Source organism: Mus caroli, chromosome 13 (genome assembly GCF_900094665.2).
Source record: "Mus caroli chromosome 13, CAROLI_EIJ_v1.1, whole genome shotgun sequence".
In the NCBI taxonomy this organism is placed as follows: Eukaryota; Metazoa; Chordata; class Mammalia; order Rodentia; family Muridae; genus Mus; species Mus caroli.
In genome coordinates this window covers 52,118,788-52,186,391 of record NC_034582.1, presented here as the reverse complement: position 1 = coordinate 52,186,391, position 67,604 = coordinate 52,118,788, and the positions used below count along the sequence as shown (strand labels likewise).

Sequence of the window (67,604 nt, the reverse complement as noted above, 5' to 3'; positions counted from 1 at the left end):
TCTGCCTCTGCCTCTGCCTCTGCCTCCCAAGTGCTGGGATTAAAGGTGTGCGCCACCACCGCCCAGCTTAGACTCCTGTCTTTATCCTTGGGTCACTGAAGGGATTGTAGGAGTATTTCAGAAAACCTCCAGGGCTGGAGAGATGACTCAGTGGTTAAAAGCACTGGCAACTCTCCCATAGGACCTGCATTCAATTCCAGCACCCACATGGTAGCTCACAACCTTCTATAACTCTAGTCCAAGGGATCCAATGCCCTCTTCTGGCCTCTGTGGGCATTGCATGCACATGGTATATCAACATACATGCAGGCAAAACACCCACATAAAAATAAAGAAAAAGAAAAACCAGGACTGTCAAGTCTACAGGTGCCTTTGAGGCTGTGTGCTGGTCCCTAGAGAGAAGTCCTTCCCCCTTTTCCTGCTGTCCTCCCAGCTCCCAAGCCTGCACAAGATGAATGAATGCGCAGAGCAGGGCTTTCCTGTCTCCAGCTAGGACCCAGCAGTCAGTTCCCTGTTCCAGCCTGGACTCTGAAGACAGGAGTACGTGCTTGGTTGGAAGAGCAAATAATCGGACCAAAGAGGACAAATTACCAATGTTTCCGCAAGATTTCCTCTCAGATCCCCCACTTATCTTCCTCAGACGGCCGATAAACACTTGGGAGACTCAGCATTCTCTTCCCCAACTGCTTCTGCCAGAGGCGCTTGGCAGCCCTGTTTTCAAACTGTGTGACACCCCTTTTCCTAAAAGTCCTAAGCTTCAGATCTGCTCCTCAGAGAGAGAAAGGCAAACAAGCCCTGCTGCATAATTAAAACTGGAATGGAGACTGGCACCATTCATTAGGCCTTCAGAGCCATCCAGGAGTGGATGCCAGATGGGTGAGAGAATGGGGGTGAGAGGAGAGGGAGGAGGCGGGACAGGGGAGGGAGGAAGAGGGGGCAGGGATGGGAGGAGGCAGGGGATTGGGGGTGGGGGTGGTGTATGGTCTCAAGTGGAGAGCCTAGGACTGAAGCCTGGCAGAGTTCACCAGCTCGGAGCTCAGCTGCAAGCTCCTTCATCTGCCCCGGGGCATGACCCTCCATGTCATTACCCTCCCATACCTTGAGTACCTTAATCTTCACAGAATTAGCACGTGTGGACAGGGAAAGCAATTCGTGGAGATAGTAGGCAGGACAGTGAAAAAAGAAATGTGTGTAGCCCAGGTACAGAGGGACAAGAGCCAGTTCCGGAAGCTCGTCCGGTCCAGCAGCTCTGCCCACTTGTCTTCATGCTGTCTCACGGAACTTTAATGTGTGCATCCAGTGTCTGTTGCTACTGCCCAAAAGGAAGGACCCAGGAGGGACCCAGGACTTCATACTGGACCAGGGTCAAAGAGTGGGCAGCCAGTGAAGCCCTCGGAGGCCTGGATTTTGTGGTACCTTCGGGCTTGCAGAAAATGCAAGCTATCCCGGCTGTAGCTGAGCTACGTGGCCCCATTGCCCTGCTGCCTTCTACAGCTCCTGATCAAGCCTCTGTGGTAGGCTGGGATTAAGCATGGAGGTCTTCGGTCATTTGTCACTTTCAGATGGCTTCTAATAGGATTCAACAAGTCCTGCTGACACTTCCCAGACAAAACCCCCCAATTAGCATTTAGGCTGCTGCTGACAGGCGAGCTTGCCTGCCTCTCTCTCTCTCTCTCTCTCTCTCTCTCTCTCACACACACACACACACACACACACACACACACACACACACGCTTGAGAAGGCAGCACTCCTCTGCCTGTGGAAGATTACCTTCTTTCCCAGTGAGGTCTCTATCAGGTCTGACTTCAGGGAAGTTCCTTACACGGAGGTGTCAGGCCTGGGATGACTGTGACACCCTGAAAGCAAATAGCTTCTTGGACTGTCACTCCTTTGAGGGGACATTGATTCTCTGTGGCTTACAGTGAAGTGGGGTTGGCACACAGAGATGTCAAAGGAGTTCTGATCTACCCGTGCTGCTAGGTGCCTTCAGTTCTTGTTTAGCCCCACACTTCACCCACTGTAGGGAGAAAGTACTAGAGAGAAGGAAGCCCCAGAGAGGAGGAGAGGGAGGAGGAAGAGGAGGGAGGGAAGGAGGGAGGGGAAGAGAGGGATGGAGAGGGAAGGGAAGGGGCAGAAAGAAGGGGAGAGAGGGATGAAAGGGGAAGGAGAGAGAAAGGGGGAGGGGAAGAAGAGGAGGGGGCATGGAAGGGGAAGAGGGAGGGGAGGAAGGTGATGGAAGAGGGAAAGAGGGAGGGGAACAGGAGGGAAAGAGGGGGAGAGGAGGAAAAGAAAAGGGGAGGGAGAGGGAGTCCAACTTACTTTGTCCTGGCATTCATTGGAATGGCTTCTAGTTGGCTCCCTGGCTTAGCAAGATCCTGAGGCTACCTCACCCTCGCCAATGGCAGGCAAGAGTCCCAGGGGCTTGTCTACATCATGGAAACATTACCCATCCACCCTCTGACTGTGTCCTCCTCTTCCTCTAGCAAGCACCTAGGAGATCCTCTTCCTGTGCTTCAGAAAAGGGGTGACACAAGAAACAGGGAACTAAAGGTGGGGGCTTCCGAGGGTTTGAGTCTTCAAGAAGAACAAGAGCCCAAGGGAGAAGGCCATGGGCTATCACAGGGCTGAGTGTTGGAGGCCACAGAAGAGCGCAGAGACACCAAGGCTACAGGCAGAGAGGCCCAGCAGGAAGAGGGATGCTCTGCTGCCTTAGAGATCACGGCCTTGGCTGGACCAGCTCTGCCCACTGGAAGCAGCCAGAAACAGCTCAGCCTTGCCTGTGGGCACCTAGCCTTTGCCCTGCACCTGAGAGGAATGGGGAGGAAGAGGAAAGAGGCTCTGTTGGCATATTTATTGAGTGGCTTTACTGGGTTCGTATACCTCTACCTCCCTTCCAACCCTTATTCCTTCCCAATCCTTTCCAATCGCTTAACACAAGGTAGGAGAGAAAGTTTGGGGCAGGGGTGCATAGACTTCTTTAGGCTTCTTCCTGCTGATTGGGGGTGTTGAGTTCCTCAGGGGAAAATCCAATCTTCATAGGATACCTCCAACAACAACAACAACAACTACCACTACTACTACTACTACTACTACTTCTTCTTCTTCTTCCTCTCCTTCTTCTTTTTCTTCTTTCTTCTTCTTCTTCTTCTTCCTCTCCTTCTTCTTCTTCTTCCTTCTTCTTCTTCTTCTTCTTCTTCTTCTTCTTCTTCTTCTTCTTCTTCTTCTTCTTCTCTTCCTCCTCCTCCTCCTCTTCCTCCTCCTCTTCCTCCTCCTCCTCCCCCTTCTCTTCCTCCTCCTTCTCTCTTTGCTCATGAAGACTTGACAAATGGCAACAGCAGCAACCAGGAGCATCAGGGGGAACAGCAGCCTCCTTTCCAGGGCCTCTCAGGGCTCTCCCATTTATACCCTCTCCAAAGTCTCCAGAATTAAACTCTCTGCAGCTGGCAAAGATCACACCCCAGCTAGTGCAGCCGGCAAATCATAATCACCTGCTGTGAAGCAGCCTCATATCCCTCACCTGGGATTAGAACAAAAACATATTCATATAACGTAACTGGTTATTTGCTTTGTTTTGTTTTGCTTTGCTTTGCTTTTTAAAGAAATCAAAATTCTCAGTACAGCCTTCTCCAGCTCTTTAGTGTTCTCTTAAAGTAATTTTAAACGTGTTGATCTCAGGTCCTCCATGTGTCTGAATCAGAAAGAGGTAGAGCAAACACAGCCCACTGGTGTGGTGCGGGCCACATTGGCAGGCCAAAGGTCCATGTGTCATGTGTCGTTTGGGGCCATTGACATACAGAAGCACCTGCTGGGCCACCAGCTTGTGTCATTCAGTGGCTTCCACCTTCTCAAGATTGGCAGGGAATAGGAGAGACAAATGATTTTTGAGCTATGTCATTTCCATGCAAGAATCAGGCAGATATGTGGCAGGTACAGAAATGAAGGCAAAGCAGACCTTGGGGATGGGATATCAACCCTTCCCAGACAGTGAGCTGTTCTCTCCTCAGCCCACAGAAGCCAGTACCTGACCCCAGTGCAGCCAACCAAAGGCACACAGCCCCTCCCACATGACTGACAGCGGATTGAAGCAAGGCAATTCGTAGTTTTGCCTTGGGTTTCACACATCTCAGTGACCACAATAGGAGACCCTGCATCAGGCTCTCTGGGGATGTGGAATGGGACTGTCTGCAAATGAACTAGAGGAAGGAGGGCTGTAGGAGGGAGAAGAGAAGGGGCAGAAGAAGGGAGGTGGGGGAGGCTTCAGTGCAGTGCGTCCCTGGGTGAAGCCCACCTCTGCCACCCTGCCACCTACAGCTCTTCTTTCCTGGTGACCTGTTACACATGACCAAACAAATGCCACTTTTGTTCAGCTTGCAGTGGGCTTCCAGCGTTTACCTCCTCAGAGTCTGGCTTGAACACAGAAGTTAACACCCTAACTCCTTTCCTCCCTTCCCTGGGTTAGGTCTCAAGCTAGAGATGTGTAGGCCAGAAGCTGTTTACATAACTCTTTCTCTTGAGGGCTCACCTATTGTGAGCAGACAAGGAGAATGTATAAGGCAAAGGCTCTGGGCCTGGGAGGGCTGCTCTGTGGGGAAGGGCTGCTCTGTGGCCCAGGTATGTGGCCGCCTCTCAGAATTCAGAGGAGAGTTGTCCTGCCCCGTGCAGGCCTCTGGCTCTGGCCCCTGTGGAGGGAGCTGGAAATGGGGGTGACCAAGCAGGGAGGTCGGAAATGTTCCCTGCACGGTGACCACATTCTCACCCTCATTTGTGGGGTCAGTCCTCAGGTATTCCAGAAATAACCAGGAGACACTCTGTGGGTGATCAATTTCTGGCTGGTGATGCTGTTGCTATAAATAGAACCTGTGTAGCCTCCTCTGTAAGTACAGGCTGGTGGAGTCGATTATTGGAGTTATATAAATACAACTGAATATTGGATTCCAGGGACATCTGTGGCTCTCCACGTGCATAGACCATGGGGAGCAGAATTCCAGCCACAGAACCTCTGACTCACCAATTTCCCCATGCCCAGACCTGAGTGAGCACAAGCTAGTGGCTCCTTGGATCACTTTAATGATCACAGAGAACAGAGCCCGAGGGTTTCAGCTCTGAACCAATCAATCACAGAAAGGCACCAGCAAAGTGGATCCCTTAACGCCTTCCCTATCTACAGAGCTAAATTAGCTGTCCCCAAGCCTGGGAGCCCTCTATCAGAGTGTTACTGGTTTCTCAGGCTCACATGCAGACAACTTGTGTCACCGTCTGTCACCAGCAGTATGAATAGCATGAATATTCTGTGCTTTAGAAAAGGCCATGCATCTCATGGTAGTTCTCCTCCAGGGATGCAGATGAATTTGATGTTCTGGGACGCCTGAGCTGGTCTGTGTCATAGCACAGTGCAGAGCCGCATGATCTAACTTGGACTGAGGCTTCAGGGAGAGGGAGGAAAGGATAGCCCTTCCAGGCACTGAGCACAGGTTCTCAGAGCAGCTCACAGCTGGCATAAATGCCGCGGACCATACACAGTCTGCCTCCTGCCCAAACCAAGGCGACTTGTACTGAGGTTAAACAAAGGCCCACGCAGGGAAGGGAATGCAGGGGGAGGGGCACACTTCCGGGGAAAAAAGGAGGAGAGCACAGACATATGAGAATACGGAGTGAATCAGGTTTTTGTTGCTGTGACAGCATGACCAAAACTACTCAAGGAAGAGTTTGTTTTAGCTTCTGGTTGCAGAGGGCTGGACTCCATGATAGCAGGGAAGGCGTGACCTGACAGCAAGGAGCAGGAAGCCAGCAGGTCTGTCCAACGAATAGGCAGTGGAGCTGGCTAGGAACCTGCAAGGTTGTACCTCCTAAAGTTTCCATTACCTCCCCAAAGCTCCTCCAGGGGATCGAGTGGTATATAAGCCTATCAGAAACATTTCTCATTTCAGCACAACACTAAGTGTCCTAAGTCTGCACCGAGCTATTGTGCCCAGCTATCCACAGGTCAGCTCTACAGAGAGACAGGAAGTATATCTAAGTCCATGGTGTTGTAACCGACACCTCGCTGTTTCACCACAGCAGAGACAAGGACCGGTAATTGAGAGTGAATATGTGACTGCTGAGTCCCAGCAAACACCCAGGAAGGAGAAGAGGAGGAAGGAAGGCAGGCAGGACAGGCCGCAGCACAGGCAGCCTGAGGATGTTCAGAATAGACGCTGAGATTCATCTTTGTGACAGTCATTGGCAGTCACAACGAAAACCATTGAGCAAGAGGAAGCACCACACAGTGTCTGAGCACTCAGACCAGGGGCACAAGGAGCACTGGCACAAAACAGAGGAGCCCGAGTTTATGTGACCTCTGGAAAGTCCTACCCGGGAAGTGAGGAGTGGGCGCCAGTGCGGAGTCCCGGTTAAAAACCGTACACTGTTCTGGGGCAGAAGCTCTACTGTCGTGAACTCTAACGACTCCCGTGGCTGCTGCTCTATCTGTTCTACAAAGTGTGGATGGCTTCTCAAGAAAGAGGAGAGTGGTTGTGCTGGCTGAACTGTTGGATTTATGGCTTCAAAGATACATGTTTTTTTTTTTTTTTTTCATTTCTCAAATCCCACGAATCCCTTTGCGCATGCGTTCCTGGACTAGCCATGTGACCCGCATTAGCCAATAAGACACTAACAAACATAGCCCAATCAATAGTTTGATGATGAGTTCCTGGTCACTGGGGCTTGCCTTCCAGAAGACAAGTGCCATGTTGTAAATAAGTTCCCATGCTTCGTTGAGAAGGAACACATAGCTGGAGAGATGGCTCAGCGGTTAAGCGTACTGACTGTTCTTCTAAAGGTCCTGAGTTCAATTCCCAGCAACCACATGGTGGCTCACAACCATCTGTAATGGAATGTGATGCCCTCTTCTGGTGAGTCTGAAGAGAGCAACTGTACTTACATACATAAAATAAATAAATCTTTTTGAGAGAGAGAGAAAGGAACACAGAGAGAAAATTCAGAGGATCAGTGGCTTCTCACACTTCCCAGGCTAGCTGGTCCCCCCAGCAGAGAGCTGCCCACAAGTGATTCAGAGAATAGAAGAGCCACCCGACTGAGCCTTGCCAACCACAGGATCCTGAAAAATAACATTTGGTTGCCTGGGCCTGGAGAGATGCATCAGTGGTTAACAGTGCATACTGTTCTTGCAGCGAGCCCAGGTTCAGTTTCCAGTACCCCTATCAGAGGGCTTACAACCACTTCATTCCATGCCTAGTTATCAGGTTGTCTGAGGGGAAGGCGGTGAGGAAGGGACTGGACTGGGATCCTGGCCCAGTGCTCTCGGCAGGCCAGAGTAGGGTTGATGTGGTTTCAGAAAGAGGGTTAGAAAGTAAGCATGTAGGAAAGACGAAAGAAGAGCTAGGCGGGATGGCTCAGCCCATCACCCTTCACCCTCACACCCAGGACATCGCTAATGTCATAGGAAAGGGGCCGAGGACATGGACATGTGGCTGGAGTAGCCATATGTGTATTTTCTCTTCCCTTACCAGGAGTGGAAGAAAAGTCATTTATCCCTTAGGACACCGGATGGGTCCATACAACCCTCAAGCCAGGGTATCAGGGCTGCAAAATCAAGACAGACAACCCACCAGGGGAGAAAAACAAACTTCCAAGGTGTCCTGGCACCTCCCCGCTGGGAGAGGTCAGGTCTTCATCACTGCTGCTGAGGTGGCAGGCTGGGTGGGGTGGGGTCTACATCTCTCCCCTCCCCGACACAACTAATAGGGAAGAGAGGTGGGGCGGGGCGAGGGGGGCTCCTCAGACTGGAGATTCACCTGCTCTCTCTCCTCCTCTGTGGGACTGAAGTACAGCCGCTCTACTTCACACAGGAGCTGTGTCGTTAATGAGCATTCATGATTAGGGCAGGTAATTCACTCTTTAATAACCAGCCCGTTTCTCCCTCCAGCCCACTGAGCCCCTCCGTGCCAGGTTCCCACTTCTGTTTCCATCCCCACCCTCCACAGTGGGAATTCCTTAAAGCAACCCTACCGTTTTTTTTTTTTGTTGTTGTTTTTTTTTTTTTTTGTCTCAATCCCCGCCCCCCCACACCCTTTCCAAGCTGGCCTTGGATGGGTGGTGGGCTCTTCTGTTGCCTTCCCCATCTGCAAGGATAGCTCTGAGCAAAGGCTCCAACAGGGACCAGAGAGAGACTATTTGGTAGCGTGGCTAGGTGTGAAAAGCCCCCACCCCCTGGGCCAACCCTCTTAATGGCCAGATGAGAGAGGACTTCTCCCCACCACTAAACAACCAGGTTCCACGGCTCCTGTGCCCTCTCAGTGAGTGCAGAGGATACAGGACTGTTGTTCTTCACGTTCAACTGTCTCTGGCATCATCAGCGAGACTCTTTCCCACAGCCCACAGCCCCTGCCAGCCTTTGCCTTCTGCACATTGGCAAGGGCAGGAGGAAGAGGCACAGATGGGGCAATTAAGGAATGGGGACCCCAGAGGCAGGAGGGAAGTGGCAAAGCAAATCACTTTAGCTGCTCGGGTGTGCACTGTTTCCTTAAAATATGATTTTCATCAAAAAGCAGACCACAGGCACTGATTTCCAAAAATCCCTAGTTCTCAAAGAAAAAAGGAAATCCGAATCCACCCACTCTGAGGTAGCCTGTGGAAGTATCTGCTCACGGTTGTCTTTGCATATTATGTAAATCTTAATCCATGAGACAATTGGCTACGAGATGTAAGGTTCTCTTCTTTCTATTAGCCGATCTCTGTTCTTTTAGCCGATCTCTGGCAGAAGCCCCAATCCCTACTCCATTTCTGAGGAGCAGACATCTCAGCCCAGCTCAGAGTGTCCACCCCTTCCCCCACCTGCGCTACACCAGCCAGGGGTCACTAGGCAGAGGACCTCCCGCTCACAAACCCCTCTTAGTGTACCTCTATGCACATGCTGCCTGGAGGTCACCCCCACAAGTCACTGCTACAGGAGCCCCACAGGGAACATATATCTCAAAGCACCACTGGCCTCTTCCATTCTTCCCCAGGCACTTCGGAGCTAGAAGCTGCAACTAAAGCCTCTGCATACTCAGGTAAATATACAGAATTATCCCAATACCTCACACCTGGAGGGGTGGGGACAGGGCGCCAGCCATATTCTGAGGACTTCTGCACCCTTACAGATCTGTCTAGGAAACATTCTCTCTCACTCTCTCTCTCTCTCTCTCTCTCTCTCTCTCTCTCTCTCTCTCTCTCTCTCTCTCTGTGTGTGTGTGTGTGTGTGTGTATCTAGAATCCTCACACTCTCTCACACTCTCTGGGTTTCTGTTCTCCTTTCTAAGTCAGAGAACTCTCTGCCTCCTCACAGACCAACCCTATCTTCTATGTACAATCCCTGGGACCTGGGGGATAGTTCCTAACTTCAGGGATGGACATTTTTGCTTTCATTCAGTGTGTACAAGATACAAAGTAACATGCAAAAAGGCAGGGTTGAAGCAAGACACCAAAGAGAAGGGCTGCTAGCTAGAACCCTGCCCTTCCTTGCTCTGGGTGCTGTGAACCTCCCCTAGACAGTTGAAACACAAAAGCTAACATTTGATCTTGTCCCTGAGTGTTACAGTGTTGCCCTTTCCCTCTCACAGTTGACTGTCTGACTGCCTTTTGGAAGAATCTTGGGTGTAAGCAAATGCACATGCCCTGTATTCCCATAACACACACACATCACATCACATCACATCACATCACATCACATCACATCACATCACATCACATCACATCACATCACATCACATCACATCACATCACATCTATAGCTCCAAATATTAGGTTTGAATCTTGAGGACTAGGAAATCAGAGTCCCCCTGAAAGAAGGAACCTAATTAAAGAGCTGCCTCCATAAGATTGACCTGTGAGCTTGTCTTTGGGGTATTTTCTTGATTAATGATTGATGTGGGCAGGCTCAGCCCACTCTGGGTGGTGTCACACCTTGGCAGGTTGGCCTGAGCTGTTTAATAAAGCAGGCTGAGTAAGCCATGGGGAGCCAGCCAGTAAGCAGGACCCCTCCACAGTCCCTGCTTCAGTCCCTGTTTTAGTTTCCCTCAATGAATCATAATCCACAAGCCAAATAAACCCTTTCCTGTTTGGGGTCAGTGTTAATCACAGCCACAGAAAGCAAACTAAGACAGAGACCATTAGCTTTTAAAAGCACAAGTGATTGTGATGTGAATCAGAAGAGGTCCCAGGAGGAGACACTGAGACCAAGCTGATGAATACTGCCCCACCCCTTTGGGTTGCTCGGAAGATCTGCAGAACACAGCTATTCTTGCCAGAGTGGGTGATCAGGAACAAGAGACTCAGACTGGATGATGGCTTGGCATGTCTTGAATGCCCTTCACTTGCTCGAGTATCTTCTTGGATGCCACAGCTTCCCACTGAAACTCGGCACCATCTACAAGGACTGTGATCTGAAAGGCTTTTCCCAAGAAGCAGCCCCCTCTCTAACTGGGTGACGCCACCCACATCTTCCATGCCCCAGACAAGGCTACCTACCCATCCTTCTCTGGACAGGAGTGGGAGAAGTTCTTTCCCCAGCAGAGCAGGGATACAGGGAATCAAAACTGACTCCCAGGGAAGAGCCCCCAGGATGGAGATGCCTGAATGTCCTCGATGGAAGCTGAGAGGACAAGATGCCCTCATCACAAAATGGCACTGCTGATGGAGCTTCAGATTTAGATTTGAAATGCCACTTAAAGGACAGCTTCTCACTCAAACGTCTCCACACTCTGTCACGAGTCAGGCCATGGGCCTGCGTGTCCCTCTCTCCCTCCCTGCCAAGGCTAACAGGAAAAGCACTCTTCAGGTCTCCTGCATGGATGCCTGGTCAGGGGACCTTCTTCTGCCCCTACCCATAGCTACAGTCCCCAGAGCAGCTCATTATGACCTGCAACTTTCCTTGGGAAAGGACAGTACTGTCCCCATTGCAGAGGGAAAATTAAAAAGGGGGGGGGGGTGAGTAAGAGCTGGCCTTCTCAGACTAAGGTTCCAGGAAAAGGTTGGCTGGAGCAGAGGGTCACTGGCCACTTATGAAACAAGAGAATAAATCCTCATCCAGTCACCCTCGCCATCCCAGGGGGGACAAGCTCCAAGACGTCTCAGATGCCCACATTCTTGAATACCCAAGTCCTTGTATAAGATGGAACATTATTTGCATGTGATTTGCAGCACACTATCCTGTAGTTTATTTATAATCCTAATTCAATGTCAATGCTTCCTAACTAGCTATTATCCTGCATTGTTCACAAAGCAACAACAGACAAAAAAAAAAAAGGCAAACTGGTTAACACATTCTGTTTTCCTGAATATTTTCTCCCCCAGCCAGTTGAACCTGCCCATGCAGACAGGGAGGGCTGACTGTAGTTTTATGGGGAGACAAACCAAGTTGCTGGGAACGTCATAGTTTCCCATCTGAAATGAATACCCTCCTGCAAATGGGCTCTCTCCCTCTTTTTGCCAACTCTGTGTTGGATGGATGGGGAGGGGCTGGTGTCAAAAGTGGACACTCTCAGAGGCTGACCAAGTAATTCCAGACCGGTGTCCATGGACTCAGGCTCTGTGTGGGCCAGGCCAGCTACCAGGGGCTCCTACTGAAGAGCCTCCTCAAAAAGCCTGGGCTCGGAGGTTTGGCCTTGTCTTCTGGGAGTGGTATGAGGCAAAGGGGCCCCTGTCTCTGCCTCACCAGGACTGATCCCTGAGAAGAGCTGGTAGCCCAAAGCTCCAGCCTATTCTCCCATAGCCTGGAGCAACACCAATCCCCACAGGTGGCTCAACTGTGGTATGGACCAATAGTGAGTTTCTCAGCCTCCTGATGAATGCTGCCCCAGCCACACAGCTGACTATAGGTCACAGGGGCCATCCCAGTACCTCTTCATCAGGCTGCCTATGCAGACTAAAACTGTTCCTGCAGGTCTTTCCTCTTAGAGTTCCTATTGATGTGAAGAGACACTATGACCAAAGCAATTCTTATAAAGGAAAAATATTTAATTGGGGACTGCTTTACAGTCCAGAGGTTTAGTCTGTTACCATCACGTCTAGAAACATGGGAGCACACAGACAGACATGGTGCTGGAGAGGTTACTGAGAGTTCTACAACTATATCATCAGGGAACAGGCACTTCCCAGGGACACACTGGCCTGGTTTGAGTGTTTAAAACCTCAAAACTTGCCCCCAAGGGACATACTTCTTCCAACAAGGCCATACCTACTCCAAGAAGAACACACCTCCTAGTAGTGCCTATATGAGCCTATGGGGGACGATTCTCATCCAAACTACCGCGGGCCTGAAAGCTACGTTGTCAAGTTAAGTTTGGTCTTCTTTCCACACTCGGAGCCTTTGTCAGATTTTTTTAAACATTGACTTTGATTCTGTTTTCTGTACTAAGTCAATGCTCACTTAAAAACCAAATCCTGAGTCTTATTCTCAGAGAGGGCCCCCAAAAGTGTACAAACTCCAGGCTTCATTCTAGACCTGAGAATGGACCTCGGAAGAGCACAGGCAGGAAGCTGCTGAGATCTCTGCTCCCAGCAACAGAGGCTAGGCCTGGGCGGAAGCAACCCCAGCAGAAATGTAAACCAGAGGAAGAGGTAATCTGCCCAACAATGTCCTGAAGTCTGGAATTCCAGTGGGCCTGATACTACTGACCACAGACATGACACACTGAGCCAGCGTGGCCTCACTCTGTAACTTCCCCAGCACTTGGGAGGCTGAGGCAAGAGGACTGTTGTCACAGGTTCAATGACAGCTTGGCTACAGTGAAAACATAGCTTGAAAAACAAAAACAGAAGAGACACTGACCACAAGGGGGCGCTCACCCCAGCCCAGACACAGGCAAGAGCTATGGTTTGCTCCAAGGCTGGGAAGATTCAGAAGGGAGGAACTGCCTGCTGGGGCCTGAGCCAAGAGAGAAGGCTTCTGGGGAAGGGTGAACCCCTGCCACCTATTTCTTCTCCCAGAATTCAACACACTACAAAGGGTCTCCGGCCCTGGCCCTGGCCCCAGCCCCAGCAAAAGGATAGCTTTCTGCTGAATCAGCACACTCAGAACTACCACTTAGTCCTACATCATCCCTCACAAGAGACTCCAGTGGGGTGACATTTGCTTGGGAACCTCTCACAGGCCTGGCTGATAGAGTTCTTCCCCCATCCCTTTTCCAGAATCACCCCAGTACTGTGACTGCTGGGTGGCTTCTTGCACCTACACATCCTATTCATCGTAGGTGTTCCCATGTGCGTCTCAGAGGTCCCCCTCCAACAGGGCAACATTAGTTTTTCCTCAGCACAACCCAAAGAAACCAAGAGATGGAAAAAACAATGTTACTATGCAGTTAGCTTGACATGGAAGCTGCCCTGAGAAGAACAAAGCCACCACCCTTCACAAGAGTTAGTAGGCCTTTTACAGATAACCTCGGCAACTGTAGCCAGTGATGACCCAGTTGTGGTCATTTTAAGAAATAAACAACAAATAGCCCCAAGATTAGACTCCAAAATGAACCGATTTTCCAAATGAGAACAGGCAATAGACTGGGAGAATGGACAGGTTAGTGTCCACGGAAGGAGGAGTCTCGGAGAAGGTGGGGTTTACTATACCAGGAACGGGCACCTCCTCTTTGTCCTCGGTCCTGGCCAATCCATGCACCTCTGGTTGAATCAGAAGCTGGGGCAGGAACAGTTTAAACATAAGAATAGAAACCTACTCCCAAACCAAAACCTGTTCTGCAGGAAGGGTATCTCCAGAGTTCGCTGAGAGGAGGTCTGAGTCTACCCACGCTCCCTTACAGCAAAGTCTCTTCATCTTTGACCGTCACCCCCAACCTGTCTGGCACTAAGTGGTTACACAATGGTTCCCCAAGCATTTAGAAGAAACAGAAATGGCTTCACCAAGCACTGCACCGTTTCAGCAAGTTTACAAAATCCTGGGGCTCAGTGCTCCCCATCTCTCAAGTGGCTGACATAGCAGGAGGGCGTCCTTACCCCCCTCCCCTCAGGTCTCTGCAGGCAGGCACCAGGAAAGGCGCACATGCCACTTAACAACTGCATAATGGGAGAGAGGTCTTTGTGAGTTCACAGTTCTGTGGCCCCTGCCTGTCAACGGTGGCCTCAGAGCCCCCTTTTATAATCTTTCTCAAGACTTAAATGTGTGAGTACACAAAGCGCCCTTAATGGAAGGTCGCTCTGGCTTGTATAAAAAGCTGTGCAAACTTCATCTCTGCATTTACTCAGCACCAGCCTTGTTTAATTTCCTGCCCGGGGATGTTCAGGGAACGTGATCAACCCTCTCAGGGCTCTGAATATCTTTCAGATTATCAACTGTGGCTTCCCCATCGATACCAGAGGGCTCTCCCAGAAGGGTGATGTAGATGAACCCCCTCCAACTCTGTCAAGGAAAGACAGCTTCACAACGTGCTCCTGTATAGACTGCGTGGACACCCCCAGACGGTGGAATTGGAGGCTCCCTTATAGTACAAACACATCAGGGTGACCTTGACAAGTGACCCCCCCTTCCTGGGTTTTATCTCTTGCCTGGGGTACACACAAGAATGGCAGTGTCATCATCGGCTGCAGTGTGGGAGATGAACCCTAAAGCTCAAACCTGCTCCATTTGGGATAGGGCCATGAACAGAAACAGTCTGCCATGAGGGAAAACTCAGATGAAGTCAGCATCATGGCCTCGGGAGCCCAGCTCCTTCAGTGCCAGGTGGGAGGAGTGAGTAGCATCAGGGACCTCAGGATCAGAGATGACCTTTGTCCCCACCATGAGCCTGTGGTGCTGCAGGGACCCTCCCTTTGCACCAAGCCCTCTTCACCGACCCATGTTCCACTGCCTTGTCCTAGAAACACAACCTGTTTCCTGAGTAAGGAAGTCGATCTGCTATCAAGCCTCCCTATAAACCCAAAATCATTGTCCATCCCAGGATGCCCCTTCCCACCTGAGCTGCCCACACAGCTGCAGGGAACCCACTACCTGGGCTCTCATCTAGCCAGGCTGGTGCCCAGCTCAAGCGTGCAAAGTGCCTCACCACTTCCCATCCAGAGCTCAGGAGAGAATTCCAGGCCAGGTCCCAAACCGAGCCAGCCAAGCCTTTCAATCAAGCCGCACAAAGACCCAGAATTACTCCTCCATCCCGGCTCTACCCTACGAGGACCACTGTGTGGCTATGGTGCCAGTGAGGCCTGTTCTGGTTTGGCATGTCTGTAAAATCCCACCTCTGTTCACATGCTGTAAAAAATAGGTCAGGCCTACAGAGAAAGTGACTCCTGCCCCTGCAACTGTGGCCCTGCGTTGGTTATGTGACGGTGTCCTGTGCCAACAGGGATAAAATTTGGCACCTCTCCAAGCCAGCTTTCCCATCAGATAAGGGAGTTGTTGGTCTAAACGGGAGCCAAATGTGGAGGTCCAGAGACCTGTGTTCTTTAAGCACAAGGATTGATTGCCAGAACCAAGGCTGTCAAGGTTGGCAACTGAGCGGGTGTGGGCAGCGCTGAGTTTGCTTGTGCCCTAACTTCAACAGCGTCCCCTCCTAGCCCAGGGAGGTTCTGCAGAGTCCCCCACAGGGAAGTGCAAAAGCCCTTGGAGCTCTTCAGTGAATGGTAGTTCATCACTGTGCTTGGGACCACAGTTTCAAGTCCTACTGGGAGTGCCCAGGGTGCGTCTTCAGCACCAAGAAGGGGTTTGTGAGGATGGCCTCTGGCCAGGCACACCTTGGCCACTATTGTAATACTGTCTGTGCAAGTCCAGTGTTCAGTGGGGAGAAAGGACTGGCTAACTTCTCCTTCCATTGGCACGTTCAGCAGACATCCTAGGTTTTCCTGGGGTACTCACTACATATGGGGGGGGGCAGGGGAGGCATAGACATGCACTTGAATGGTTGTGTCAAGCTCTCCCACAATCAGTGAGGTAACAAAGTTGACACTAGAGGGAGGAGTGAGAGAGAGACACCTAGAATATGAGACTGGATGGAGCACCTGCCCTTGGGCATCCAGAGAGCCACTGTCTCCTTTGTCCCTGTGCCTTGATTTTCTTACCTGCAGCTCCCTGGGTCTGCCCTGGCTGAGTGATGCCTTCAAAGGCAGTCCACACCTGCTGAGGAGTGTGGCAGCTGCTGTTTGTCTCGTGCATGAGACAAGGACTTGCTACTCCCCCACCCCCGACACCCCACACACGCATCATCCCCAGTCCCTCGGACTGCCCACTAGAAGGTTCTAGTTACCAAGCTTTTTCCCAGGCCTCTCCATCTGAATAGCCCATGACCAGCTCACATTCTCTTCTTGACTCTTTAAGGGAGAGTGGTGCAGGCAAGGGTTGCTGAGCAAGTGACCAACTCCTGTGGAAGCCTGAGTCCCCACAGTATGAGCAACTCATCTTCAGGCCATTTTGCCCAGGTGAATTCAGTCCGAGCAACGGGCAGCCAGTCACTGGGGTTCTATGCAAACTGGCAACACCTGGGGGCAGGGCAAAGGGGGGGAAATGGGGATGCAGCAGGTGTGAGGGTCTGACCAAGAGCAGCTTAGAGAAGGAATGGGCTTACTTCAGCTTCCTTCCTGGTCGAAGTTCTTCACTGAGGGAAGTCAGGGCAGGAGCTCAGCCTGGAGGCAAGAAGGGGAGGAAGAGCCACCGAGGAACTCTTCTCACTGGCTTGCCTCCCATGGCCTGCGTTCTCATGCCATGCCACCCTGGATCACCTCCTCATGGATGGCACAGACACCTCCCACAAAACCATTGCTCAAGAAAATACCCTACAGACGTTCCCATGGTAAATTTTTCTCAGTTTGAGATTCCCAGATGACTCTTGCATATGTCAAATTGACCATAAATAAATAAATAAATAAATAAATAAATAAACAAACAAACAAACCGGCTCACCCCCTTAATTAAATGTTCTACCTGATGGCCTATGGCTGCTCATAAATCAGCCTCCCCACTCCCCCCCCCCCAAAAAAAAAAGGTAGACTAGTACTGAGCCCAGCCTGTGGACTTTGAGACTCCTTTGCAGTTGTGCAGCCTTGGTAGGTGAGATCCCGTGCCGTGCCCTATATTCAACCAACGTGTGGTTAGAGGCATGAATAGCAGCTACCAAAACCCCTCTGCCATGAGAGGGGACTCACTGTAGAGGCCAAGCTATGGACTCCCGGCCAGGTAGGCTAGGTTCAAATCCTAGCTCCTTCAGTCCCAGGCTTTACAGATGGGAGGAAGAATGAGAACCCCACTGTCCTAGAGTCTTTCTCCATTTCTTTTCCTCTTTCTCCAGCTCCTCTCCTCAGTTTCCTCTTTGGTGAGTGATGGAAGGCAGGCGGTCACAGAGCTGTCCTTTCTGATCCTCAGTCATTGGTTCGCAGCCTCTCTCAGGGCAGTGCTGCAAACCCTGCCACCTCCCCGCCTCCCTCCCGCCCAGGACAGAAGCTGCTCCGAGCTCTGTCTCCAGCTCAGGCAGGAGCGCAGCGGTGAGAGCGCGTGAGGACAGGTTCGCTATACACCAGGCGTCTGGGAGGCTGCAGGACCGCTCCAAAAGGCCACCGCACCCGGGGGAGCAGAGGATCCGCGAGCACCGGCGCCCAAAGCAGAGCCCCACACGCTGCTGCTGCATTCACCTGCACCCTTCTCAACGGCTGCAGCCCAGGGGTGCTCCGGAGCTCACCCGAGCTGAAGAGCGGCTGGAAAGCTGTGAAACGGGCCCGGGGCTCAGAACTCTCCAGGTAGCAAGAGACAGAAGCGGGAACTCCCGAGGTGCAGGGGTCTGCCGCGGCTGAGCATCTTGAGCGGCGGACGACACCCTACCCCCCCCCCGCGCGCGCCGGGGGTCCCAGTGACCTGGCCGCCTGGGGGGCGCCGATTCCCCGCCAGGTGAGCGCGGCCGGGCGGGAGGGGAACGTCATGGAGGCTCTTAGCAGCGCCGGTCTACCGCATCAGAAGTGAGGTGGCCCTGCCCGAGTCGGCGGGTCCCCGCGGATCATGTACGGCGACGTGTTCAACGCCACTAGCGGGCCGGAGGCGGCGGGAAGTGCCGCGCTGGCCCCCGGAGCCACGGTCAAGGCAGAGGGCGCTTTGCCGCTGGAGCTGGCCACCGCGCGTGGAGTTCGGGACGGCTCGGCCACCAAGCCAGACCTGCCCACCTACCTGCTGCTCTTCTTCCTCCTGCTGCTGTCCGTGGCGCTCGTCGTCCTCTTTATCGGCTGCCAGCTGCGCCACTCGGCCTTTGCTGCGCTGCCCCACGATCGCTCGCTCCGCGACGCCCGTGCGCCCTGGAAGACGCGACCGGTATAGGGCAGAAAGAGTCAAGGCCGCGGGGAGCTTGGGTTTTGGCCTTGCAGAAAGCATCCAGCAGGAGCAGAGTAGGGTGGGCTCCGGAGTCTCCCAAAAACCATTTTGGACCTGGAGAATAAGGGGTATTAGGAGGTTGCCTGGGGTCCTGGTCCCAGTGCCTAAAAGTACTCCCTAGGCGAGTACCCCCTTCCACCACCTACAACAGGTCCTGTCAGGAAACCACCCAGAAAGACCCACCCGGGCACAGGAGCCTTGCCTGCCTGGTGAGTTCCTGACTTTGCTCGCAGACAGGCAGCAGGCACCGCGAGCCGAGCGCAGGACTAATCAGGAGCTGACTGTGCGGACTGGACTCCCGGCCCTATGGGCTGTCTGCAGCTGCTCCCGCCTTTCTTGCTCCTTAACACTGGGGATCCGATAAAGAAATGACACAAGGTTTCAGTGTGTCCTGCTTGGGTTCGAGTACCCAGTTTCCTCAGAGAGCAGGACTGAGGGACCGGTGGAGGGACAAGTGATTACATTCACCGCTGCGGGGGTGCTGCAACTGAAAGTCTGCATCTCGTGTCTCCACCCAAGACATTTCTACAATAAAAGCTCACCGAATTAGATCCAGCACCGAAAACGCTGATCATTGTTTGCACCGTTTGGGAAAGGGATTATGAAGGGCCCATCCCCAGGAGGAATGGACCCAAGGCTGACCCACCTCCTCTGCGAGGGCCAGGTCAGTCTGAGCATACCTGCTGCCTGGGTTTCCCTAGCTTTTTGCTTGCTCTGGAAAGCGTTTGTTTTCTTTGGGGTTCTGTTTTCTGGCAGACTCCAGGGATAACCTGATCTGCTGAATGGTCCTGTTAACTGGACCCCGTAGAGACCCTGAGAGGCAGAGCTTTCTCTCATGTCCGTGCCCCCACAGCCTGAAGCTTTCAGAGCCCTGGGGCAGAGACAGGGCTTGGTGAAGGGAGGTCCTGAAAGGAGAGGGAGTTGGGTAGCATTTCCTCCCAAGCAGACAAAAGCCAGCCCCCCCCCCCCCCCCCGAGATCCCCACGGGAACAAATGGTGACAAAGAACTAGGGGGTGAGGAGGCAGATTGTGACAACTTTGACTATTTTCTAAGTTAGCCTAGTTCCCGGAGGTCGGTTTGGTTTTGACACTGGGTCTCACAGGCCTGGCTGGTCAGGAACTCACAGAGGGTCTGCCTGCCTCTGCCTCTTGAATGCTGGGATCACGGGCATGGACTACCATGTGCCCATACCCCGCCCCACGCCCCCAGGGAGTTATTTTAGTGGGTGTGTAAAACACTTCCAGGAGCCACTTGGCTTAAAGAAGTTCACTTCACTTGAGCTTAAGAGACATTTTTACTGAAGAGGAATTTGACATATTAATCCAGATAATTCTTAAACCATGCTGGAGTCAGGAGAGCTTTGTGGATCTGAAGCAGGAAAAGCACCCTCACCCCCACCCAAGTGCACAGACACAGGATTCTGCCACATTGACATGGGGCGTTGGAAATGTTCAGATGGCCAAGCAGGAGGCTCAGCGAGACTGAGCAGCCCCCACCCCCACCCCCCTTGTCCCCTCCTTCTGCTCCTACCCTCACCCTAGAGGAGGTGGCAGGAGGAACTAGGAAGCTTGAAGACCTGGTCACACAGCCAGGCTCTAGAGCTCTGAATCCCCACAGCCTTGGGTCCCTGTTGGGATGCCTCCTCTGTCCTATCTCCTCATAGAATCTTAGGTTATTATATGGAAAAGGAACCAAACATCTTCATGGCCTCTACAAGGATAGTCCGGCTAATGCACAGGTACCCTGATTGCAGAGAAAACTCTGGGCATAGATAGGTAAACCATGAGCCCCGTGCTAGCACACACATGCTCAGGGCTGGGGACTGGGAGAGGTAGAGATGGTATTTAGGGGTGGGACATTTCTCTACTACATCCTGGTGGTCAGCTTTGAAAGTGTTGCGCCGAGGAGTCCAAATTCTAGCTCTGCTCTAACCCTCTGGCTTAAATTCCCTATGGCCATATCTGAAGTCCTTAACCTATGTCCTGTGTCCTCTTCCATGAAATGGCTATGGTATCAGATCTGATGTGCCAGGCAGCATACTAAGCCAGTGTCATGGCCTGAACAAGGCAGGCATAGAATGAGTTCTCCAATGTCTGCTGAGGAACAGATTTGAGGCTGAGGGAAGAAGCTGATTCCCAGAGAGGACGTGCTCCTTTACAGCTCAGTCTTCGGTGGCCACAAGAAAAGCAAAACAAAACAAAACAAAAAACCAAGGGTCAGTCACCTCAGGGAAGAACATGACCAAGCAACTGGCTTCGAAGTCCCCTGTGGTTCCTAAGGCACTATCTGCTATAGCCACAGGGATCCGGTACCATTGAGATCCCTTCATAAAATATGGAGCAAGGTGACAAGAGGTGCTTGCTTCTGGGATAAACTCTCAGATAACTGGGCCTACAAAGGGCTAGAATCTAAAGCCGGGTCAGTAAGAGCACCGTGTGCCAGCGCTGCTATTCTGAATAACCCCATTCCGTTTTCTAGGGTAGCATAGGGCTGTTTCTTCATGATATTGGACCTGGATTCCCCCGGAACAGCAGCAGGTGACCTCTCTGTCCTCTCTAATATGTAAGCGAGTGGATTACAGTGTGACGATTACAATTTAGATAGTGTTGTGGACCGAATGTGGATGTTTACCTTAAATTTGTACACGGAGGTCCTGATTCCCAGAGTGGCTGCACTAACACTATGGGATTGGAGCTTCATGGGGGCAGGGGTGAGGCTTCGAATCTGCTCCTTGTTGCCTGTGGCTGAGAAGGCTATGTGAACACATACAGAGATGCTGGCCATCTATAAACCCTCATCGGAAACTAAATTAACCAGAACCTTGAGACTGGACTTCCAGCTTCCAGAACTATGGGAAAATAAATTTTTGCTGTCGAATCTATCAAGTGTATGGTATTTTGTTTCAGCAGCCTAAGTTTAAGTCAGATGGCTCTTCAGAGGTTAGAAACAATCACACATCCTTTTCTGCCTTTGCGATCTATCCTGAGCCCAAGCTGTAATGGAAAAATCTTAGGAGTGTTGGGTGTAGTGGGCTAAATAGAGAAAGAGACCATGTCAAGGCATTTGTGCTTCCTCTCTAAAGCACCCACTGGAAGCAAAGAGAGTGTTAACAAGAAGACATCCCAACAGCATGCGAAGGGATGGGAGTGTGGGAACAGTAGAAGGGAACTAGGGAGAGACAGCAATGAGGACCAGGAGTCTGAGTTCCAGAGTCAGCTGACCTGAGTTTGATCCTACACTGTACACCTGGGTCATACCTAAGCCTCTGTGACACCTGTTTCCTCAGCTATAAAAGGGAAATAACAGCACCTACCTTGTGGGACTTTCAACACAGACATTTCAGGTCAAGGGCTCAGCTCCTGTCGAGTATGTCAGACGTGCTTGAATGTGAGCTGTGTGTTTAGTCAGGATGCTGGCCCCAGAAGTGCTTACAGTAAGACAGAGGCTGCTTTCTACGAGAGACTTGCAGTCTTCTCTCTCCTGTGGGACAAGATGGTAGAGGTCTTCACTCTCCAGCATGACCGCCTATGTCAGGGGCAGCTCATCCGAGGGCTCTCTCCACCAGACCCAGGTAGGAGAACTCAAGACGTCTCAATCTAAGGTTTCTTCAGGCTCTTCAATATTAACTGCATCAGCATATGACTGCCCAAGGAAATAAAAAAGCATGGTGGCCATTTCCTTTGCTTATACGCAGAGGTCATCTGCTAAATGCCTGTCCACTCCATCAAATCCCCCCATCCCCACTGCCCTACAGCCTATCATTCACCTCCAATAGGAACTGCAATACTTACCCGATTGTAGCGTCTGTCTTCAGTCCCAGCTTACTTACACTAACAGCTTCTCCTCTCTCACCTGATTAAAAGCAAAAATCCCAACTCTGCCTACAAGGTCTAGAACCTTCTGGCCCACAACCAGCTTCATGTCCTCATATTCTTCTTGAACTTGAAACCACCATTTAATCCCTAAGAACCTTCCGCATTAAGCTGCTTCCTCTTCCCTCTGGCTAATGCCTTCCCATACTTCTGATTTCTAATCTTTGTCAGAACTTGCTTGAGCTCCCCAGACTGATAAGTTATATTCTTGGCTAGCCCAGCCATTGGGGAGATGAACTCGGCTGAACAGGGTGAACTGCAGAAAGCACAGGCTGCCCATTTCCCCATGAATGCTTCCGGCTTCTCACCTCACTGTACATTCCGAAAGGGTGGTCATTTCAAACTCAGTGTCTTTGACCTCACCTCCAGTTTCCACCTTTCTTACGTCCCTAGTGAGAGCGACGTCATGACTGTAATTAGCCTGTCTCTTCCCCCACAAGTGCATGCAGTCATATGAGAGGAAGACATCTGCCCCGCTCACCACTTCCTCTACGATGCCTAGCATTTCTTTTAAAGACACCAAACAAGCACCCAGTGGGCATTTGTTAATTATACTGGGGAAACAGCTAGGGTTTAAGGTGAGGTTGGCCTGTGCATATTCATTGACTTTGCACCTTAAACCTGTATCTTAGAAAATACCGGGTTGAAACTCTTCCTTACAGACTGGTTCTCCAAGCAGCCTGTTCCCCAAAGGTGGTAATCCAGTGTTAACAACTAGCATTTCTCGTCTCTGTGGATGTAACACTTGAGTTATTATTATTTTCTCCCTCGGAGACGGAGCACAGTTTTATATTAGTACACAGTCCTAATTTTGCTTCCAACACTCCACTTCCTGGAGGAAAGAAGGGATCTTGGCACTGTCGCTCCCATGCCTTCTCAACAGCCTGGCATGGGAACATTCAACCAACTTCCTCACCTCTTTCTGGACTTGAACCCAAACTTAGCTTTCCACTGAGATCTTCCCTGGCTGTGACATCTACGGCTGTGACTCCTTCCTCCCCCTCCCCCCTCCGCCCCCACTCACTTCCCATTTCCTCCTCAGAACTTACCAGTGAATGGACATTTTATTTCCTTTGTCTGCCGCTTCCATTGAGAATGAAAATGAACAGGAAAATAATTTCTTTTATCTGTATATCCACAGTATGACACGTAACCGTTCTCAAATATTAGCTGAATTACGTTGCTCAAGGTCAGAAGAGACAGGCTGGGGAAAGGAACCAAGGTGTGCAGCGCTGGGCAGAGGTAAGGTCCTGCCTGTCCTAAGCAGATGATGCAGGGTAATTTCACCGAAGCATTCTCTCTGGCATCCAGTTCATGTTGTCTGTGTTTGCATTTCTCTCCACCTTTGTTGGCAACACTCAGGTGGCCTAACCAGTTCTAAGTTAATGAAAAACTTCACAAACGTGTGAGGAGATTAAGTGGGGGATGTTTGCTGTTAATTACCCTTCTGAACTAATGTTGACACAACTGTGAGCTGCACAAACACTATCCAGGTCCTCTCGCTCTTTATCGTCCACAGAAGGATCACTTTAACCTTCTAGGTTCTAGAGGTGTCCTCTGTGGCAGCCCACCTGAGCGCCAGCCATGAAAGGCCTTCCCCACACGCAACAGTTGGGGAAGGACCCTCATGGTGGAAAGCAGATTACACAGATTGGAGCACATTCAACCCTGGGCTCTAAAATAGTTCATGTCTCTTCTGATTTTCTGTCTTCAAACACATGAAGGAAACTGCACCTCTTTCTGAGAGAACACCAACTGTCAACAGGCGGAAGCAGCTGCACTGTTGACTTTATAGGTCAGCCGAGCAACAGTCGGGTCTGCCGAGGCAGCAGCTGCAGGTACCTGTCATATCTGGGTTCCAAGGGTTCCATGAGAAAGAAGAGATCTACCCGCTCTAATTTCTTAACTGAATTTCCTTTGGGATACGGTGATGAGATCTGATGATGTTGAACTCGAATCAATTTAACTAAAAATTGTCCCCATTACATAACTTACAAGGTGAACCCTAGTATTATAATCACACCAGACTTCAGTGTTCTGTCAACATGTCAGACTGCAGACTTCAACGTTTTTGGGAACTGCTCCAGCAGGGATGCAGGTCTGTCATCACAGAAATCCCAAGTGCTGACACAGCAATAGCCTGGAATGTTCTAGAAGTCTCGTGGACAACCCTGAACAGCTCTCCTGCATGGTGCTGCTCTCAGATGGCCTTTTGCTCTTGGAAAGAGCACTAGCATCCCAGATGAGAAAATTGTATTTAAACTATGTAGTTATACCCAGACTTACATGCCATACGTTTCTAAGGTAGTTAATAGTATGGTCTTTACTATTATTTTAGTCTCCTCTCTCCTTCTGTATTTAATCTCCCTTCTTCCTCCCCACTCAGAGCACTGCCTTCACAATCATATCACTTGCACCTATTTCTCTCCCTATTGCTCCCCCAACAATGTCAATGCCCCCCCTTACTTTCCTGATTTCTACAGTTACTCCAGTATATGCTCCACCTGAAGATCTGGAGCCAGGAGCCTCAAATAAGAGTGAAATGTGACATTTCTGCTTCTGGGTCTAGATTTCTCTATTCAGTATGACTGTTTCTAGCTCCACCCATTTCCTTGGGAAGCTCCTCGTTTCCTTCAGAGTGGAATGCCTTCCATAGTGTCTATGTACCACATTTTCTTCATCCAGTCATCAGCTGAAGGTCATTTAGGTCATTTCTATTTCCTAGCTATTGCAAAGAGAGTACCAGTAAACGTGCTGAGCATGTATCTGCTGAGTCTTTGGGGCACACATGGGGGAGTGGTCTAGCTGGGTCATATGGTAGACTTTTGGTGTGAGAATTCTCCTCACTCATTTTCTTAGTTATTGCACCAACTGCTACACTCATAAAGTTTCACCAGAATGACTACCTAAACAGGAACTGAACAATGACAACAACATGTCAAAGAGAACAGGTGAAAGACCCAGAGGCCCTAGCCCCCCACACAGAACTACAGGAAACCGGGCAATACTGAAGGCACAAGAGGATCTTACTGGAGAGGAGCACACAGATGGGTCATCTAGGGCCAAGCTGCCAGCCCTGAAGGCAGGCATGTAGGTGGCATTGTACAGGCTGAGTGAGCAGGTTGTTTGGGAGTATACATGCATGTGCATATACATATGAGCATATAGGAACAATTACTGAGGCCATGCTTGGAAGAAGAGCAGAGTGGTGTTGGAGGACTTGGAGGGAAGGAGGGGAAGTAGGGAGAAGCAGGTAGAGAGCACCACTCATAATCTGGGGCTGGGAAGATGATGGCACAGTGAGGGAAGTACTAGGCAAATATGAGGGATAAGGTCAGATCTTTAGAACCCACACAAAGCCGTGTGTGTGTGTGTGTGTGTGTGTTTAAGAGATACCCAGGGCTGGTGGACAGAGACAGATGGATCCCATGGTGTGTGTGTGTGTGTGTGTGTGTGTGTGTGATACCCAGGGCTGGTGGGCAGAGACAGATGGATCCCATGGCTTGTAGTCCTGCCAGTTTAGCCAACTGGTGAGCTCCAGGTTCAGGAATTGATTATGTCTCAAAAAGGTCAAAAGTGACAGAGGACGACCGCAAAGACCAACCTGCAGCCTGCGAGGGTGAGTGCACATCTGCACATACATGAACACACGCTGTCACACACACAGTGCCACCCCTCCCTTAGCTACAAACTTGTCAGAGAAAGCAGAGGACCAGCAGTGAGTGAGCACCTGAGCAGATTAGATGAGCACACGGCTACTGGGAGCTTTAGCATACGCTTTTCTGTGCTGTTAGTTCTCGGAATTTACCTCGTGCAAATCAATCCTTAAAAAGAGATGTGTAAAGTTTCTTGAATGAAGAAGGGGTAGAGATTAAGACTGCTCCTCTGGGGGCAGCGCCTGTCTAACATGCACAAGGCCTGGGTTTTGATGGGTGGGCGGGCGCAGCCTGGTAGGCAGTTCCTGTGATCCAGCACTCAGAAGCCTGGAAGGCCATTCCTGAGATCCCAGCACTAAGAAGCCAGGGGCAGGAGGTGCAGAACTCAGGGTCACTCTTGGCTATATTACTGCATGAGACTCTGGCTCAAATAAGAGAGACTGCCACAGAACAACTCACCAAATGCCTTCCAAAACACTAAGGTCTGGTTTGCAGAAATTCCTCTAAAGAATACTGTGTTTTTAAAAATTCCTTCTCCAGGTACAAGGAATTTACTCTGAAATTTTCTCCTTCTGGCCACGGTGCCTGTCTATACACCTTAGCAAGACAGACCTGCACCGGTTCAGTGTGGAGTATGTCAGCCAGGGGAGGTGCGCACTGGAGGGAGATCACAGAAGCTAGCCTGGCTTCAGTTACCAGGAAAAAAAAAAGTGGAGAAAAGGAGAAAGAACAGCTTAGCTGGGCCAGAGGGAGACCTGAGCCGGATCCCTGGCATCCCTATGGTAAAAAGAACCTCGAGGCCTTATCTGACCTAGACAGGCACAACATGACATGACAGCCAATACACACGGATACTCAAAATAAAGAACTTAAAAAAAGAGTTGACCATCTACCAACAGTGTACCAACCTCAGTCAAGGTCAGATAGTATTAGAAATAATGGCCTTACATCAAAGTTAAAAAAATTTAATAGATAATTTTAACCAGTTATTTTGTGCCAAACAATAATCTGGATACTTTCTTTGTAATGTTTCATTTTGTTTTCCTATGAAGGAGATCTTTATTTTATAAATGCAAAAACTGAGGCTCAGAGTGGTTAAGCACCCCTCCTAAGAGAACAGAGCCATGAGGCCCAGAATTTAAGTATTGTCTGGCACACTCTACACTACAGGGTGTAGCCAGCTTGCTAAGCAAGCCCCCTCTCTTACAAGTGAGGTCCAGAAAAGAGCTAGTGATTAAACTAAAACTCCCCAGAATGGGCCTCAGTCTTTTGTCAACACAAAACACACAAAAGGGCTAGCAAGCACCATAGAAATGGAACCGGGTCTTTCCGAGCAGAGCTCCCATGCACTGGGAGGCGTGCATGCATGGTCCACACACCTCCTGCCAACAGCACTGACAGCTCTGGCTCAGTCTCGCCTCCTCAGATCACCACTATGTGAACCACGGGGGCAGGCAAAGTACAAGAAAATAAACAAAGACACTGTAAGCAGATTTTGAGGTTTATTAAAACAAAGTATTAGCAAACAATATGCAAAAAAAACAAATTTCTTAAGAGTTATGGCTTTGAGAGCACAATACAGTAAAACCTAATACATTTTTATAAGTATCAAAAGATGGCAGAATTGAAGCACGCTGCTAGTGTAGTTTCCTATGCCGTAAGCAGCAGCAGAACCCATACGCAGAAGGAGGCAGACCTACAGTGCAGCCATCCGTCTGCTCTGCATCATCCTCGAATGAAGCATCTTCCTCGGAGAAGGCAGGCCGGGGAACACAAGCACTCGCTCTGTAATCACATTCTTACCTGATTTAGGTAAGGACAGTCAAGCTGCAGCCTTAGCCAGCCGTGGTAAAGAGTGCATTGCCTGACCGTCCTAAGGCTCCCCATGCTTCAGCTCCTCTCTGAGAATGGTGCTCAAGAGACCTTCTCTCAAAAGAGCTCGGACCTAGCTGGAGTGTTGTAGCTGACACAGGTTCACAGCAAGAGGCAGGACTATGGCGGGTGGGGGAAGGGCAAGCATGTGCCCAACTGCACACACACAAAATTCTCAACTTTTTACAAAGAGCAACTTCAAACAAATCCTTAAAGGATAGCTACTTATTGACTTATACACTAAGTTACCTGCACAAGGAGCACACCAGTCCTTTCCCTCTTCTGAGGACAGCCTGCTCCAGGACTCTGTGCTGAGGAAGAGGTCATTACTACACAGCAACCATCACCAGCCCAATGCTTTAAACACATCACTGTGAATCTCCTTTCTGTGGTTCTGGCATACGACCCGGCTGTAGGTGGTCACTTCAGTTTCAGTACAGGTATATCCTGAGTTCTGTGCAGTGCTAGGCACTGAACACTAGACTCGATGCCTGCTAAGTGCTCGAGCACTGACCTACAGCCCTAGACAGGGAGATGAGCAAGGCCGGATGACAGATACTAATAAATACTGTTATCCTTTTTAGCATACTAGAACCCACCCAAGTCCACAGAACTGTTCAAGTTGTCCATCAAATAGAATTTTGTTAGTGTAGAAACAACGCCTTAATCTTCACTCCCCATAAATACATTATTTTCACAAGAAAGATGAAGAACTGGTATTTCCTAAAGGGAAAATCCTACTGCTGTGAGAGAAATACCCACCTAGCTGGAGATTACTTTCAAAAAAGATGCTCTACCAAATATCTGAGGCCACCTATAAACAACCAATGTTTAGCCGTATGTATACTGAGAACACATTTCTACCGAGACCCCAGATAGCAGAGGATTTACTCGGCCGGACAAAGACGGGTTCAGACAAAGCTAATGGATCTAAAACCAAACCCTCAAAGGGGCTGAATTTTAAAAGCCATCAGAGCTCACTGTACTCCGTAGTGCATGCCTGTAATCCCAGAACTCCAGAGGGAGTTGGAGGGAATTACTTCAAGTTTGAGGCTGGCCTACATAGTAATTTCCAGGCCAGCCAGGACTGTACAAAGAGACTGTATCCCAAAACAAAATAACAAAGACTTTTAAAAAAGAAATAAAAAATAGTAATTTTTTGGAGAATCTTCAGGAAGCAAAGAGACAGGACTTTTAAGAGACCAGTGAGTGACAGGGACCCAAGTGCTGCCAGGGAAGTGACCAGACAAGGTTTGAGGATACTGAGCCAAGCCTCTTGGTGCTCTGTGGCAGAAGTACAAATGACATGGCTGACAGGAGTGCCCTGGACCAGTAAGACTTCACTTCTTCATCTACTCTGTCCTCCCAATGACAATACTGGCAGGGGATGGAAATGTTTCCCACAGTCCTCTCAGGCATAGGGAGACTGTGAGGTAACCCCAAGTGTTACTTGCACAGTTCATTTCATATTGCAATGTTACTGTCATTCACACCCCCACAGGGTGTCTAACTTGCAGATGGTATTAAAGTGGCCCATTTCCTCTCTGCATTATTAGTGTAGCCTGCTGAAGTGTCATATTTAGCAATCTTACTACTGGTTTCATCTTAGAAACTTAGCCACATCTATGACTACTTTTCTTACACATGCAACCATGAAACATAGAAAAAAGGGGACATGGATTCCTACTCTGTTCTATTTGTTTGCTCTTTCACTTTTCTCTTTTTTTTCTTCCTCCAAGACAGTTTCTCTGTGTAGAAGTTGCTCTGTAGACTAGGCTAGCCCCTGCCTCCCGAGTGCTAGAATCAAAGGCATGTGCCACCATTACCCAGCTTTTGCTACTTTAGAACTGACTTCCTCCTCCAATTTTCTCTAGTTCTGGAAGGCCCACAGCATGCCTACTTACAGCCCTTAAGTTCAGTTGAGTGACATCAGCAAGGTCATCACGCGATGCTGAAGGTTTACTAGTCAAATGTACCTCTTGGTCCTGCTTTTCCTAGGCAGCATCTTGTTGCTGTAATCCATGGCTGAGATTTTGATTCTTCCATTTACAACATTTATCAAACTGATGGCAATCTCTATTATTTGCAATTCTTTCTTCCCTGGCAGATACTAATGTATTTTGTATACTAAATACTTGGCAGAGTACTTGCCTAACACGCCTGAAGTCTGAGGCTGATCCTTAGCATCACAGAAGCTGGGTATGATGGCGGATGTCTGTCATCCTAGCACTTCAGAGGGTAGAGAACTGAAGACCACCCTCAGCAACTCAGCATGCTCAGGGCCAGTCTGGGCCCCATCAGAGCCATCTCAGACAGAGACTGACACTGGACTGGTCTGGTGGCTTCTTCGGAGGCCCTACTCCTTGCCCTCTGTGGTTCAGTGCACACTTGCTGTCTTCATCTCACTGAGTACTGCCTACCCACAGACGTATGTATACCCTTAGACAGTACAGGAGCAGGTAGACTACACAGTCTCCATTTACTGACCACAGAGCAGGCTGGGATTTCTCCATGAACCTCGGAACAGCTCAGAGCTTCAGTCCTGCCACTGTACAGATGGCAGGCCACACAGGACTCTGCAAGCCCGAGGCCTGTGACATGAAGACTGTGGAGAGACAACACTGCTGGAAAAAGGAGCAGGCAAGGCCCTTGTTTCCAGACTTCAGCAGAGCTCACAGACATACACTCACTCAACTCAAGACACGTTCTTACAAACCTGTTCTTAAAGGCTGCCAAGTAAAGGAACAGTGAACGGTTTCTGCACTCGGCTATAAAGCGGACATCTCTCTCATGGAGCTGACACACTCTTGCTATGGAATACTTATGTCTACAGCTCAGTCTACTGAAGGCCATCAAGGAACCCTCTCTGAAGGAGCAAAGCCACCCAATGGTTGTACTCTGAAAGGCAATAAATAACGACACAGAAAACAAAAGGAATCCCCCCCCCCCCCAAAAAAAAGCTGTTTTCCTCATAAAGGCAGGAAGGGCACTCTAAAAAGTCAAACCAAAATAACATTTTCAGCAGAAGAACTAAGTGGCTCTGTATATTTTCAAAAGGCACCAGAAAATAAACTTTCTCACTCTGATAGGCAAATGAGGCTTTTTTCTTTATCGAAGTAGTGTCTTCATTCTCAGGCCATGACTGTCCATCTCAGGCCATAACTGCTCCCTAGAAAGTGGTTAAGAGTCCTAAGGACAAGGCACAGTGAACTAGATGGGTGTCTTAAGAGTGTTCACATCCAACAGTGTTGTGGAGATTAGTGTCCATGTAGGTTCTAAAAGGATAAAAAGAAAAAGGCAGAGCGTTGATGCAGAGAGACAAGCCTACACTCTACACTGTCTTGCTATATGACATATGACGTGAACTATCCCAATCCCTATTGTGATTCATTTACACCAACAGCCTCACTCTTGAGCCAGCCAAAGAGCCTCTGCTGGCTACGCTGCACGAGGCCTTGTATGACAAGTCTGGTAAGGAGCAAAGGTATTCACGCATACATAACCTTTCAGTGTCACTACGCTCAGAACACTGTAGGGGACTAACAGGCGCCTCAGCTGGAGCTATAGAAGAACAACATTATAAACTAAATTGGAAACTAAAGGCTAGAAAAAGCAGCACAGCTCATAGCTGTCATCTCTAAGTGGTCGTGTTGCACAAAGGAGTGCCAAGGCAGCAAGGAGGAGCTCTAAGACCAGGTCACCCGACAGTATTTTACCAGAGGCTACACTAAGACAGTCACCCAAAAAAGTGCAAAATGAAAAGATTAATGCACAGGAAAATTAGAGTTCTTGAATCATTGGCCCAAAGCAGCAAACAATGCTGAACAAGGCCACAGAGCACACAGTAACTAGCTGTTAAGTAGGACTTATGACAAATTTGAGTAAATGACAAATACTTGAAATTTTTTAAAAGGAATTGTTTTACAAAAGATATATGGCATGAAGTCACATTACACTGATGAATATTACCTATATTAAATGTAAATATATGACGTCCAGAAATCTACCACCTTGCTTTCACTGAACACGTTAGGACTGCAGTGTCCTTCAAATAAGATTCAACAGTTTCCTTTAAGCAAGCCCTACTTTGAGGTTTTGCAAACAATGTATGCTTTTTCAAAGGTGGTAGGCAAAGAAATTCCCAGAGGAATATCGTCTACTGCTTTCCACAATATATGTTCTCTTACAGGATAAAATTTCATTATGTGATGAACTACTTTGTAAAAAAAAAATTAACAAATTAAAAAACTGTTGGGACAATAAGCAAAAGTACGTTCCAGTTTAAGATCAATACTAAACATTTCAACAGGGGCAAAATACTCTACATCGTTTACAATACTTTTGAAAGTTAATCACAATGAACACGAATACAAACAAATGTAATATCATCATAAAATACAAATGTGTTGGTCACAATTACGTAGAAAAAATAATATCTGTTTTCCATGTCAGCTCACAGCATCTGTACTGGAAATTCCTCTAAAATTAAAACAAGTCCACTAAAAATATAGTTGAAAAGAATACTTCTGCACTATGAAACAGAAGAAATGGGGTTCAGCGGAGAGCCCATCTGAGTAAGGACTTTATCCAGCCACTGCAGAGGCCCGTGGAGGTGAATCTCAATCCAGCACGGAGTACTGGTGACATCCTGTCGGTGGTACTCCGCTCCCCAACCCTGGAAATGAACAGACAGCAAAGCAAATCCCTCTTGAACAGTCAACAGTCGACACTAACTTTAGCAATAAAAAGCTTAACTGTAGAAACACATAAGACTTACTTAAACTAAACAACTACAGAAAACCAGTAAGCACTCACATGGTATTAAAAGACACATCTGCAGTATTCAACACTTCAACAAATAACAGAATTTCTCAGACACAGACCCATAGGACTAAGAACATGTTTAACTGTTACAAAAACTCCAGCCTATGACCCTTCACAGCTAAATCATGCCGTGCTGTGATACATATTCTCACTGAGTAAATAAAGCCCACGCCCTCATGGGGCAGACTTGGGGAGCTCCTGTCCCTGAGTGTTTGTATCTGATGAGAGAGTATGGACACTGACCAACCCATATCATGTAGTTCACTGTATGCCAGAATCACATCAAGCCCTTATCCCTAAAGGTGAGAAATTAACCAGATAAAGTAAGCTTTGGATAAAAAACTGAAAAATGTGGGGGTTTTTTGGTTCTTTTGGTTTCACTTTCATTTTCTTGATTTATCAAGTTTTCTGTCTTGCTGATTATAGTAGCTCTGCTCCAGGGAAACTAGGGGGATGGAGGAAAGAGAAATGGGGCAGCAGGGGAACTGGACAATAAAAAAACAAAACACACACACACTTCAAAAGGGAGAGAGAAAGTAAATTCAGGCCTCTGATAAACAGCAAGGAAAGTGTGGACTGGGCTTCCATGCCAAAATAAAAAAACAAAACAAAACACAAGCCTACTTCTGCTCTTCCTGACCCAGGAGGGAGCACTTCCAACTGCTGAAACTCACCACGCTGAGTCTCTCAGCATTTTGTTAATGAGGCACAATCTTTATACCGATTGTGAGATCAGGCCATGAGAGTGACAGGCCTTATAAATCCTTTGCCACAGGCCTGAGACACAAGTAAAGTGATAAAGTGCTATAAATGTCCCCCATCACTGCAGGGGAATCTGAGCCAGCCAAAATGCAATGTTAATATGAAATACTTTCTAATCATTTAGTCTATTAGATGAAATACGTTATAAATCAAACCTCTACCCATTATTAAAATTAATCTTTGATCTTATGTGTAGATTACAAAATGAATCATATGGTTAAAGGGATAAATTCAAAAATTTCACTCACATGTATGAAACTGAGTCAAAAACACTGCTTAACTTCATTTAATAATTCCTTATAATGCATACACACTTACAATGACTGAAGTCACATTCTACACCGTAGCTACTCACCTTGACAAAGCTCATTCTAATGGTACACATCTTGGTGAGCTCATACACAGCCTCGAATCCGTGGTTGACTGACTGAGCCAGAAGCTGAGCAAACTCCTGATTGTTAAAAATCTTGAGGCTGCAGCTGCTGGGGATCTTACAGACGGTGGTGGGATGGAAGCCATGGTGAAAGTTGCAGTTCCTACTCTGAACAAAGATGCTGCTGTCACTAAGACACTCGGCGTACACCTCCCCACCAACGTAGTATAGATGAACACCTTAAAGAGACAGGCAACAAGAGAGATGGCTTAGCAAACCGCTGTGAGACACCACCAAAGCACCCAGGATGCACAGCAAACTCCAGCAATGCTCAGATAACAACCACCACTAGATGGCCTTCAGCAGCCAGAGATTACCCCCACAACTCTAGAGGCCTCAAGAGGCCAAGCCTCCAGCTGGAGTTGGCAGGTTTGTAACCTGCCTGACCCCAGGGTTTGTGTTCCCTTTTCTCACCACCGTTTGTTTCTCAAGAAAGGAAAAGATGCTCTTTAACATTTCTTTTTATGAATACTTTCAAAAAAGTCATCATAAATGTTATTTAGTGATGTTTTCCACCCTTTTTGCTAACGAAGAAGACCACAGCATTTTAATCATTACCCACAGAAACCCAGACGCACACATATGTAATGCCAGATTACAGAAAGTTTTAAGATAGCAGGCTCATCTTCCTTTGCTTTTAAAAGCCTTCTCTCTTTCCTTCTGGTTTTGTTTGTTTGTTTGTAAATGAAAGTTGAACAATGGCTCAAAAGTTAAGAGCACTGGCTGTTCTTGAAGAGGACCCATATTGGATTGCCAGCACCCACATGGAGGCTCACAACCATCTCACTCCAGTCCCAGGAGATGCCCCTCTTTTGGCCTCTAAAGGCACTGTATGCATGCAACACTCAGACATACCTGTAGGGAAAATACCTATACACACAAAATAATATAACTTTTTAAAGTTTTCTAGAAATATACTTACGAGAAACCAGTTCTAATAGTAAAATTTAAGCTTTATTACTAAAAAGCTGACTCAGAAAATACTTTTCCAATATATCTAAGAATTACCGCAAAATTTTCTTCCCCACAGGTAGACAGTGCTACAAATTTGGTGTCTATCCTTTAAATGCAGCACATATTGAGTTACTGTGGTGGTTTGAATATGCTTGGCTCAGGGAGTGGCACTATTAGGAGATGTGGCCTTGTTGGAGGGAATGTGTCATTGTGGGAGTGGCTTTGAGACCCACTGCCTGAGGACTGGCTTCCTTTGGATGAAGATAAAGAACTCTCAGCTCCTCCAGCCCCATGTCTGCTTGGACTCTACCATGCTCCCGCTTTGATGATAATGGACTGAACCTCTGAACCTGTAAGCCAGTCCCAATAAAATGATGTCCTTGTAAGAGCTGCCTTGGTCATGGCGTCTGTTGACAGAAATAGAACCGTAACTAAGATAGTTACATATACACTTCTGTAGAATATATTTGTGTGCTTCTGGGGATAGGAGGATTTGCTGTTTTTGTGTTTGCTTGCTTGTTTTTTATAAAGGAAACGGGTGTCACAGTCTATTGCTCAGAAGCATACAGTCTTGCTTCACTCACAGTCAGCATGCTGCCAACCGCCATATTCTAGACAAGAAAGAACACTGACTGCCCTCAATGGACACGTTTCCATTATTGTCTGTGTTCACACAAAATGCCTACTTTAGCAGGATCTCCATAAATGTAAATCTCTGTTCAAACAGAAGTCACAGAATTGTGTCAGCATATGGTATTTAAAAAATGTGGCTTGCTTCTGAGTAAACAGAAATGGACTCTGGAGTGGGAACACTGGTAAGTAATTGAAAACTGATCCAAAGAGATGTCCCTTAAATGATCTCACTGTAGAGGAACTGACAGAGAAACATATACAGGAGACACAGTTCACAAAAAAGGTTAGGACAAGTTGACAACAAAATCAATAAAAACTGTTCACATTGTTTTGTTGTTTGTTTGGGGTGTTTTTGTTTGTTTGAATTACGAATGTCTTGCTATGTAGCCCAGGCTGGCCTTGAACTTGGGACCTACTTGCCTTAGTCTCCCTAGTGCTGGGATTACATGTGTAAGCCACTGCACCTGGCTTCAGATTATTTTTCTGACTCTCATCTATAAGAAAACCTACCACAATTATTGTTATCTGCCATTGCTACTATTTCCGACTAAGATGTAAATCAAAGGAGCACAGAACAGCAGGCTACACAAGCCAAGCCGCTCCTGCTCCTGGGACATGCAGCGGACCCTACAGAGGCGGACCCTCTGAGGTGTAACACTGCATCCCATGAAGTATGCAGAGTGCAACCAACCAAGATCCATGTTGGTTTATAAGGAAACTCTGACGCATGAGGTCTCTGGATATCCATACTCTACTTTCCACCCCAAACTCCACTGTCTCCATACTGTGCTAATCTTACAGGAGCAAACACTCCAAGTGCAATAATTTTACATTTCTAATCCCTCATTAACATGCACATATTTTCCCCAAGATTTTATATACATATATATACACATATATGTACACATATATACATACATATGTATACATTCAGAGAGTAAAAGAAAGAAAGAAAGAGAGACAGACAGACAGAGAACAAGGCATGCAATGTACTAGTTACTGCGGATACTGCTGTGAACAAGGTAAATTTCTATCCCTTATATTCCAATTAGGCCCTAACTTAATTTGTCCTAATTGTTAGGGTAAATACTCAAGAAGAAATGAACAATAGGATTTCAGATCTTTAGTACTAGAAACAAAACTTAAGCAGGATAAAAAAGAGAAGACTAGTTGTATCTTTATTTAATCACATTCTTTAATATTTGCAACTTGAGGTAAATGCCATGCCTTAAGACTTTTTGGATGGGTCAATGAATTGTACCCAGCCGGTACAAAAACATGATTTAATTCAACCAAATGAAAAGAAACGACAAGATTACCTTTTCCAATATGCCGCCTAGTGTTTTCAATAGTTGAATTACGATTAACATTTGACAATAATCCCAGGCAGAATCTACTTTTGTTATTTGAAGGATCTGTAAATCCATCTACTAACACACTAGTAGAAGATGCATGAAAAGCTTCCCCAACACGATTGTTTAATTCATAGTAGACAATCGAACACCAGTGTTTGGGCTCCTCATAGGCGACAGGCTGAACATCTGAAAACAGAAGAGAGGTTTAATAACTCATTATCCCAAACACCAACTTCTGTGTAAATTTACCGTTCATCCTAACCATCTAATGTCCTAACCATTATGTGACAAAGAAAATAGATACTTCATTTAAATTTTACTGACATCCTGGCTTAGAGTCCAAGGCAACTTACGTTGGCCTACTCTACACAGCTATAATAAAATATCAGACTGAGAGGCTTAAATTCAAGACAAAACAACAATAGCAAAACCACAATTGTTTTTCACAGTTTGCTCTAGAGGCTCTGATATCAAGGTATCAGCAGATGTGCTGTCTAGTAGAGTGTGCATGCGTGTATGCACGTGTGTGTGTGTGTGTGTGTGTGTGTGTGCATGTGAATGCAAGTGTGCAGGTGTGTGCATGTAGATGTAGCGATCAGAGGACAACCTTTAGAAGTTGGTTCTTGCCTTCTACTTTCTTTCAAGTCAGGGTCTCTCTTGTTTCTGCTTTGCCACATTACTCTAGGTTAGCTGACCTTTGACATTTAGGAAATTCTCCTGCATCCACTTCCATCTTACTGTAAAAGTGCTTCGAACACAGAGATAGGCAGCGGTTCTTTGTATAGTGGTTCCAGGGATCTGAAATGAGGTCGTCAGGCTTGTCGAAGCAAGTTCTTTTTATACACGGAGCCAGCTTCCTGGCCTCTGTATCTAATCATGTAAAGACAATTGTATCTCAAAGACCCTAATCTCAGGAATTTATTAAGCCTAGTAGCCTCTTAAATGGCCTTATCTCTAGGTAGCATTATACCAAGGGCTAGGTTTCAACATAAGCAGAGAGACTAACAATAGGTCCATTACTATTCCACCCCGTCTCACGTAAATCCCATCTCCCAAGTCCCCAGAGTCTTAGTCCACACCAGCAAAACTCTTAAGGTCCATAGGTAAGGCAGAGTAAAGATCTCAAGGAAAGTGCCTCTTCCACTATAACGCAGCTGAAGTGCAGTAAGTAGTGTCCTGTAGCGGTGTGCTCTAAGCATCATCAACCCATGCACGAGGGCTCAGCCCCTGATGAAACAATCACCCTCAGGGACAGCTCTTCTGAGCTTACAGCCAACAGCTTAAAATGTCCTGCCTTATAAAAGTCTAACAGTCTCCCTTACGCTGATCCACCTGTGTGCCCTCAAGTCAAACGCACTGCTCCTGACGGAGGGAACTAATCAGGTCCTACTCCACACCCACACTAATCACTCCCAACCGTAAATCTCAGAGTGTCTCTCCAAACACACATTAGTATTTGCAATGCGTAGAAAATGAAAAATCTCTTAAATCTTAAGTTCCTTTAAAAGTAACAGTTCACCCCCCCCTTTAATCTTTCTTTTTATATATTATTAGTAGCAATCAGGAGAAACCAGCCAATCTCTTGCATAAAAATCTCTCCTGCTAAAGAACAGATTGTATATCTCTAAAGTGCTACAGCGGCACCCATTCTAGGTACCGACTTCTCTCAGGTGGCTTAGGATGATCTAGTAAGAAGCACTGATGGAGTGATGCAAGCAACAGAGCTCTGCTCACAGTCCTTTGTCAGGGACGGAGTCTGGGATCAAGGTGGCAGTAGCTTCAGTGTTTAATGAAGGGCCACTTCCTGGCTGCAGACAACTCTTCGCTAGCACAGCCTTTGCTTGGTTTGAGCTCAAGGACAGAGAAAGAATAAGGGACCTCCCTTATAAGGATACCCACAACACCAGGAGGACCTATACCCCTGTGTCACTTAGACCCAATTATGTCCTAAAAGCTCACATGTCCAAATACAGCCACGGGACTTAGGGGGTCCATAACACTTTGGGAAGGACACAATTCCCAATACAGTAACAACAGCACACCCTGTAGAAACAGGTCTACAATACACTATTAGTCAGCCTTAGTCAAGTAAAATTCTTTTCCGGAAACTAAAAATATTTTCATCAGTACCTGTAAGATTGTTTTAGACAAAAAGATGAACTAAAAAAAACTAAGTAAAGTTCTGAGCAAACCACAACTGCAGAAAACCTAGTTCCTCACCATTAGGTATGAGTTAGCACACACTCATACACACTCATCTTTAGAATGTGTAAATAGCAGTATCTTTTTACTTTGTCTGTGGTGTGCTGTGGTGAATGCCAGGGACAGCTCAAGTGCTGATCTTGCTTTACAGGAATAAGTGCTGACCCTGCCTTACAGGAATAAGTGCAGTTTCAGGCAGGGCTCTTAGGCTGTTTGCTACTTGGTTTGGAAGACTGACTGGCTGGCTCTCAAACTTGCTGGGATTCTTCTGTCTCCATTTGCGTTCCCCTGGAAGAGTGTGGGGATTAAAGGTGTGCTGTGTGCCTGGCTTCTATGTGAATGCTGCCAATCTGAACTCGGGCCCCCATCCCCCATATGTGCACAGCAAGACTTTACTCAGACTTTATCTCCCTAGCACCTAAAGTGTTAGTATCTGATCTTGTAAAAAAAGCTTGTACCAATGTAGATGGTAATGTACCAATGTACAATGGTAAGTAGCATTATGGGGAAAAACACCACCACCCTTTCTTACTTGTCAACTAAAACCTCCTATGTAATACACTCTGACTTCTCAGGCATAACTAAGAGCAAGAAGAGCATGGACAATGACAAACAGCAGAGAGCAAGCTGGCGAGGATGTAAGGATGGAGGGGACTTAGAATGCTTATGTAGTGCACTGGGAACACAGTGCTGCTGCTGCTGCTCTGCTGCTGTACGGAGTCTGGTGGTTTCAAAGGTTGAACATGATTAGCATGGAATAGCAATTCTACTCCCAAATACACGTAGCACTCAGGGAGATGGAACTGTACAAAGAGATTCAAATAACAGCCTGCCATGCAACAGTCAAAAAGCAGAATGAAGGCAAGAATTAAATAGATAAGTGGACACACAAAACATAGGTGCCATGCCATAGACTAGAATGTAGTCAGCCCTAATGAGAAGTGCTATTTGAACATATTCTGTGACATATATTTACCCTTGGCAAGGTCAAGCTAACAAAAAGAAGTCAAATGCAGAAGGACAGATAGGTACTGGATAAGCCACCTAGATCAGATGCCCAGACAGAAAAGTGCAGTCAGGACATGGGTAACTACTGATGAGGACTGGGGGAAGGAAAATTGGGAACTTCATAATGGGCACAGAGTCTACATAGGAGGATGACAAGTTCTGGAAGCAGAGAGCGCCAATGGCTGCACAACGCTGAATGTATCCCTATTACTGAACTCAACATTTTGACAACAGCCCTCAAATAAATGAAGCAAACATCAAAAGAACTGAAAGTAGAAACAGATATAATTCTATCCTAATTGTTAGAGACTCCAATCTTTCACTCTCAATTTGGACAGAACAGTTAAAAAGAGAATAAGCAAGGATACAGAAAAATTGAGCACTGTAATCCATCTGACAGCCTAATATAACCGAAGAGCCACAATCTCCACTCCACTACAGCCGCAGACCTGGGGCAGCCTCTGAGCAGGTTGTGTTGTGTGTGTTTTTACACACGCACAGCAGCTCCTCAGTGGAGAGCGGGCAGACAAAGGTGGTACACACAAGGGGACACTGCTCACCTGAGTAACTGAACCTGACAAATACAATATACACTCGTCTCAAGGCTGTCGGGCTCCGAGAAAGAAGCCTCGCACCACATGGAAGAGTCATCAGAAGTCAAGAAGTGTGGACAAAGGGTACACTGGGGGACACACTACAGATTCCAGGGTGAGATGATTTTCTCTGTTGTGGGGGATGTTGAAGGGTGGGAGGGCAGGTATAGGAGGGGAGGACGAGTGGGACCGGGATGCATGATGTAAATCTCACAAAGAACAAATAACCAAAAAGAACAAATAGGTTAAAAAACCAAACCAAACAAACAAAACACCTCTACATTTTGATCCCAAACTTCATATAGTTGCCAAATCCACTAACCTAACTCACATCAACTTTATAGTCAAGGTTCTTTCACAAGTGAGCAAGAGTTGGAAAAACCCAGTGGGAGATTATTTACCTAGACTATGGGGCCCTGGGTTGAATTCCTAGCACAGCAAAAAAGTAAAGAAAAGTGGCCAAGATGTTAAAAGAAGAAAACATAATCCCAACAAGAGACAACAGAGCGCTGCTCTCACCTCTGCTGGATATGCTGGGCATGGTCTGAGGAATCATGTTACTGCTTGTATCCATAGGCTGGGAATTATCTGGAGCCATCTGATCATCAGGTGGCATATAGGCAGGGGGAGGGGTGTCAGCTGAGAGAAAGAGAATGAGACACATTAATTCCTCGAAGACTGAGGTCTTCATTCTTTTTAAGTTACAAGGTTATCAGCAGGATTCATTACTGAGCACATGCAGATGTACGACACACACTGTTCAAGAGCAGACAGGAGCACACATAGCCTCTCCTGCAGACCAATTACAAGCGTGGATTAACACAGACCCTTGGTAATCCAGGATACCAGGATTAACAATAAAGTGGAACCCAAGGTCAAGTTTTTTTTCCTTTAATCTATGTTCAAAGACACTGCAGCTACTGCACAGCAATCTGAGGCTACAAATCACCCAGTGCACACAGCACAGGTGATTTTACAGGACCATCAGCATCACATACTGCTGTGTCACTCCAAGTTTGCTTTAACAGTAGCAACAGCTATTTCATTCTGTTGCAATGCCCCAGGAACCATCATGCCCTAGTAAATGGGCATTAAAATCTATTAATTTTATTTATTAAATTAATAAAAATCTTTGGGCTTCTAACACTCAGAGTTGTGAATTTTTGCAAATGTTACAGGTAGACTTACTTTTCTCAACAAGTATAAAACTGAAGAGAAGTTCTCTTTTGCCCCAAGGTTTATATGAGGTATCTTGAGACAGAGTTATATATGGCACTGAAATCTAAGATGACACATTCACATTTGTTTTTGAGATAACTCTTAACAGCAAATTAAGAACTTAGACTTAATTCCCCAATTTCCAGATTTTTAAACATAAAGGAACTTGAAAAATAAATTCCTCAAGAATATATCATCAACAGCAAGATCTTGCATAATCGTTCACTCAGAAGACCGGCACTTAAAACTAGTGCCTAGTTTTGGAGATCATTTTTTCTATCAGTAAAGTCTTACCTGGGAGTTGAAATGGACTTCCAGGTCCAGAGCTTGCTGGGGAGTTGGGATATGTGCTGCTAGCAGGGGAAGGAGGATAGGGGCTGTTAGGAGATAAGGGGAAAGGAGCGTTGTTGGGCTGGTGGAAAGAATCGGGAAACGTGGCGTTTTGTGGCATGTGCGGTTCATTGTGGCTCAGGTTCCTGAACTGAACCAGAAGGCTGTGTTGTGGATTGAATTCATTGTGACGAGGCACTAACACTGGAGGTAAGACTGAAAGAAAAACAAAAATCAATCAGAAAACCAAGTCACAGCCAGTCAGGAACCTTTAAGGGGTGGTGATTAAAGTTTACTATTGGGAAGGGCAGACTCTGGATTTGTATTTATGTCATAACCAAACCCTAACACCTTTAGCATTCAGCCCATGTGAAGGACTCTGGAAGCAGGAAGTTCATAAAGGACGGCACTCTCCATCTGTAGCACACAAGGCATTGAAAAACAGTCATAATAAGCACTTAATGCAACTAACAAGAATTCAACAACTGTGCATGTCCAGCCGGCAGAGTACCAAATACTGAAAATAACAACACCTGACAGGCCCAAGAGGACGTCACCTGAGGATGCCAGGAGTGAAGAGAGGCAGAGAGGAGGGGAAGAGACAGTCACTGATCTACACTGATGTAAGATTACAGAGGGAGTTGAGGTCAGTATGTGGAACCCTGAGAAATCTCCATTCCCACCCAATGCTGACCGCTTTCAGAGTTGGTAAGAGGGCCCATGTTTAGCACTTAGAGAACTGAACTGGTAACATCTCCTCAGTGAAGCAGCAAGGCCTTTCCTTCACAATCAGCCCTGGAAGTATAACTTCATCTGTGGTTCTTTCCACTGTTTATTTGAATGCCTCTCGCAGTTTTCAGTTCTAAGTAGCTGTGTGTGTGAACACTTCCTCTCTGCCCACTCCCCATATGCTCTCCCTCATTGGATCTCTGTGGAGAATAATGATCCTTCATTTCAAACTAGCTTGGGGAACATGTTTAAGCACTAACAGACACTGACTAACCGAATCTCCCTGACAACTCTGTAAGGTCATTAATAGCCGAACTATCCAGCTGAAGAGGACATTAAATCACAGAAAGATTCTCTAACTTGCCTGAGGTTACAGGTAATAAACATATAGTAAAATCATAACTCCAGGACTCATAACCTCAGCCAACAGATAATTCTTTCTAGTCAGACAGATACTGGCTCACCTCGCTGGCCTTACTTTCATGCTCATCATACCTTTTATTACCTTTTTCTCTCTGTGACACTTCCTCATGCCACTCTGTGCACTCTTGTATAAGTTAAGGCTTAGCTACTTTGTCTACAACATTAAACATAGACTTTATTGCTGTGGGATGTTGGTGCTTTCTCCATCTCTAACTCTACACGAGAGAATACCAGAGTTAGGAAAGCACACGTGTCCACCAGTGCTCAGTGCTCACTGCAGCCAGAGTCACAAACGACCTCCTTTATTAGCACAGGACCAGGAGAGGCACCGACTGTCCCTAGCTGGTCAAGGAGGAGCCCTAACTAGGCTAGCCCTCCCAAGTGAAGCTACCCCGTCCCCAGGAGAGGTGTAGACTTGCAGCCAAGCATGAAGGTTGTATTTATCCATCAGCTCAACTAGCAAGGCATTTCCAAAGTTAATGTATCATAACCACTGCTGTGCTTCATATGGAATGATAAGGTGGACTAAAAGAAAGACCATTCAACTGCCCACTGTCATCATACACTGACAGTGAGAAGGAACAGATACAATTCTTAGATGGACTGCTAGCAAATGCTTAGCTTGAGAATTTTTCAGAAAATATTCCTCCATTAAATCTGCCTTGTTCTTCCTCAATTCCCTCATATTATAGCTCTCCTTGGGCTTCATAAGAAACTGAGATCCACCTCACATATAGAGCAGCAGCTCTGAAGTTCATGGTTAATGTTAACCAATAACTCAGGTCACTGCTAGTCTTTTAGCCTCCACATTCAACTACACAAGGCTTACAATTCCTCCAGTGTGGAAGACAGAGTCTGGGTAGTCATGTAATTGGATAAACATCCCCCTTCAGCATATGGCCTATGACATGCTCCTAACCAACAGAATTATGGGCAAAGTAATGGGGAAGTGTTTAAGAATTCAATGCCCTCCTGTAGGAAAACTCTCTTGTTACCATCATCACAAGCATGCATGCTATCAGAGATAGTCTGGTAGAAGGAAAATCTACTACTGTGAGAGAGAATGGCAGTATAAGAACAAACATACAGGTGACCTACTGAGGAAGAAGGCCGTGTAGTAAAGCAAATGAAGGCGGTCTTCAGCCAATCACCAGCAAGCATCCAATGCCCTGTATAGGAACTAAATCTTGTCACATCTAGACTCCCCAGATAAACCCAGCCCTGACCAACACCTTGACTAGAAAGATGCTGCTAAGGTGACTAATGCCTGAATATAAGGTAAAACATGTGTGTTGGGTGTAAACTACCACATGTGTGGCTATTTATTATGAAGCAACTAAAGTAACTAAGAACGCAACTTGCTGCTGTCAGCTGCTATGGTGAATCTACCTTGCAAAGTTCACAAGCTGGACATGTAATTCCCAACATGGCAATGCTGAGAGGTGGGGTCTCACCAGAAGTATGAGATGATGTCACTGTGGAGGCGGACTCTGTTACATGAACAGGTTGCTTGGGCTAGGGTATAGCTCCACAGTTGAGTACTTGCTTAAAATGCACAAGACTGGATTTGATGCTGGCACCAAAGGAAAACTAAAAGTAGGTTTCTCTGTACATCTCGTTCCCCTCCCTCCTCTCTGGCTCACTCACACCCATGCCACTCTTCTGTTCTACAGGAGAGTTCATTACAAGACCCTCACCTTCTGGTCTCTTAATCCTGGACTTTCTGCCCTCCACAATTTCTACTGTTAATCTTTAACAAAGGCTAAAGTAACCTTTTAGTTAGTAAACCTAATTATATGCAAATTGGGGAGGTACACGTTGGTTTTGCTTTTAATTCTTTTCCTTTGAGTGAATTTATCCAGTCTGTGTGGTAGTCTGCCAAGAAGCAATAAAAGGACTAAGATATCAGCTTATGTAATTAATTCACTGTAAAACAAAACAAAACAAAAAACAAACAAACAAACAAACTGACCACTGTACCTAGAAAAGAGTATTATTCTAAGCACTGAAGAATGAGAAATGAGTAAGGAAAGGCCTCCCTCTCAACTCCTAAGAGCTGTTCTCTGATCTCTACATATCCCACGACAGAAGCGCGAGTGCGCACACACACATACACACACACACAGGCGCAGAAAGTAAAAATAATTTCGTGAAAAAGACATGTAAGAGAAGAAAATTGTAAAGCCAGAAAAATTGACAGTGTGTGACAACAAAGTTCCCAAACAAACAGGAAAGAAGGAGAGAAGGACTTAATGTGACTATGGAACATGTGTTTAGCATGACAGAAACATGTAGGCCACAGAAAGGAAATGGGTGTTACTAGAGAAAGTGAGTATCAATAGCAGGCAAGGGGTGTTCACAAAAACTAAATTGAAAAGTTAGAATTCCTTCTAAAATGGAATCTTTAAAAAGGTTGATACAGCCTTTTAGCTAATAAGCCTAGTTGTATGCAAATTGGTAAGAGACAAGTTGATGTCTTTAATTCTTAGTACAGTGAAACTTACCTGGACTCTCCACTCTCTTATAGTGGTACGGATTGATACAAACTTCCTTTTGCTTAGATCCAAAAGGAAATTCACAAATATCCAATGGTTTTAGCTCGTGATGGCTCTGCAAATCTGGCCAGCGCCAAACACGGCAATATATAACATGGGGCAAGCCTTTCCTGTGAGAAACTTGCAGGCGTCCATCCAAGGACCTGGGGATCGTGACACACTTGCTTGGCTGTCCTGGGCTGCTCAAGGCTTTCTCCAGCTCCTCCATAGCACCCTTCTTCTTCTTCAGCTTTTTCACTAAAGCATCCACTGCCTTTTCTGCCCATTTCTCTTCCTCGTCACCTTGTTTCCAGCCCAACAATCGCTTCACGGCTGGACTAGTGAAAGAAAACAAGCTGGCCATTGACGTCATTTGATACAAATCTTCAGACACCTTCCTGTAATCAAAGTCACTAGATACCAAAAGCGTGGATCGCAGGTGAAAAGTCACATGCAGGTCTTAAGCAGAAAGTCCAAGTGGAGGTGGGGACTGACATTTAACTTGACAGGTGCCATACGCTTCTTCTTAGTACAAGTCCTGAAAGAGGGCAAAGGGAGCCTGACTCAGTCTAAGAAGACTAGTTAGCACAAGTGAAAACATTTTATCAGAATAAAAGTAGAGAAGCATTCAAAGGAAAACAAAAACCATAAAACCAAATGTCTCTAAAATGCCTGTAGCTACACACTCCCTTCTTCGGAACCAAATAGTTCACTGGCAAAGCAGAGGTTCAAAGAGTCATCTAAGATGAGTCGACTCAGAATAAGACTTGTCATACATACCAAACGTCAAACACAGCCTAACACATATCACTACCAGGAAGGGTCAACTATCTATTTTTAAAAGTAAAAATACTGAGGAGATCTAGAACATCAATGTTATTCAATTCCTCAAAATGTCAGTTTGTACTTTCAATGTCTATCTTTAAGCACTTTAGCTAAGGAAGACGCTCCAGCAAGAGGAAGCTATGTGCCCTGGCACTCCAGTGTTATGTGTGGGCAAAAAGATCACTGTGGCACCAACTGCAATTAAAAAGGCTGCAAAATACCTGGTCAATGTTTAGAAAACAAAAGCCAAATAAAAAAATGACTAATCAAGAAAGGGAAGGAACACCAGCAGACTCGTTCTTTGAAGCATCACCTAATACTCAAGCCAGGTGAGAGCGAACACAAGAAGCAAGAAAGCTACAAAGACCAACTTCCCTGACATCAGACAAAAATCCTCAATGAAATCCTTACAAACCTAATTCCAGAATACAATGCCATAACATTTTGGTATCATTCCATGAATGCATGAATCAGCAACACACACATATCATTAAGTTCAGATGTAACACAACATATAAACATACTTAAAGACAAAAATCACACTATCATCTCAAGAGATAAACAAAAAACCTCTGACAGTACACAACATCTTTGCAGATGCAAAGCCTGAACATAGTTCACCATAATGAAGACCCTAGGTAGCAAGCCTATAGCCATCAATCTATAAATCTGGGAGCATCCTCTGAAGCTGAGGGCAAGATAAGAGGGTGTGCTTTGCACACTCCTATTAAATACAATGTTCAGGGGCTGGAGAGGTGGCTCAGAGGTTAAGAGTACTGACTGTTCTTCCAGAGGTCCTGAGTTCAATTCCCAGCAACCACATGGTGGCTCACAACCATCTGCAATGTGATCCAATCCCCTCTTCTGGTCTGTCTGTAAACATCCACAGTGCACTCACATATATAAAATAAATAAATCTTTTTTTTTAAATACAATGTTCAATGTTTTAGCTAGAACAAAAAGACAAGAGAAAGAAATGAAAAGGACACAAATAAAAAGGCATCAAATTGTCCCAACTTCCAGATAACACAGTCCTATAATTATAAAATGCTGAGTGTTCTACCAGAAATATCCTTAAATCTGCTAAACAATCAGTAAAGTAGAAGGATCCAGAGTCAACACACAAAACAACATTAGTTTTCCTTCGTATCAATACCAAACTAGTCAAGAAAGAAACCATTCATAATAGCTTTAAAAAATGAGGACTCAACCTACTAAGGCAGTGACAAATGTCTAAAGCACAACTATAAAGACACTGAGTACATGGCCATAGTCTCAGGATTAATACTGCAAAAGTGGCTCTTAAATTATTGCCCTTAGAGATCTACAGATGCAGCATAATTCCATAAAAATTCTAATCACATTCTTCACAGAAACAGAAAAACTAATCCTGAGATGCCAAAGACTCCAAATAACCAAAGCGACCCTAAGGAGCAAGGAACGCTGCGAGCCCCACAACACTCAATCTTAGTTCATCCCACAGAGCCAGCGGAGCTCCATCTCTAGGCTACTATCAGGGAAACAGACACGTGGACCCATGGAGTGGAATATAGGACCCAGAAAGAAGCCCACACTGCAACAGCCAAAAATATGCTAGAAAAAAAGAAATGTTCTCCATCAAATGGAACATGAAATTTACACATGCAGAAGAATCAGTTCCAAATGGATCAAAGATCTGAATTGTAAGACCCGGAACTCTTCAGACTGTGAGAGGAAACCACAGATAAAACTCATTAAGATAGATACACACGAGGACTATCTTAAAATGACTCCAACAACACAGGAACTATTCGCAAGGATGGACAAATGGGATGATAGGAAACTAAAAGGCTCTGAACAGAAAAGGTAACAATTAGCACAGTGAGGAGACAGATGACAGAACTGCGGGGAAACTCTTCACCAAGTACACAGCAGACGGATTGACTCCTAGGATAATGAGCCATAAACATTAACACCAAAAAGATCACCCAATCAACAAGCAGGCTAGTGAAATGACAGTTTTCAAAAGAAGAAATACAAATGGCCAATAAATGTTTTTAAGTGTTACATCTTTAGCCACCAGGGAAATACAAACTAAAATCACTTAGAGATTCTATCTTACTCAGACAGAATGGCTGTCATCAAGAAAACGGCAACCCTGGGGAAGAAAGAACTCTTGCTCCCTGCAGACTGGCACAGCTACATGGGAATCACTGCAATGGTTCCTAAAGAACTAACACTAGCCTACCACTTGATGCAGCCATACCACTACAGGCTCTGTGTCCAGAGGGCTCTTAATATCCAAAGAGGTGGGAGGGAGCAATTAAATATTCATGATAACACAGACCAAACAGAACTCTCATGTACTGCAGCTCAGCCACTTTAGAAAATGTTTGACAGCATCCACTAATACTGAATAATGATCCCTGTGGCCCACCAATTCTATTTCCAGGTATATGTCTGGCATAAATGAATGCTGTGAACCCAAGAGACAAGTACATGTCCAGAGTATGTAAAAGTCTCAGATCATGGAGATGGAATTCATACAATAGAATATATCACCCCAGACACTAAATATGACTGGACTTGATATAAAATGAAAAAATTACATATCACATCATTCTATCTTATGACATTAAAAAATGGACAAAACTGATGCAGTGCTGTAGAGACTTCAACTGGTCCTAAGAGGGGGATCCAAAAGCCTTCTGTGGAGCTTGAGATTGTATCTTAATCTGGTGAAGACATGAGATTACAGGCAAATACCTGTAAGATCGGTATGCTTCATCACATGACACACTCAATATCCTACTGTCAATTAAGTCACTTCAAGTTCACCCTCTGCAAGCCAACAAGGGACCTAAGTGTCTCCCAGATCAGAAATAAAAGACATGATCGTTCACAGCATAGCAAGCAGTATAAACACCAACATGACTCGAGATCTCCTTTGCCTCCAAGATGCACATGAGCAATGCAACAGAGCCCAGTGGATTTGCTCCTGGGGTCTGGCTAGGAATATTGAAGTTTGTGAATCTACTACTTTTATGGTCATATGTAAAAAAAACAAATTATTTCCAAGAAACTCATGAGTAATTTGACTATGAAAAGATTAACAGAAACCTTTAGGAGAAATATATACACACATACTCACAGGCAGGTGCTCTCTCTCTCTCTCTCTCTCACACACACACACACACAAATTCACATTCAAGTGCACACACAAATATTACATGCACACACACAAAGATGACAGAAAGATGTAAAATATAGACATTTAGGATATTTTTGGTTTAAGGTCTCACTTTGTAGCCCAGACCAACCCTGAAGTCTCGATTCTCTTGCCCCTGTCCTGAGTTCTGAGATAACAAGCATGAGCCAGCACATCTTATACATATTTTACACATATTTTTAAAAAATAAAAACTTAATGTTAATGTTGTTAACGCCATGTTAAAGGATGTTGTTATCTATTCTCTGAGGAAAATTAAATGTAATCATTTGCATTGATTCATTCACTGTTTATCTTAACAATTCATGCCTGTTCATAATTTAAAATTGAACATTTTCTTTTCACAAAAAAATTTAAGAACTAGGGGGAGGGAAAGATGGCTCAATGGTAAAGAATACTGGCTGCTCTTCCAGAGGACCTGGATTTAATTCCCAGCACCCATATGGCAGTTCACAACTGTCTATAAATAACTCTAGTTCCAGGAGACCTGACATCCTCACACATTCAAAATACCAATGCACATAAGATACAAATATGTACATTTAAAAAGATGAAACATTGAAGGTATATACTCTAATTCTTAAAAACAAATATACAAACGAACAAACAAAACTCCAAGAAGTGCTTTTACGTTAAGTGAGCACTTTCCTGACCAGTTATCACTGTCACAGAGTGATCAAACTTCTGTCCCGGCTGTCACTGCTGCAGTCTATTAGAAGGCCTGGGGTTAGAATGGCACTATTGGCAACCACAGGGGTATTGGTTATTCACAAAGGTTAAGTTTTTAAGCTTTTTGAAAAGAACACAGCTCTATCAGGAATCTCAGTAACTTCTTCTCTAAGAATGTAACTGCTCGGACTGGAAAGGCGGCTCAGTTAAAAGCAGTTGCTGCTCTTGCACCCAGTTCTGTCCCCAGCACATCTAGAGACTCACACTGCTCGGAACTTGCTGGGCACAATGAATTGGTCTTTGCCACCAGCAAGCCTGACCACAACACTCACTTGCCATTGTGGAAGGAACAAAGCTGATATAACAGCCACCACTGCAGAGGAACTCTGAGCTGCTGCTTTTGGGTGAAAACTTCTGTAGTAGCCAACTACATGAAGCAGAGTTTTTACCTAACAGCATCAACACAATGCACAGCGCACCTAGCACATAGTCATTTCCCTATGTTTTCCATGAGTCAGGGCTGGGCAAGAGAAAGCTTGCTTTAGCCACATACCAGCAGCATGCTAATGAGATACACTGTTGATTTCATTCATACTTAGTTATGTATATCAGTCTAAGAGGATGGGCTTCTTGATTTATCTTCTTGAGTACATATATGAGTATATAAGTATGATGAAAGTTAAATGAATCATTAAAAAAAATCTATGCCAGGAATAAACCCTGATCATAATGCTAAATGAAAAGCTAGTCATATAAGGCTACTTCTTGAAACAAACGGCTAAATCCAGAGACACGACATAGATCAGAGGTCACCAGGTTCTGAAGAAAGGAGAAGCTGGAAATGACTACTAATGTTGTTTCTGTGAGAGACTAAAATATTCTAAAATTATTACCGGATATTCTAAAATTCCTTTAAAATTCCTTGCAGTAATTACTAAACAATGCAAGACGTTTTGTTAATATAAATAGGTGAAATGCACAACATAAATATAGTGGTGAGTCTGGGCTACTCCACTATATGCTCCTGGTAGGTTGCACTTCCAGCCACCCATCCCATAGCAATTTGGATCTGCAAATGAAACCCTTACACAGACAAGACAGACAGACAGACAGACACACACACACACACACACAAGCACACATGCGCGCACCAGTTTATTTTAAAATGCCTAGGCTATTCAAAGGCTGGGTAGTTCTCATCCTCCCATGGCTAACACACTTTTCCGTCTGGTACTCCTGGCTCAACACCTTCTAAATCTAACTTTAACTCTGCGGCCCTGTTACCTTCTATGAGGCCCAATGGTCTATGCACGCAGATCTTCCCTCTTTAGCTCAAAATTCTATCCGCTACCCCACCCCACCCCACCCCCCACCTCAGTCCCAAACCAAAGTCATGGCAATTCTCCTCTCTCCTCCCCTGAACAAATCTAAGGGTCCTGGTCCCACCCCATCTCCTTTTGGCAAGCCACGGGCTGCTGGCATCTTTACTGCTCGATCAAAAACCAAGTGAGGGCAAGGTCCTTTGGCATCTGGACACACAGAGTCCTGATTAAATCAGAGCGTTAGAACCAATCCCCAACACATATAAATGATATCTCAGTAGTTATTTAAACCTTTAAAGTTGTTCATGGCGCAGCACAACTCAAATGCCAGATTCTTCTTCTCCAGTGAATTTCCTTTAAATAATGTTTTATATTAAAAAAATAGATCTCTATTATATTTATATTCCTTTGAGTTCTCCAAAAAAGTTTATTACCTTAAAATAAGATTATTATCATTTGAGACCAAGAATTACAGTTTCATATGCTTACTTTCAAACTAGTTTTTACAACATTTAATACAATCTCATTATCTTATCAGCTTTAACCCAGTCTTCCCTTACTGAGCTCAGTCAGCAGGAAGGGCAAGCTGCCTGGGAATGAAGTGAACAAGAGAGGCGTCAAGGACTGGGATTGGAGAAGGAAGAGAAGCAGAGCAGCCCGCCCTGGGAGGGAGCAGTGAGAGACACTGCAGGTCAGAGGTGGACTGCAGAGATACTACAGGTCAGAGGTGGACTGCAGAGACACTGCAAGCCAGAGGGGGACTGCCCCAGAGAGCTAAGGAGGCATCGCAAAAACATGACAAAACACAAAGATGCACTCTGGCCAGTGTGCTCAGTGCTGCTGTGGTGAGAAGCAGACAAAGGGACAGCAGGACTCCTGATGGAGAGGAGATATGGGCTGTGAGAACAGCGGTCAAGAATGACTCCAGGTGACACCCTGAGCAACTGGAAGACTGGAATTTGTCACCAGCTCATTTAGGGAGGCTGATAAGGAGTCTAAACAACGATGAGGACTTTAATGGTATATATTAGATGTATAAAGAATATTCACAAGACTTCAATATCCTAACATAGTAACTCAAGAGTTAAGCTCTTCCCTACCTTGACCAACACAGAACCCACTCTCCAACACACTTCCCCATGGTTCAAGCTCTGACTTTTAAATTCCTAGAAATAGCATCTCCCCCACTCTCTGCTCAAATTTCTCTTACTGCTTCAACCCAAAGTAAAAGGCAAGCAAGAAAATTCTTCAAATTTCCCCCAAAGCTTTCAGTCAAAGCAAATTCTCTTGACAATATTACCTCATGCAACTCAATGCTACACAATGACCTGCAACTCACCAGCACCTAAGCCAAACCTTTGAAGAAAAAGTATAGTTTTTAAGGAATAAATCTCTCAGAACTAAGCATGAAAAATCAGATAAGCTAGAGTCAGAGGTAGAGCCCTACCTCCTACAATTTTAAGGGTATTCTAAGTTTGCTTTGGTTTTCCACAACCAAGTCTATTTACAAACAAGTGATGCAGGAACATAAACATGCTATGATAAAGACAGCGTCGAAGTGTTAAACGTACACACAAGACAAGCCTCACAAGCACTCAGCCCAGGAGCCACAGCCTGAGACCAAGTCCTTTACCAACTGGGTTCTCAGGCCCTTAAGTGACTCCATGCCTGCACTGAGGGAGAGAGGGGGGCACCTCCTCCTGAGCCCCTGTACTGAGGGGACTTCTTGACTCACTGTTGACAGAACACCAGCATATCCCCTCAGTACTCTCCTGCTTGATCATCTCTCTCGGGTTTCTGATGACATTTGAATTTCAAGTTCAGCTTCACATAGACTTGAGCTCAGGTGTTACATACATCACACGTCACACAGTTGAACTGCGCTGGGTTTTCTTGACAGGTTACTGTGCTGTCAGGCTGGCCTCCAACCCCTATCTACAAGAACGTGTATCATCAGGGCACACATGGGCTCAGAATGAAAGCACACGTTACTGTACCTGGCTAACTTTCCCTACGCACGATGTCCCTGTATATAGTCTATGTTCCCAATGCAGAGGGAGGCCTGACTTCTATTTCAAGGGTTTCTGTGCACTTCCCTTCCTACATCCCTTCAAGAGAATGAGTTTACAACTGTGAAGTGATGGCTCACTGTGGAACACAGCTTTTCTGGATTCTTCACATTCAGGGTTACTCACCAGCATGTACATCCAGATGTCAAAGGAAGTTTAACAAAGCTTTTCTATAATCCTAAAACACAGAGACATTTTGCACATGTATGAATTCTCTTATGAGAGGCAACATTACAATACCATTTTCCCAAAATTTCTTCATAGGCATCTTGGAGTGGGAGAGACGGCTCAGGGTAAAGAAGATGGCTCAAAGTTGCTCTTGCTAAGGATTCCAACCCCCGAATCAGGCAGGTCACAGACACCTATAACTACTCCAGCTCTAGGAGGTATGAGAGCCTCCTTTGTCCTCCTCCACAGGCACCTATAAACATGTGGCCACACACACACACACATGCACATGTACACAGGCAGAGAGAGAGAGAGAGAGAAAGAGAGAGAGAGAGAGAATATTAAAAATAAAATTTAAAAGACAATAGCCAAGTGTAGTGGTACACGCCTTTAATCCTAGCACCCATAAGGCAGAGGCAGGGTGATCTCTGTGAGCTTGAGGTCAACATGGTCTACACAGTGAGTTCCAAAGCCAGGGACACCAATCTCAACAATAAAACAAAACCTTCTCAATTTTAATCAGGAATCCCAGGTTAGGCTGCAAATCTGGGAATCAAGAAGTTCAGAATCAAGTTACTGGAAGCAAGCTACCTGCAAATGCACAACCGAGTTAACTTTCTAGGCTAGTCAAGAGGAAGCTTTAAGCCGGGCGTGGTGGCGCACGCCTTTAATCCCAGCACTCGGGAGGCAGAGGCAGGCGGATTTCTGAGTTCGAGGCCAGCCTGGTCTACAAAGTGAGTTCCAGGACAGCCAGGGCTACACAGAGAAACCCTGTCTCGAAAAACCAAAAAAAAAAAAAAAAAAAAAGAGGAAGCTTTAAAAAGCTCTTACCCTTCTGGTTCTAAAAGCACAGTAGCTAGCTACCAACAATCTCAAGGTATAGATACCCATCACCTCTAAATCCGGGTATACAATTATTTTAGAACTTATAAGTTTAATCTATGATTACTGGCAGAAAAGTCCAAACAGAAAGCAAGTACCCACAGCTCCTCTAGATTCATAAATCCAGTTCTTTACAGAAACATCTGTAAAGGAAGAAAGGTCATAATCACATGAGAGAAAGGATATATAGATATAGATATTTTTTTAAATCACCATTTTCCTCAATTCAGACTCCCAATTTAAAAAACATCAAGATGAGCTGGAGAGATGCTCAGTGGCTGCTGCTCTTGCAGAGGACCCAGGTTCAATTCCCAGTACTAACAGTCTCTTCTGAACAACATGGACACCAGGCATGCACATGCAGGTAAAATACTCAAGCACATAAACATGACATTTAAGAAAAGACACCCAACACTCTGCAAAGCTCTCAAGGCCTCTGCATGATGAACACGGGGCCCTGACTCTTCCCAAAGCATAGCATGGTCATTCTCTGTGCCCAGCTGTCTCTACCTTTTATCTCCCACGTCCAGATTTCTGTTTCCCAGTTTTTAACCACTCTTTAAGCTCCAGCTGCTTCTTTAAGTCCTCTAATTAAGCAGAGCCTGATCTAGATGTATTACTCACCCCCACAGAGCCTACAAGATTCCCTGCCTTGCCACCAGAAGTAGGCTGTGCTTGTATGGGCTTGCAGGCACAAGGCCAGACACAGAGCTCTCCTTTCAATCACAACACAATCTCTGGAGCGCAGACAGCTAGCTGGTGTCTACAGCATCCATTCCAATGTCCTGCAATGGCATTCTCCAGCACCTTGTGTGCACTGGAGAGTACAAGTGCCCCCCATTTAGAAGGAAAGAACAAACAAACAAACAAACTAGCCTGACTAGCTTTCTGCTCTGGCCATCCTTTAATTTGCATTCAACTCTCAAGACTGGGAAGAGTGACCGAGTTAACTGGACTCTCACCTAAGAGAATAGGAAGATGCAGGTAAGGGGAGTTAACAGACTTAAGTATTTCTGCTACGTTCCTTCTTCCCAGGAATACATGCCAGGATAACTAGACCTCAAGTTATGAGCCTGTCATCTAGGAAAAAAGGCAGACTCCAGGACTTTGGAAAGAACAAAGTCCTCTGTGGAAGCACTTATGTTCTGAGAACAAAGTTACACTTGCCAAGTGTGAGCGTCCCCTGAGCGCCCATTCTGAGAAGGCCTTGGTGTTGTGGCTGCTACTGCTTTCCTTACTTTCAGTGTAACACAACAGCATAAGGCAATCAGAAGGTAACGTTCCAGTTAAAATTCTCACAAAAGATCTATATACTTCCAAATGTCCATGGAATACCAAACTAGAAATTACAGTTACAATTCAGTCAAAGACGGTGGCCACAAAGGATTCAAGAACAAAATTTATTTACAAAAATGCACATTAATATTAATAAATAGTGAAATAAAATTATAGGATCACATCAGAGAACTGTCCTAATAAGGAATTCGCCTGCCCCCCCCCAAATTAATCTCAACAAAATTAAGACATGGTACATAAAGGCGGAGAAAGTAACTACTGGAAATAACTCTGCTAGCATTGAACCAAAACCTCCAACCTGGCTAGAAAAAAAGGTGTTTGTGTACATGTGTGGGCACATCCACACATCTATCATAGCTACACACAGAACCCAGAACTAGCTGATTAATTTTGGAAGCCCTTAATGGTCTGTAATTACATCATCCAATAAAGACTTAAAATATGTTACCTATGAGATTTGGAAATTAGACAGTGGCACACGCTGTTAGTCCCAGCACTATGGAGGCAGAGGCAGAGGCAGAGGCAGAGGCAGAGGCAGGTGGACCTCTGTTGAGTTTGAAGCTAGCCTGGTCTACATAGTGAGTTCCTGGACATCCAGAGCTATATAGCAAGACCCTGTCTAAAAAAAAAAGGGGGGGTGGGATTAGAGAGTCCTAACAATATAGTTGTTAACAATTTTTCTTCTAACTGTTCCACTCAGTACATACACATCACATTCAGGTTTTGGCTGGAGGTAAAAGATGTATGAGAGTGGCAATAAGTGGATGACCCCTGCCCTGAAACTTCCAGTTGCTAATGCTCTACACCAAGCTCAGAAGTGGAAAAACACGCTGTAAAAAGGCACAGGTCAACTTCCAGGGCCTTGAAGATCAAACCCTTCACCATCTTTTCCGTGAGAGAAACTCTGGAATCTGTGCACTGCAGCTTCCTTAAAGCCAAGTTTCCCAAGCTTTTCTCCAGAAAGTCAGTCACCTACTGAAGATGAGAATCATTCCTCAGGCTATGACTGTCCATCACAGAAGGGAAAACATATCCAGTACCGGACGTCTTGGAAGCATGCTGGGAAACCATGGGATCTACAGTGCCTTCAACACCTGAAGAAAGCCATGCAGAACAGTAATAAATGTACTGCAGAGACAGATCAGCAGAGGAGCGAAGGCTGGAGGTCAGTGCTGTTGTGACTCTCACTGCCCAGCCAACATGCACACTGGGTAATAACAAACACTGGAGAGTTATAAAGAGCTGTTGTGATCCATCCACACCGCACTGGTAAACTAAAGCCTACCATGGAAGAGTATGCATGTGGAAAAGAAGTTTACATTAAATTTCAATACATGTTACTAAGAAGTAAAGCACTGTCATTTTACTGCCTAATCTTCAAAACATTGAAAAGAAATTTGTTCAACTGAGCTACAATCTGTTTTCAGTAGGGGAAACATGCTGCCTTTAACACAGAGGGCAGGATGTCATCCCATGAAATCATGATGTTTGAGTCCATCCTGCAAACAGGAAACAGGCTGCCCAGGTATAATTACAGCTGTAGCCTAAAGTGCCTCAGGTTCACCCAGAAATTAAAGCCCAAGTAGGAGGGTCAGCAGAATTCACTTGCTCTATACCTTGCTACAGCCTGCAACTTTTAATGATACTCTCACCATGTTACATAACCAGCAGCACACAACAATCTGATTCAAACCTCATTAGCCACAGACTGCCACTGTTTCTCACTGCAATCAATGGCTACCTTTGCCAGAGGGTAAAGAAAGGCAACACACACATCATCTACCCAACGCTGTGGCGCCCACCACAAAGAACCAGCTAAGCAGCCCCAGCCAGACGGACCAGAACACACCACACATTTTACTTTCCCCAGGCTCATTGCTCTCTTCCTTCTTTTAACTATGCCATATCCTATATGAACACAAGGAAAACTCAATCTGAGTGTTTGGTGCAGTAGGGTGCACAGGTTCCAGAAGCTGATAGAGCAACCCAACCAAAATAAATAACCAGATGTGATGGCACAGGCTTGTAATCTTAGCATCTGGAGACAGAGGTAGGAGTTCAAGGGCATTCTGGACTACATAGCAAGTCTGGGGCCAGTCTGGGCTACCAGAACACCTGTCTGGGGGGGGGGGGGGGGAGGGGGGGGGGGGGGGGGGGGGGGGGGGGGGGGGGGGGGGGGAGGGAGGGAGGGAGGGAGGGAGGGAGGGAGGGAGGGAGGGAGGGAAGGAAGGAAGGAAGGAAGGAAGGAAGGAAGGAAAAGTCAGTTGAAAAGATTCACCTACAACCTAAAGGAAGTGACAAAATGATGAACGGCATTTGTGACAAAGACAGCAGAAGTTGAAGTGGTAACAACAGTTATCTAAAGGACTGAGTGGGGAAGCACTAAAGGAGAGCGCCAAGGAGGTCACCACCTAGCTAGCAATCATACTCGCCTCACTATGCAGTCCCCCAGATGGCCTGGACCTCACACCTGTCTACCTGCCTGGTATTAGAGGTGTGGGCCACCATGCATGGCTACAAAACTATTTTTCCTCTAAGCTTAATATGTACAAACCTTATAGAGGTTAGATTTTGATAGACCGATTCTTCTAAGTTGTTTTGGAATTTTATAATTACTGGGGTTCATTTTAGAGGGGAAAATGTTACCAAAAAGGATAAAAGGAATAATGTGATTTGTTACTACTGCTACTAACCTCCTCTGGATCATAAGCTCTGATAGAGCAGTTGAGTGGGAAACCGTCCTGCTCCATGGAGGAACTGTTTCCATACGACAGGCATTATGGGCTGGCATCTATCAGAAACCCTCAACTACTACTCTAATGGTTTCTAAACCTACTGGGTTTTCAACTTTAACGGTAACTCCCATACACTAAGAAAATCCAAGCACTCTTTGTTTAAAAAAGAAACACACAGCCAGAGTTGGTAATGGCTCACCCCTGTAATCCCAGCACTTGGAAGCTGAGGCAGGAGGATTGGCCAGAGTTCAAGGTCTGCCTAGCAAAACCCTGTCAGAAAGAAAAGAAATCACATGTACCCTTTCACTTAGCCTCTGTCAAAGCAACCAACAAACTCCATTGATCGCCCAGTGTCTGTTGCTAGGTAGGCATACACTTGATAGTGCTAGGCAACAGGCATGATGTGATCAACTCCACCAGACTTCAAAACTTTTTCCACAGAAAGATAAACAAGATATACTTAGCACCACACCCATCTAAACGCAGCAGCAGCAGCCAGGAATACACCCCCCCACCTCCAGCTGCTCAGGAAACATTGTCTTTTACGATCAAGATAAAGATCTAGCCTACAGTGTTCGGCCATTCCTGCCTTCCAGGTTGGCCGGGGCTCCTTTCGCCGGGGCCATCACAAACCGGACACACACACACACACACACGCTTCGGATCGCTGGCACACCTCCAAATACCTCGACCATCCCCGCCAGCTCCTTCTTGAACCGAAAAGTCCGGGCCACTGAGCATGCTCTGACCCTAAGACGGCCGCCACCGGGGAAGTTCCCAGAGCTTAGGGTTCCCGGCTCCGCACAGCCAGAAGCGCAGAGAAGAAAGGGCAGGGGGAGGGGATGGAGTCTGAACTTGGGCACGCATGCCCAAGGGAACCACCGGGACCGGGGCAGAGACAAAAGCTGCTTCGCTTCCTCACACAAAGTTTAGCGCAGCGAAGGAGCCCCTGCGACGTCCGGAGAGTGACGGGCGAGCGGGCGGGCGAGCGGGCGAGCGGGCGGGCGGGCGGGCGGGCGGGCGCAGGGGCGGGTCGCCGCCGGCCGGCTGGCCAGAGTGTAATTCCCACCGATAAGCGCGGATCCTTATCTCCCAGACACAAAGCGGCGGGGCGCGCGCTCGGCCTAGGCCGCCTGCGCGGCTCCGCGCGCGGGCCCGGGCGTCGGTGGCGCGCCGAGGTGGCAGCGGCCTCGTCCGCGCCGGCCTCGTCGGCCGCGCGGGGCCTCCTTAGTACCGGGGCCTCCCGCGCCGCGCGGAGCCCCGTCCCGTGCCGTCAGGTCCCGCGCGGGGAGCAGCTAGGCCTCCAGCCTCACGCGGGCCGCTACCGCCAGCGCGTGTCCCTCCGCCGGGCCCCGAGCGCCCGCCCCGGGGCCCCTCACTCACCTCCCCGCCGCCCAGGCGCGCTCTCCTCACGCCGTCGCCGCGCTGTGCACGCGCCGCAACTTTATTAGTAGCTCGGCCGCGGGACAAGCACTCGGCGCCCGCTCGCCGGGGACCCGGATGATGAAGGGGGGGGGGGGGGCTGCGGCGGCCGGCGCATGCGCGTCAGGAGTGGCCGAGGCCTGGCTTCTGCTGTCCACAGCAAGCCTGCAAGTGGCACTTGGGTTAGCCAAACTCACCCACTTTATAGCGAAACAGTCGTCCTCGCTCTGGAAAGCTGGAGACCTTTCTAGCCAATCTAAAGCGTTAAAAAGTATCTTCAGCTACAACTTCGCCGTTTTCATTGACTTGTAATAGAAACCCTAAGAGACAGAGACCTCTGGCTGAGCATCAGATACCACACAGCTTACTAGATGCAGCCTTAATATTGCGCCCAAAGGGGGGGTGGGGGGAGGGGGAAATCCTCTGCAGGTGGAGATAGTGCTGAACCCGGAGCTGAGGACGAGTGGCCATTTCTCAGGACACAGTTCCAGCTGTTCACCGGACACCGCCCCACATCTGGAAGCCGGGAGCGCCTTGAGCTCTCAGCAAGTGGAGGCTTAGAGGTGCTCGAGCTGTCCTACAGGGTAGCTCTGTACTTACCGGGCTGTCTGGCTTCTCTTCCCCCTCCAAACGGTCAGCTTTCCCAAAAATACAGTATCTGTACTAGGGCACCCGGTTTGGACAGCAAGGGAAAGCTTTTTAAAATAGTTTCGTGTTTATTTTTAAAGGTCTTTAAAACTGATCCCCCACCCCCCCACCCCCCCCCCGGTTTTCTTTTTGAGTACATTGGAACTATTTTTAGTTCTATCCCATCCTCCAATACCAATTCTGTAGATCCCTAATTCTGACAGTTTCTCCTCACTTTTATTGCCACCTCCTCTGCCTGAGCCGGGGTCACCTCACTTGACACACAAATGGGGCAGTTTCCATGTTTCTCCAAACTCCAACGGCTTGTTCTATTTGGAAGAGATTAAATAAATGCCGTGATGAGGAAGCGTTTATGGAAGCGGCCATGTCAAAGGGTGATAGATGAGAATCTGGCCAGAGCTGGGGAACTAGAGAGAGAGCACCAAGGGAAGGCAGCAGCTGTGACTGTAGCCAACCATCCGCAGGAAGAAACGTGGCAGTGTCCGCCCATTATTGGCAGATCTTCTGGCTTTTCGAAGAAGGTTGGAAATGGATCTTTTTTTATACTAAAAGGAAATCACACATTTATCTGATCAGCTGCCTCTTTGTCTCTTTCCTGGGCTCCCTGACCTGCCCTCCCCTTCTCTTTTTTAGACATTGAGAAGACTCACCCTGGTACAAGCCAAACAAAACAAGCCCATGGTCCCGATATAGCTACAGTCCATCAGTGTGCAATCTCAGGTCTCCATCTTAAACTTCTTTACTACATCATAAACTCTGTGAAGGAGGACTCTGTATGCGCTGACTCTGCCTGGCTTACTGATTCCTGACTGTTAAGTCTTTGCTGTTACCAGCCCTTGGAAGGCATGGCTTCTGGAGCCTGGCATGGATTTACAACTCCCAGACGTACCTATAACCCTACTGAAAGAATGCCCTTTTTTCGGAACTGATGTTTGCAGCGGACTTTGTTTAATATTGTGTGTATCAGCGCCGTTTCTCACTTCAAGAAACTAGTAATAATCATTTCACAAATCGTGTGCATATTTGTAAGAACACTTCGTGAGTAGTGGGGTCCTGTCCAGAACCGTGGGTATAATCCTAAAAGCAAGTATTTAACTTCCTCAACTGTGTGTCTGCACACTGAGCAAAATAACTTGAGACTCCAGGCTCTCGGGTGGCTTTGTACATTCAGGCCAGGCCCTCAGTTACAAGAGATAATAAATAACACAGAAAGGAAGAATGGGGGCTTTAGCAGCCACTAGGACTCTTCCAGAGAACTGAGAAGTAACCTAAACTTCACAGGCTGTAGAACTCAGAGGGCCCAGTATACAGTTGTCAAAGATTACTGTCAGGCTTGCCAGAGGCATAAAGAAATCTTGCTTAGGGTAATCAACTGAATCTAAGAACAAATGTGGCACAGTGTGATCTGAACAGATGATACATGCAGTGGGAATCAAGATCTGTAAATATATATCATAAGTAATATAAATATAATAAATAATATAAATATATAACTATATAGAGAAATATAATAAATTATATATATATGTATATATATATATATATATATATATATATATATATATACACACACACATATATAATTTCAAGGTTTCTGGATCATTAAGCCCTGCAGTTGTCAACCAGGAAACACAGTTCCCCGCCTTGCAATTTGAAGACTTTCTCTGTTGTCCCAGGCAGCATGGCCATGGGAACCTAGCAGGTAGATGCCAGAGATGATATAAACACCCCAGATCAGTGGTTCTCAACCTTCCTAATGTTGTGACTCTTTAATATAGTTCCTCATGTGTGGTGACCCCCAACCATAAAATTATTTTTCTTGCTACTGTATAACTGGAATTTCGCTATTGCTATGAATGTCTGTGTTTTCTGCTGGTCTTAGGCATCCCCTGTGAAAAGGTTGTTCAACCCCCAATGGGATTCTGACACACAGGCTGAGAACAACAGCCTTAAATGTATACAATGACCTCCTTGTGCTAAGAACTACACAGCTTCCATGGTGAAGTGAAAGAGCAAGAAACCTCAACCTCCAAATGCTTTGTACTTGATTAAATTTCTTTTAAGAAGAAATTGGGCCTTTTCTCCCCAACTCTTTCGATATTGATTAAGTTAGTTATTTGATAAACAGAATTAGCCTAAAGGGTTTATCCATGGCTAAACTCCCACTTTACATTTTTTCTGACCCAAGAAGTAAGCAATTTTCAGGAAAATTGGGAAAACACATAGATCATCTTCTCTTATGTTTTATTTTTAAATATAAAATAATCGAGGCGAGGTGGGTTTTGGTTGCAAATTATTAATAAATATTTTAAGTCCACATTTTTTGCTTTAACTCAGAAGACCCTCCCTAATATACCTACACATCCAGTGGAGCTAGAAGAATCCAGGGTTTGGCAGCATCACCCAACAGAAGCATCAAGGAGTGACGTTATCACAGGCATCCATACCTTCATAGCCCCGCAGAGGCACCCGCCATCCTCAAACAGCTATGGAACGTGGGCACCAGAGGAAGAAATGCCTAAGTTTGTATGCATTCCGCAGACAGGATCCTACAGTAGAATAAAGCTTCCGTTTCAAACTCTGAGCGCTTTCTGTGTTTTTACCCTGGCAGACAACCCCCAGCCTCTGTCCTTAGTTCTGGAAACACTGTAAGAAGCACAGCTAAACCAAGCAGCGCTCCAAAACCAGTGAGCTACAAAGAATCGACTCATGAAGACGCCAGGCAGGCCAGGGAGAGGAGAGCACCTACAGCCCAGCTGGCCAGAAGTTTTGTGGTTGTCTTTTAGGAGAATAAACCAGGGCCAGAGAGCTGGCCTAGCGGGTAAGAGCACAAACTACTCTTCCAGAGGACCTGGATTAGATTCCAGAACCCACATGGGAGTGGTCCACAACCACCTATAACTGAAGCTCCAAGGGAACCACCGCCCTCTTCTGGCCTCTGTGGGCAATTGCACTTACATGCACACACCCACAAGAAATGAGCAAATATACAAATAATTAAACATAAAAATAAATCTTTAAAAAGATAGCGAATAAATCAAGGGACCACACCAACTAGAGATTACACCAAAGTGGTTTTTAATAGAATAATTGAAAGTATTTTCCAGTAAAATTCTAACGTGAAGGCTTCCACACCAATCAGTAAGCCAGGGGTGGAAGCACACACCAGTAATCCCAGCACTGGATAGGATGACATGGGAGGATAGCGAGTTCAAGGCCAGCCTGGACTGCATAGTGAGGCCCCGTTTCAAAAATCAAAAAGAGCGTATTGAAAGGTAAAATTCTTAACTTGGAAGCTGAAGCAATAACACACAATAAGAGTAAGAGGAGAAGGAAGAGGAGGAGGAAGAAGGAGAAGGAGGAAGGAGGAGGAGGAAGAGAAGGAGAAGGGGAAGAAGAGAATGACAGCTGTGTCCACTCAAAGCCCAGGAAACTCTTTGATGCTTCAGGGATGACAGCAGAGAAACCATAAGCCCCCACAATTATTGAGCACACTTTATGTGTATACCTATGTGCGAATTTTCTAACGAGAAAGTCCATGACTTTCATCAGATTCTCAAATGGTTTCCAAACTTGCACATACTTATAGACACTTAAGGCAGCAGTTGCTTTACGCATGGTAAACAACTAGTGTGTCTATGTTACATTACAGCCCCTCTTTTTTTTCTCTCTCTCTCTTTTCTTTTTTTATTCACATCAACATAATTAGGAGACTCCTCTCTGGGGAAGGCAGCTTAATGTAGAATGCAAGAACCTGGCTCGCCTGTCTGCAACCATCTGCTACATTAAAGAAGACTTCCTGTGGCTGGAATCCAAAACATGAAATTAAAAGGGTTGCTTGCACCCAGAGTCATAAAACAAAGAGGCTCTCCACAGCCGGGCTTGGAGGGAACATTCGTCTCTCTCTGGTTTAAGCGGCATCTGTTCTCTCCCGCTGGCGAACAGCCCCCAGTTAACTCCGCTAACTCCCAAGGTTCTGCTTTCTCAGCTTACATCCTCAGAGACTCCATCTCAGAGGAGTCAAACCATATGTGTGCCAACACACTTCAAATCCAGAACAGCAGGTGAAAATCTGGGAGTGTGAAGGAATTGGAGAGGGAGGAAGGAGACAAAAGATGCATGTCTCCAGGAAGCCTTTGACTGTGTGCAATGTTAATCACAAGAGCTCTGAAGCCAGAATTCTTGGCTTGAAACAGGGCCATATAACTTCTATCTGTGTGCCCTTGAACAGGTTATATAGCCAATTCCTGCTTCTGTCTCTTTGCCTATAAAACGGAGATAACAGGAGTATCAACACCATAGAATTAGCCTGAGGATTAAATGCCTGGAACTTTCAAGGCATGCAGAATAGTGGCTGACATGAGGCAAAGGCTTAATGGTGTTTTGTTTCCTGCTGATATGCCAGAAAATTCCATGTATTCTTAGCAAATGTGTTAGTTACATGAAATGTATTGACATTATAGGATAATAACTTGTCTTCTCTCTACATTGTAATAGTGATGACCTCACTCAGGGTCTCTGATACTATCTGTGGCAAAGAATACACATATGGGGGGCGGGGGGGAGACAGAGAGATGAGAGAGACAGACAGAGAACAGAGAGCTGTGTATTCTCTGGGCCTGCATATATTAGGCAAGCACTGTAGCAGTAAACTACACAATTTCTAAATGGCTGTGTCTACTTCAAAGGTAGCTAATGAACTCCAGACACTTTAATCCACCTCATTCACCCAAGGCTTCCCCACCTAGGGTAGTGGCTGCAGGGTTATTTTCTGCCTTCTTACCTTCTGATGCTTGTTCTCCTACCTCCTCTGGGACACCATTCCTTTCCTACTTTAACCACAGTGCATACTGCCTATCCGAGAGGTGAGGCACAAGACCCAGGAAACTAGCAGAGTACCTTTAGCCATCTAGGCCACTGTGATTAGCTCACATATGGCCAGTAAGCTAATAGACACCTATCGTCTCCTAGTAGATGAGAGATGCCAGGATGACAAGAGAAAAGTTTCCCTCTCTCCGTTTGCGCTGGTTCTGAGGCTAACAGGGACCATCTTGATACCATATGGAGGAAATCTGTTTGGAAACAAAGCCAACACAGAGAATCAGAGCTGAGGTAACAAATGCCTGTCAGAGTCTGAGTTTCTGGATCCAGCTTCCCCTGAGGCTTCGGAGATGCTTCTTAGACTTTCCAATTACTTTAGCCACTAGGGTCTATTCCTGTGTGTGAAAGTATGTGTCATGAGTGTGCATGTGTGTTTCTGTGCACATGTGTCATGTGTGTATGTGTGCATATGTGTGTTTGTGTGCGTACATGTGCATGCCTGTGTTTTTGTGTGTGTACATAAGTGTGTGTGCGTGTGTGTCTGTGTATGTGTGGGTGTGCATGAGTGTGCATGCGTGTTTGTGTATGTGTTCTGCTCAAGTGCATGCGTGAACAGGGTCTCTTGTCTGTGGCTGTTGCACTGCTCTGTGTACTCTTGAGCTCTGAGCTCAGGCCATCAGCTCTGGGCAGCAAGCACTTTGACCCACAGAGCTACCCTCTCCCCACCAGCCTCCTACAGTCTGCTTTTATTTCTACAAGTTACACTTCTGCCTCTTGCGACATCTACCACGGCAAGCTCACTGGATGTATTCGGCACAGATTTGAAAGCCTGATGTTTGACATCCTGCCACTGCTGCCTGGTCCTGCCCCAATCTTCCCTACAGAAGGAGATAGAGCAGTTCTCCAGGTCCATCGGTGATGATAGGATTGTGGTGATGTGCACAAGTCTTCTGTCTGCCTTTGCTACAGATGCCACGCGGCGTCTTACACGATTGATGATGGGATTTGCTTCCTTGCTTCTCGGGAGAACTCGCTGTGATGACTTTGGCAGGGAACATGATGGGATATAATTGTTCAAAGTGTTTTGCTGTCCACCTTTAAATCAACCCCAGAGCCAGACATAGTGACACTCACTTAGAATCTCAATACTCAGGAGGTGGAAGCAGGGAGATCTCAAATTTGAGGCCGGCATGAGCCCCACAGTGCACACACTCACACATGCTACGGAGTTGACACCAACAGTTCCCTATGGGGAACCAATCACCAAGCTGCCCCAGCAGATTCACAGCCACGTGTGGGAAAAGTCAACAATTTGTTCTGCAGCCCACGGAGACGGTGCTTTGGTCTGTGGCGGTGGGCAACCAATCTTTTTTTCATTAACTTATTCCTAAATTCAAGAAGATGGCAAACATTTACTGAACGCCTACGAGGGATTAAGCATGCTTTAGATGTGAGGGATATTAGACAAAACAGACAAAAACCTAAGTTAGTATGGTGTCAATATGTCATTTTAAAGGATGTATTGTTGTTGCTTCGGCAGTTGTGGTTGTGTGGGTGGATTTGTGCACATAAGTATGGTTGCCCTAGGAGGCCCCAGTGCATGCTGGAGTTACAGGGGTTGTAAGCTGCCCTCACAGTGCTAGGAAGAGCCAGAAGCACTCTTAACCATTAAGCCGTCTCCAGGTCATCCTTTTTTAAGTAGCAAAGCAGATAATTGTCAATATGTAACAAGGGGGTAGGGACCTGGCAGGAATCTAGAACCTCAGAGGAAGGCTGGGAGAAAAACTTAAGAGGATACAGAGAGCCTGTGGCTGC

At 46.5% G+C, this 67,604-nt stretch overlaps 2 protein-coding genes across 8 annotated transcripts; one reads left to right on the top strand and one right to left on the bottom strand.

The window, feature by feature from the left end:
* Nucleotides 1-17,239: 17,239 nt before the first annotated feature.
* Nucleotides 17,240-19,294, top strand: Smim32 (small integral membrane protein 32). The gene has a single exon (XM_021179824.2). It carries the CDS (start codon nt 17,961-17,963, stop codon nt 18,270-18,272), a length of 312 nt encoding a protein of 103 aa, XP_021035483.1. The 5' UTR covers nt 17,240-17,960; the 3' UTR covers nt 18,273-19,294.
* Nucleotides 19,295-27,340: 8,046 nt separating this feature from the next.
* On the bottom strand, nt 27,341-60,390 carry Smad5 (SMAD family member 5). Of its 7 annotated transcripts, XM_029468321.1 has the most exons (8): nt 60,282-60,390; nt 53,944-53,995; nt 45,696-46,263; nt 42,004-42,255; nt 41,011-41,130; nt 36,653-36,874; nt 33,669-33,925; nt 27,341-32,402 (listed from the first exon to the last, which is right to left on the bottom strand). In XM_029468321.1, exons 3-8 carry the CDS (start codon nt 46,096-46,098, stop codon nt 32,259-32,261), a joined length of 1,398 nt encoding a protein of 465 aa, XP_029324181.1. In that variant the 5' UTR covers nt 46,099-46,263; nt 53,944-53,995; nt 60,282-60,390; the 3' UTR covers nt 27,341-32,258. The 7 variants fall into 7 exon arrangements, with proteins under 7 accessions (XP_029324181.1, XP_021035725.1, XP_021035724.1 ...); XM_021180066.2 differs by lacking the exon at nt 53,944-53,995 and having other exon boundaries at nt 59,821-60,390; XM_021180065.2 differs by lacking the exon at nt 53,944-53,995.
* Nucleotides 60,391-67,604: the final 7,214 nt, after the last annotated feature.

What these genes read in the sequence shown, in the direction of transcription:
- Smim32 (XM_021179824.2), top strand. Translation starts at nt 17,961, where the DNA reads ATGTACGGCGACGTGTTCAACGCCACTAGCGGGCCGGAGGCGGCGGGA.
- Smad5 (XM_021180066.2), bottom strand. Translation starts at nt 46,098, where the DNA reads ATGACGTCAATGGCCAGCTTGTTTTCTTTCACTAGTCCAGCCGTGAAG. An exon ending in TAGGCGGCATATTGGAAAAG is followed by an intron (nt 33,926 to 36,652) that starts GTAATCTTGTCG and finishes TGTCTCTTTAAG; the next exon opens with GTGTTCATCTATACTACGTT. An exon ending in TTAGAATGAGCTTTGTCAAG is followed by an intron (nt 32,403 to 33,668) that starts GTGAGTAGCTAC and finishes GTTCATTTCCAG; the next exon opens with GGTTGGGGAGCGGAGTACCA.